Source organism: Lygodium microphyllum, chromosome 24 (assembly GCF_053477565.2).
Source record: "Lygodium microphyllum isolate KBCC chromosome 24, Lygodium_microphyllum_v1.1.10, whole genome shotgun sequence".
Taxonomy (NCBI): Eukaryota; Viridiplantae; Streptophyta; class Polypodiopsida; order Schizaeales; family Lygodiaceae; genus Lygodium; species Lygodium microphyllum.
In genome coordinates this window covers 119,905,483-119,977,571 of record NC_141158.1, presented here as the reverse complement: position 1 = coordinate 119,977,571, position 72,089 = coordinate 119,905,483, and the positions used below count along the sequence as shown (strand labels likewise).

Genomic DNA, 72,089 nt, shown 5'->3' with positions numbered 1-72,089 from the left:
ATCTTATCTACGTTACAACAAACAATTTAATGACTTGTAATACAATTTGGGAAAACGAGGCTCAAATGGATAGCTTTATGGAGATGTATGTCAAGTTGCAAGTTGACCATAAGCTCTTGCTTGAGAGGTTTTAGCCTCTGCAAGAGGTTGAGAAGTAAATTTTGAAAAACATTGAGGTTGATATTGATGCATCCATGGTGTTGAAATCTAAACTTCAAGATATAAGAAATGCCTCACAGATTGATGTAAAGAATGCATGGGACATAGTAGTTGAGAGATTTATTGATGTTATATCTCGACCATATACCATGCTCAAGGATTTATTGATGTTATATCTCGGCCATATACCATGGCTCATAAGGTTCATGAGTTGAAGACTAAATGTTTGGACTTGACTAAAAGATTGGATAATGCCTTAGATGCTAAAAGGAAATGTGATGAATATGTTACTTCATCATTGCAACAAAAAGATTGGTGACAAGGATGCTATGATTAATGAAGTTCTTCACGAGATGAATATAGAGTTGAAGGGGATGGAACACGATTCTTCTTTGGGATTTAGTGGTGATCAATTAATTATTGAGGTGTCTTCTTGTATGGCCATTATACCTCGTATACCTAGCTACGGTCTCTAGGTTATGTACTTTGAGTATCTTAGAGGGGCTCTACTAGGATTACTTATACAACTGCACTAGAGGGCTTTGAGTATAAGTAATCCTAGTCAACAAAATTTATGAGCATCATTGAGGATCTCTTAGTCTAATAATAAATCAGCCTCAATAAAAAGCATCTTAGTAATGTGGCTTTTTTGTCCTAGGTCCATGTATAAAAATTAATGCCATCTATGAAATTTATCAACTGTAGTTATAAAATTTGTTCCAATCAATTATACTCATAGTCATAACATTTGAAGAAAATATCCTATGCTCAATTTAAGGGATTCTTATTCTATGGCAATACTTTTGGGTTCATTTTGATGAAGTACCATAATGACCATTAGCTAGGATATCATTTTCTTTTAGTCCTTCCGTTGACTAGTTGGCATGATTACTAATTTGTTATGCCTATAAAGTTAATACAAAAACAAGGAAATATGCATATCACAATTAGATCCCCTACTTGGACATTATGAAGGATATGACCAATTTTAAGGCATCTTAAAGAGTCACCAATGTACGTGGCCCATGGTAAAGCACATTGCATACCATTATCAATAAGTCTATTATCGTGCATCTTAAATCTCCTAATTAGACTTTATAAAGTGTATGACCAATTTTTAGCCCTCTTAAGGAGTCGATGTAATGGTACCCATAAAAAAAGCAAAGTGCATACCATTACCATAATCATGGATATGTTATCGTTCCAATATATACACACACAGGTGGACTACATCTTGAGTAGACAAAAGCTATCCATTTGAGTAGACATACATCTCCATAAAGCTATCCACTTGAGTATACATCTCTTTCTCTTTCTCTCCCTCTCTCGTTTCCTCCCCCTCTCTCTCCCTCTCCCTCTCTTTCTCTCTTATTTCCTCTCCCTCTTACAATATATCCTAACACTCTCCAAAAGCAAAAGAGAGAGGGAGAGAGAGAATGCACTCTCCCTCCCTCTCCCTCTCTTTCTCTTTCTCTCCCTCTCTCATTTCCTCCCCCTCCCTCTCCCTCTCCCTCTCCCTTTCCCTCTCTTTTTCTTTCTCTTTCTCTTTCTCCCTCTCTCTCTCTTTCTCTCCCTCCCTCTCCCTCTCCCTCTCCCTCTCTTTCTCTTTCTCTCCCTCTCTCATTTCCTCCCCCTCCCTCTCCCTCTCCCTCTCCCTCTCCCTCTCTTTCTCTCTCATTTCCTCTCCTAAACAAGCAAAAGAGAAAGTGATTTAAACCTTAAACTAGCAAAAGAAGAAGAGAGGGAGACTCACTGATGAGATATGGCGACTGTGGGGCGGCTCCTCTTCACGACGAAGGCTCCTCCTCTCCTTCGCGAACAACGGCGGCAGCGGCGCCGGCGGCAGCGGCAACAGTGGTGGCAAGTCTTCTTCCTCTCCTTCTCTCATGACTGTCACTCTCTCCCTCGCTCTCGCTCTCAAAACACAAAACGCGAAATAAAGTCGCGCTCGGTTTCGGCCCTTTTTTTTCCCTGTGGAGCGTCGCTATTTGCGTCGCAAATACCCGCCGTCGCTATAAGCTTAAATCCTTGTAGTGTAATTTTTGAAAATTTGGAAACTTTTTTATATCTCTATTATCTATAATTAGAAGGTTTTATGCTTCTCCATGTGTTCGTGTTACCATGAGAAGAGAAAGAGAGAGCATGTGCCAAGAGAGCCCAATGAGAGAGAGAGAGAGAGAGAGAGAGAGAGAGAGAATATAAAATTTGGTGGGAAGAGAGGATAAAAGAGTAGATAGATTGTGGGAAGAGGGAGGTGATATGTGCAAGGACAATAAGGAAATGTGTGTGTGCGTGTGTGTGTGCGCGTGCATGTGTGTGTGTGTGTGTGACTTGCTCACAGATCATGCTTTGTTGCTAGCACTAGGGCTTATCCATTTGCACATTTCTCTCTCCCCCCTCTAGTCCTCCTAGGTGTGACTTCCTATCCCATGGCCACTATGGTCAAGGCTCTTGCCTTGCCCACACTATTCCATCTTCAACTTGTTTGGAGGCCATCTAATCTTCACGTTGTTAGTATATTATGGGCTAGAGTTTGTATGTGAGAGGCCATGAGAGATTGTGGGAGAGCAATGTTACTTTTCATGAGGTGGCCATAGGAGGGCAAACATAATAAGGAGGATGGAATTGTGTTTCTTTTCATGAGGTGGCCAGCATAGGAGGGCAAACATATTAAGGAGGATGGAGTTGTGTTTCTTTTCATGAGGTGGCAAGGATGATGTAGACAATGCCATTGATGGGCCTCCTTTGAAGCCACATTTGTGGCTAATTATACATCCCACTATCCCCATGATTGCCCTCCTCTTTTCCTCTCGCATAGATCATCAAGAAAGTTGTGCTAGCATACTAGAGCTACGTATATTGGGCACCACCAGCTTATTACCCACCAAAATCAAAGGACAATAGATGACTATCTCACAACACTCATGACAAGCTCAACAAGGATGCCAAGGACAAGTCTAACCTAAATCTCATCAAGCCAAGGACAAGTTGAACCTAAAGCTGATGAAGGAAGAGATCATTGGCAAAGTTTGCATGCTCAGGCAAGTGGGAAAAAGGTACTACTCTTTAGGACAATTACTAAACCAATATTTTGTGTTTCATTTGAGTTATTTGAATTTTGTATATGGCAATTGGCTTACGTCAATTCAATATTTCAATAGTCAAAATTTCCATATGCCAAACAATGAAATAGCGAAAGCTTCATTAAAGGATGGATGTGTTGTCTTTGTTCTATGACATATGCATTATGTTGTAGTGATGAGCTTGTTGTCTTTGTTCTAAACTCATTATAGGATGAAATTGTTGTCTTTGTTTTACAACTCATGCATTATGTTGTAGTGATGAGAGAGAGAGAGAGAGAGAGAGAGAGAGAGAGAGAGAGAGAGAAGAGGGACCGCTTTTAGATATTGGACTTCGAATAGTTAGGTTTCAAGATAGCAAGGTTAGGATCCTAGAAAAGGGACCCCTTTTAGATATTGGATTTCAAATAGTTGGGCTTTCTTTGATGGCTTTTGTGTGTGTGTGTGTGTGTGTGTGTGTGTGTGTGTGTGTGTGTGTGTGTGTGTGTGTGTGTGTGTGTGTGCATCCTTTGTAGGGTTGGTTTTATGGCAATATTTAAGGTTGTGTGCCAACGTGCGGGCTTTTGAGTGACCAATATCGTGCTTTAGTGAGGGACATGCAACTAGAATATCCAAATTTCTGACATGGTGGCCCCAAAGGGTCACGAGCGTAGTGGGCAAGAGATGATAATAGGTAGTGTGATTGTATGTATGTAGAGACAATTATAGGTTTCTTTAAGTGTTACAAATTTTGTTTCCCTAGTTGTCACCTCCCTCATCTGACAACCCTCTGGCACCTTGTAAGGAAGGATTAGAGTACATGGAATGATACAAGGGTTTGTCTTGCAATGATCATTTACTATAATTATGTTTTTCTCCTTTCATTTACTAATGTTAAGTAAGTGGCTAAATGCTTTTGCACTCTTGTTCTACTATATACTTTTTACTGAATGAAAGGGTCTAGGCATGTAAAAGGCCTTGGTTGCAAGTGGGGAAATCTTGGACTTAGGGTTGTAGAAACACACACATATGACTTGGAGCAAAAGAAGCTTGAGAGAACACGATATAAAGTTTATTGATTGCATATAAAAACAAAGAGTACGTAAAATCTTCCACAGTGACAACATCATATCTAACTAAGATGCACTTCGTTTGTGGATGATATAACATGTAGCCTTTGCTTTCAAGACAATACTTTAAAAAATATACATTTCACAATCTTGTCATTCAAATTTTTATATTCTTGCACAAGTACTAATTTATATGCTAGGTAATAGAAAAACTTGTAAGTATGCAATAGATGGCTTTTTTTCCACACTAAGCCTCATATAGAGCAATAGACTACAATGCTTGGGTGGGCAACCTAGCTACACAGACAATAGGCTCAAGCAAGTAACCATGTGGCACACCATTTGTTGCGGTGTATATGACACTATACATTAGTGTTTTATCCCACATTCAACCAAAAATGCATGAAACTCTTTAGATATATACTCTTTCCTCAATCAAAATAGAGAGTGCACACTTTAGATCCTAATTAAATTTCAACTAAAAACCTTGTGCACACTGTTTTTTAATGGTGCATGCAACGCTATCATTGGTGTTTTATCCCACATTGAGTAGAACTTAGCCAGAAATGCATCAAATTCTTTAGACATATACTCTTCCCTTGATAAAAACATAGAGTATACACTTAGACCTACACAATAATTCTTGTTAGATGCTAACGGAATTTTAGCTATACTTACAAGCATAAAAACACTTCAAACTTAGCTTTTAGACAATACATCCATGCATGCTTAAAGTATTCGTCAATAAAAGTCAAGAAGTATAGGTAATTGCCAAGAGACTATGTTTGCATAGGACTACAAACATCATTGTGTACATATACACACTACAATTTGCAATTTGCTCTCATTGGAACACTGTCATCTATATTGCAAGAAGGGTCCTTATTGATTACAATAATACCTTAAGCCCACTATTGGTGGTATCATCTATATTGATAAATCTTTAAGAGAATATATGGACTAGAAGTCTTGATTAGTAAATCCACTACAAGATTTGCTACTTGGCTATGTAATCTTTGGTCTTGTGTAGTCGACTAATTTGATATTGGTGTTAGAGCATAGACTTTGAAGCTCCACATAAGGCTTGACAAAATAAGAACCCTTGCACAAAGAAAATACCAAACACAAAAAATGACAAAAAAGAGGGAAAAAAGGAAACATGAGAAAGAGCGGAAGGATAATGTTGAGAAAGAATCAATTTTACGTATACTACATCTAGAGGTCCTTAGTTTAGTGATACCCAATGGTTTTCACTTTCCAACTCCTTTGTTAAACACCTAGCCAAATGTGAGAATGCCACATAGGTGACCTCATCACCCCTAGGCCATCCACCCCCATGGGCACCTTACATACACCCCCCAAACTGCCCACAAGCACCTATCTCTTTTCTAAATACCTAGAGATATATAGACAACATTAGTGTTTGATCCAACTCTCTTCCAATCTCATGCACATTTTTGAGGATCACGAACTTCTGCCTTATAGAGCATTTCATAAGAAGCAAGTTTGTAGGTAGAGACTTTATGTAATTGAGTATGAACGATAGAGAAACACTCATATTCAACACAAGGTGAAAAATGATATAAACTTCATTCCACTCACTTAATCAATACTTGAAAAGAATAATACACATGGAATTTATACCCTAGAAAAGAAAGTATGACAAACAATAAACATAGATAATTGCACAAAGAATATACAGATTTTCATTATCATTGATTGAGAATACATAATCGTATGAATATTTATCATTACATCAATAGTTAGAATGGCATACAAATCCAAACCAACACATAATTGAGAAGACATGACTCGTAACATTTTGTAATCTGTGATCCTAGCATATTTGATGCCCAAACACATGGCAGATACCAAAGGCCTAAACCCATAGCTCCAATGGGATATGCAAATCCTTGATTTTTGGAGCTAGATTCAAGGCTCATCACAGCCTTCACATAACTAGCTACCTTACTTGGATTGTTCAACACCAGAGTTTGAGTGGCTTCAATCTATATTGCACACTCCCAAGCCAAATCTTCTTCTACTATTGCCTTCTTCACTATAGCCTTTACAACGAACTCCTTTTTCACCATCTTTGCCTATGATAAACTACAAGCAAAGACAAGTGCAATCCCACATTGGTCTTAACAATTATTGAACTCTTTGCCATGAGCAATGTAGATTATTTAAAGTGCCCCAAAAAAATGGTGTTCTAGTTGCATTAGGTTGGGTTATTTGAGAGGAAGAGGGAGGCAGCCTTGCATAAAATGTTGGACTTACTTTGTAGGTACAATCCCTCCATTAGGAACCACAAAACAAGAACATGCTTCTCGTCTACCATTCCCCCACAGAGTAATCATGCATTCATGCCTCTTTAAAACCCACGAGGTTCTGTCACACCCTCCTTCGAGAGGTGCAACTACAATGACCAAGGCAAGTCTAAGTTCATAAGTAACACCTTGCATAGTAACATGGCTACCATGGGACAATTGCTAACATATATCCTTGGAAAAGGGGTGGATCAATGTTGTGGCCTAAGGGAGACCCAAAGTCTATAGTCACCTGTGCTAGCTCTTCAATAGGCTTCCAAGACAAGCACATAGTCAAAGGAAAAGATGAATTTGCTATACATCATCACAACAGATTGCAAGAATGTTACAGAGATAGTAAGAAAAGAGAGAAGATGTTGATTGTATGCTCCTGAGAAAGAAACGTATCACCATTCAAGAAAATAAACTTCATTGGGGCATTAACTTGCATGTTGGTTGAGATACCACCTATATGGTGAAATCACGTTGAACCTTGATAGAAGAGAAACACAATCACTAGGTTGACATGTTAGGTTTTTGAACTAATGCCACACTTGGAACATTCCAAAGAAACCCTTCATACTCTGAATCCAAAACTAGCACCATTCGGGTGACCATTTGAAGAGTTGAAGGCCCTACTTCAACTTCAAAACTCTATTTTGAGATTGTTGATCTAAGTTCTAGAACATAAATATTAAATTGGGAAGGGACATTATAAGCCAAATGCGTAGTGCAATCAAAGACCAAATGTGGTAGGAGTTGTCCTTGTGAATTTGTTAAGTAGAAAGCATTATAATAAACATTCTACAATCAATGTAGAATGGCCTACCATCTAAACTTCAAGTAGGCTAGAAGTTTTTCCCATCTATGGCTTTTGAAAATCAGCATCACTTGATCTCATTCAAATGTAATCTTGTTGGCAAGTTGATTAGTTTGCTTCTTTATTGAAGTTGGACTTCGACAAATAGAAACTTTGGAGACATTCATTGTCCAATTTCTATAGCTCTTTGATGCAAATTGAAGGTCAATCTTCTAGAAGGAGTCTATCTAAATAGCTAAGCACATGCTCGGGATGAGGAATTCTAATGGGGTAATTGCTTCCAACCCAAAAGCTAACTTGAAAGGAGATAGCCCTATAGCCATTTTATTGGAAGTTCAGCATGCCCATAAGTTTCACATGTTAATCCTCTATATTGCTCATTATAGCTAGCCACTATAGACATTAAGGACACATGAATTTTGGTGGTATTATCTCCACAAATTTCACATGCCTTGATTCAAGGCATTGCCTTGACTAGTGGTGCATTGACCTTGGCCTTGTTCAAAAGGCTACCTTATTTTAGCCTTTTCCAGCTTCGTTACCTCGTTTGACTTTGGGTTAGTGCTCCTCATTAGAAGATGAATGCTACCCATACTTGTTTGCCATGTCCTACCAATACAGTTGTTTTTCAATGTGGACATGACCATGGCGTCAATTCTATGACTCAAACAAAAGACACATGACCATGTGACCTATCATATAACCTTGGAACATGTTGCGCTGTTGGATGAATCCCGAAGGAACGTTTGTAATCAATGGAATCGCAGAGCTTTGCATGCCAAAAAAGAGTGATTGCTTTGCTTTACTATGATAAGTTTGTTGGGTGCTATGACTTAGATCCAGAAATGAGCTTTGTGGGCTACTTGAAGCATCCACATTCCTTTTCAGAATGCATAAATATAATAAATGGTGTGGTTATAATAGTCGATGTTGAGCAAATCTATATACAATTCAATCGAGATCCAAGCATGGTGTAAGCTCATCACTAACAATTTGCTAAGCATAGGCTAGTGTTAGCTAATGATTGTCTTGTTGAATACTATGCCATCAACATCTATGGTACATACATATCAAATTGATACCTCAAAGCATAAGAAATGATATCTATATGATGAGTGATGATCATGCTAGTAATGAATAAAGTATTGTTTGCACTCTTTCTTTGTACTCTGGAAGCTCATTATGGTCTTGTAGTCATTTGATGATTCGGGTTTGAGTTCATGTAAAGACTAATCCCCCTTCATCAATCCCCTCATAGGTAGCATCATGATAACACTGATACATGGAGAGCAATTATGAGCGAAGCTCAAATGACCTTGATAGTGGGTTGTTTACCTTAACATATTAATGTGGTGGCCATGATGCTTCTATAAACATAATTGCTCTCATAATACAAGACTGATAAGGTTTCATTACATGCAACCTTATAGAAACCTTTTATGCATAAGCTAACCATATTAGTGGACATAAATATGTAAAATAAGTTAAGTCTATGGAGGCACTTATGAGCTATTAAGGGTGGATAGCATATAAAAAGTTTTAGTTTTTATCTCCTAAGCATTAGAGGACAAGACTTAAGCTTTATTATTTGAATGTATGGTACTACATAGCTCAATGTGAGCTTTAAGTATACTTAATAGGTTGGTGACTAATGGATCCAATTTACATGCATATGGCAAGTCCTTCATTGTGCTCTACTTTAAGCTACAAGCTATATTTTTTTCTTTAAGATACATATTAGCTATGCTCAATCTAGCTAAATGGAACTACATGTACGCTTCTTTGAATGTACGGTACCATATAGCTCAATGTGAGCTTTAAGTATAATCAATAGGTTAGTGACTAATGTATCCAACTTACATACATATGGCAAGTCCTTCATTGTGCTCTACTTTAAGCTACAAGCTATATTTTTAGCTTTAAGATACATATTAGTTACTCTTGATCTAGCTAAATGGACACACACGCGCGCGCGCGCGCGCGCGTGCGCGCGCGCACACACACACACACACACACACACACACACACACACACACACACACACACACACACACACACACACACACACACACACACACACACACACACACACACACACACACACACACACACACACACACACACACACACACACACACACACACACACACACACACACACACACACACACACACACACACACACACACACACACACACACACACACACACACACACACGCGCGCGCGCGCGCGCGAATATACTTAGCTAGGATTAACCTAAACTCTAGCTCATATATACATGCCATGATGATACTTTAAATATACCTTATAGATGTAGATAAAAGTACTAAACTAAAATCGATGACACGAAGTAATACTAGGAGCCTTGTAATTAGCTCCCATTAATCATCTAGCATAATGTTGGGATTATTATTAATAACTAACATATTAGTAGTGCTCTTATATCCTTGGATGCTACTCTTAAGGACCATGTTGTGGGTATCAAGTTACTTGCCTAACTTTAGGTACCATTACCCATTAAGTACCCCTCTTCGTATCACACAATAGGACAAGAGCTTTGATAGAAAGATGCATCAGATGTGACCACACGCTACCTTTAAGATGGGTTAAGACATTTAGGTAGGAGCTATATATATATAGAGTATAATTGTTGTTGGTTCTATATTTACATTTTTAATTAGTCAAATATATGATCTTTAACAATACTTTTTGGTAGAGTAATGTGGACATTGTTTTTAGGGTTTGGTTTTTTTCTAATGTCTTGTAGGGTATGGCCAAGATGGCAAGTGGATCACATAACAACACCTACAATATGCATTAGGTGGTAAGATTCTGGATGCAAGTAACAATTGGGCCCTTCACTACTCCCAGGGACTACCTTCAATGGATCACAACAAATTTGTATACCTATAGTTGTTTTAATGGCAAATTATCTTTTAGGAGTTTTGTGAGATTGCAACTTTCAAATAATGTTTAGATTTATCCATTCTTATCATTTGACATGTTTGGTCTAGCTACTTAATTATGTCTTAAAATTTTGATATATTTTAAAATTTAAATATCACATTTTATTATACTCAAATTGATCATTGCATAATTGTACAATTTCCCAAAAATTTGAATATGTGGTCATATTTTTCGCATAACAATTTTGATATATTATTTAGTTATTCTATGCTTTCTCTTGGATTGATTATTTAATGCAATGTGATTTATTGAATTACTTATATAATGTAATGTACTAATCTTTCAATAATATATACTAGCATTCGTACGCATGAAACGCTAGGCCACTTCGTAAACAGACTTCAAGTGAAGTTGCCATGCTCTTCACTCAACAATCCGTTTCTCCTCTTCCTCTCTCTCTCTCTCTCTCTCTCTTCCCCCCAATTTTCTATGTGTAATGTTTTTTTCTCTCTCTCTTTGCCTTTTATTTTAGTTTGTCATTTCTTATCTCCTCGTTCTCTCTATCTCTCGTATCAAACATGAAACTAAAAGTAATTTATAAAAATTATAATATAAAATATTTTATATACATATAATCTCTTTTATGCATCAATCTTATAAAATTTCATATATACACAAAGTTGGTACTAACTGGACCTCAAAAAGTTTGAAGTTCAAGTCAAACCTTCCTCTCTCTCTCTCTCTCTCTTTTCTCACCCCCTCTCTAAATTTTCTCGCATTTCTCTCTCCCTTGATTTTTTTTCTTTCCTCTCCGTTTCTTTATTTTCCTCTTTCTCTCTCAAGTCCTTTTCTCTTGCTCTCTCTTTTATTCCTCTCTATCATACTCTCTCTCTCTCTCTCTTTCTCTTCCCTCCCCCTCTCTCTCTCCTCTTTTTTCTTTGCCTTTCTCTCCCCTCTCTTTTTTCCTTTTTTTCTCTCTCCTACTTTTTCCTTCTCTCTTTATTATTTCTCTCTCTATTTATTTTTTACTTACCCCCTAAATCTCTCTCTCTCTAACTTTTAAATTTTTTTTATATTCTCACCTTCTCTCCGTCTTTTCTCTTTCTGTTAACCTTTTTTCTCCCTCTTTTCTCTATCCTCCTTTTCCTCAGTCTCTCTCGTATTTTTTCTCCCTCTCTCTTTCCTCTTTTTTCCTCTTCTCTTTCCCTTGCTCTCTCCTGTTTTTTATTTTCTTATTGTCTCTCTCTTCCCTCTTTTTTATTTTCTTATTATTTTTCTTCTCTCTCATATATTTTTCTTTGTTTCTTCCCTCTTTTTCTCTCTCCTCTTTCCTCTTTCCTCTTTCCCCTCTCTCTTTTCTTTTTTCCTCTTCTCTCTCCCCCTTTTCTTCTCTCCCCTCTCTCCCCTCCCTTTTACTTTTCTCTCTCCTCTTTTTTCTTTGGCTTTCTCTCCCCTCTTTCCCCTTTCACTTCCCCTCTTTTCTCTTTTCCCTCTCCTACTTTTTCCTTCTCTCTTTGTTATTTCTCTCTCTCTCTCTCTCTCTCTTTCTCTCTCCAATTTTTTCATTTTCTTCTCTTCTCACCCCCTCTCTCTCCTCTTTTTTCTTCTTGTCTTCTCTCTCTCTCTCCCCTCTTTTTTCTTTTCTTCTTATTCTTCTTCTCTCTCCCACTCACCCACCCTCCCTCCTCTCTTTCTCCTCTTCTCATTTATTTTACCGCCTTACTCTCTCTCCCGTATATTTTCTCTCCTCCTATCTCCCCTCTTTTTCCTTTTCCTCTTCTTTTTCTTTTTTCTTTCTCTCTCCCCCCTTTTCTTCTCTCCCCTCCCTCCCTACTTTTTTATCATCTTCATCTTATTCTCTCTCTCTCTCTCTCATATTTTTTTCTCCCTCTCTCATCTCTCTTTTTTCTCACTTCTATTCTCTCTCTCTCCTCTTTTTTCTTTTTCTTCTCTCTCTCCTCTCTCTCCTCTCCCTTCTCTCTACTTTTTAAAAAATATCTCCTCTCTCTCTCTCTCTCTCTCTCTCTCCCCCTCTTTTTACATTGCCTTTCTCTCCACTTTTTCCTCTTTCCCCCCCTCTTTTTAATTTTTTTCTCTCTCCTATTTTTTCATTCTCTTTGCTATTTCTCTCTCTCTAACTTTTTTTCATTTTTGTCTCTTCTTGCCCCTCTCTCTCTTTCCTCTGTCTCAATCTCTTTTCTTTGCTCTCTCTTTTTTCCTCCCTCTCTCCCCCTCCCTCCTCTCTTTTCATTCTCTCTCTCCCCTTTTTTCCTTTTTTTCTCTTTTAAATTTTATATTACCTCTCTCTACAATTCTCTCTCTCTCTCTCTTTCTCTCTTATTCTCCCTCTCTCCCTTTCCCCTCTCTCTCAAAGTATCTGAATATTTTTTAAATTAAAAAGTATTGAATTATAAGGGGAATAAAATTTAAAAATATTTATTAAAAAAGGGAAAAAAATAAAGGTTTAAATTAAAAAGATTAATCTAACACACACAGACTTACTTTTGATTTAAAAAGGGGGAGAAAGAGATGTTAATGAAAAGTTTGATTTAATTAAAAAAGGGAGAGGGAACAGAGAAAGAGAGGCTACACTTGCGAGAGATGAGTGGTTTAATAGAAAAGGAGAGAAGGGGTTTTAATTAAAAAGGGAAGGTTTGGGAAGGGGGGTAGGTTTGTGAAGGCCCCTAGAGGTTCGGGGCTTTCTACATCTATAACAAAAATAATATAGTAGTATAGATATAGACGATTCAAAATTTTGTTGAAGGGAAATGTTACACACACACACATTGATATATGAAGCATGAATTAAATGCAAACCAAAGTGCTCCAGGGGCACTAAGGGGGACACCTTTTCCATTAGGTAGGTAAATTGTACAATGATTCTAATTTGTAAAAATTTTAAAGCTTTAAAAATGCAAAAATACAAAAGATGTTCACTATGAAATAGATGCACACAATTTGCACCTCCTTCTCTCTCCTAGCCTTAGTTTTCATTTTCTTAAATCTCTTATCTTTCCCCCTATAGGCCTCTTTCTATGAACCTCTCACTTGACCCCAACACCAATACAACTATGTGCATACAATGTAGAGCAAAGAAAAGAGAAAACTATGAAAAACTAGATGAGAAAAAATGAGCTACATTGTAACTTAACATGCACATGATGCAAGAACGTTCACACATGAGCAATACATTTTAATGCATCATGTTTGTTTGCTTCTCCTATAATAATCATAACATTCTTTTGGTTGTAGGTTGTTCCTTGGGAATATCATTTGTAGGTACAATCTTCTTTAGGATATTTGATTTCCTTAGCATACAATCAAATCAAATGCATACAATGGAACTTGACTGTGTTTTTCATAAAATGCTATGTGTTGACATGGGTTGTGGGTTACATCATGAATTTCTTTTACAATCTAAGCATGTGCACATATATATCCACAGATAGACTACTCGGGAGCTTCCCTGGGAGATCAATCATAAATATATGTATGTATCACGTGAGTTCAACATAAGGAATTTTTAAAATACTATTTTTATATATAAAAAAAGTCTAATATAAAAAAGTTACTTACAAATTGAATAGAAAAGAGTTACGTTTTATTAAAAAAATTTCATAAATAAATATATTTATAAATAGATCTTGAACACAAGTGATATAAAAAGTATACATACAACGAATTCGGAGGAGCTTCACAAGTTTTCAAACCAAATGATACGGGATTAATGGGCCTGGCCGATGAGGCCAGCTAGTATATATTATTATCATTATCATTAGCATTATGGTCGTTCTTAGCTGCATTGTCTAACAATGTTAGAAATTAATCAAACCTAGGGAAAATAGCCGCAGTTTATACAGGTTACCGCGTTCGAACCATGGTTAAAAGGCGTCAGCGATCGGGGAGAGAGAGAGAGCTTTCTGCCGCGCGCACAGTAAACCCATTGATTGTCCAGGTAATCTCTCACACCGTGGCAATACCCAATACCTTTGCTCCTGGCGCACCTCGATTAGTGAGATCACAATTTTATTTCTTTGGCGTTTGCGCCTGTGTGCCTCCTCGCTGCAGGTTAAAGAATTGCTGCAATTTCATGGAATATACTCAGTCTTTGCCATTCAAGGGCTGAGCTGAATCTCTCAGGGTCCGTTATAACCTAATGGAGGACGCTGATGGCGGTTTCAGCTTCGATTTCGAGGGCGGCCTTGATGCTGCTGTTGCAGCCAATGCTGCGATCCCTTCTGCTGGAGGTCAGGTCATCTCCACCGTCGCTGCTGCAGGTTTAGGGCAGTCAACAGGCGGCGCCCCTGCTGCTGGTGCTGGGCAGGGCAGCCGGAGGAATTTCCGACAAACGGTCTGCCGGCACTGGCTCAGAGGGCTTTGCATGAAAGGAGAAGCTTGCGGATTTTTGCATCAGCTGGATAAAAGCCGAATGCCTATTTGCCGCTTTTTTGGTAAATACGGAGAGTGTCATGAACCTGATTGCGGTTACAAGCACTCTTACGAGGATGTCAAAGAATGCAACATGTATGTCATTGAATCTTGGTAACTTAGTGAGTTTGGTTTCGGATGTTCTTTTATCATTTTCGAAAGATTGCAAGGGATGATGTCCCTTCCAAGGGTATTGTTAGCCTATCAAAGTTTACCCATTTAGCTGTGGATTATGTACTTATTTATAGCAGTGGACTGAGCTTGATGGTCCCAATGCCCTGCGTAGCTGGGCTTCCAGCCACACTTTGACGGTTGGCACAATTTGCCTCACAGACATCTCTGTGAAGAAGCACACACACAAATGCAACCCTTTTTTTTCTTTTTGTTCCCCAACCGGAGAAAATTTAATTTTGGTGATCACATATGGGTAGTATCTCAAGCACTGTTGCTATTGGCAGGTTCAAACTAGGGTTTTGTCCGAACGGACCTGATTGCAGATATAGACACGTGAAGCTTCCTGGGCCCTTCCCTCCTCTGGAGGAAAGCTTGCAGAAAATCCAGCTGCGGTCTTCATCTGGTCAAAGTCGTCAGAATGGTCGATACTTGACTCAAAGGCAAGGGTACAACACTCTCGAAGATGCAGCGCAACCCCTTCCATCAGCTCCTCAACCACAGCCAGTGGTGAATGGAGAAGATGCACAGACTGCACCACCACTGCCGTTGCCAACACAAGATGTGCGGCAGCAGAAGCAACAGGAAGAAGAGGTGCAGCTTCCCCCGCCACCACCACTGCCGCCGATGCAGCAACGGCCACCAGGGCTAGAGCAGCAGGCAGAGTATGGCCAAGCTCAAGTACAACCTGTTGTGCAGCAAACATTGTCGAATGGCACTGGAAGCCAGGCCCAAACATTTGTTTCTGCTTCTTCCCCACTTCCTCAGGGTTTTTCAAGGTGGGTATGTAGACATCTACTGTTATGTAGGATACTGTGCTTTATGTACATACAACTGTTTGCAGTGTGATTCTACCAGTGTTCAGAAAAGTTTCCTGTAAAGATATTGTATATGGTTGTATATGAGTGAGAGGAGGTTATCAGCCTCATCTTGTAGACATGATATTACATCTTTAGATTGGAGTTCGATTGTATATGTATACCAAGAAACCCAACATTCAATCGGATGATGAGAGTATTTGTTCTTATGTAATTTTATTTCCCTTATGGAAGTGGTTTGAAAGTTTTCTTGTTTACATGCAATGGAAGAGTTATGGATGGTTTTGATATTAGAACCCCATTCACTAATTGCTAGTGTTAATGAATGGTAATATGCATTATCACACGCTGAAGGAAGTTGTACTGTTCATGGGAAAATATTCACAGCAGCTTCCACATTCTAAGACAGGAGTGCTCCTCTCTCAGTTGGATGTTGTTGGGAAATGCATACGAAGTTATCAAGTTGACTGAGTGCTGAATCGTAGTGTTTGGTTCAGCACAACTGAGAAAGTACACTGCACACCTACCCAAAGCTTTTAGTATTTTTTCTGTTGGTACTTAAGATGCTTGCAACAAGGAGGTTGGCCTAAGGATTTGTTGCGTATTTATTTAGCTTCCCATGAGGCCATTATTAATGATGGTTTGATTGAATGTATTGTAAACTATACATTGGGCTGACTACTTCAGTGATCATTGGATGCATTGGACGCTTTTAGTGCTTGTCTGTTTACTTCCTCCTCCCAACATGTCAAAGACCAGGTTTCTATGGAGGTAGTAAAGTACATCTGTCCTTGGATCCTACTTGCTTTTGGTTTGACAATCTTTCCAGCTTTTAGAATGCTTGGTTTCAATTGTTGACCAAAGTTGTCTGTTTTGGTCTATATGATGCTCTTCGCTCTTCTTACTTTCTGACCACTGCTACTTCTTGATTGTCGTTCAAAATACTTTCTCAAAAGGCATTTTTACTTGCCTGTTCTGTAGGCAAAGAATGCAGCTTTTTCCCAAATGCGATAGGATAACAGCTGATGTCTTTTCTATATATATCATGAAGTATCCAGACGTGTCATTGTGCTGCACTTGGCCCATGTGATAGTTAAATGAGACTAAATTATACATGTAAAGTCTCAGAATCAGGTATTTACTTTGAAATGTTACAAGAAGCACTTCACATCAGATTTATGTTCCATGAGCCTTCAAAAATTATTATGGAACAGATTTCTCAGGAGTGATCCTTTAGTTTGGCAAAGTTGACATTTAACTTGTTAGGGGTAGGATTTTTATCTACTTTGATCTTTATAAGGCCTGTCTTATGGCCTTATAAAGGAAGGGACCTAGTTGTTCTTTGAACAAGGTTGGTGTTTGTTGTATGCATGTTAACTTTCCTAGCTTAGTGGCAGATGCCACATCTCGTAGGCAATTGATGTTATTTTTCCAGCTATGGTGTCTCCATACTCAGTCAGCCATTTTAAGTGCCAACATTAATACTCATTCAAGAATCTTTTGCTGAGGTGAATGTGTCATGCATTGTCTCAAGCATTGTCGCATGGTGTCTTAGTAGTAGGATTTGTGATGAGCATGCAATGAGCAGTTGAGGAGAGACATGTTTGCCGCTGATCATGTTGTATAAACTTATTCAAGCCACATTTTTTATTGGAAATCTACAAGTTGCTTTATGTTTATATGTTCCACACATCTCCTTCTGACACATCACCTAGGCATGTGGTAACATCATTATGTATTATGGAACTGCCACTTACTTGTCCACCAAATAGCTCCACCATTGGCATGCTTTGTCGCTAGTTTGCATGCCATCTTGATCATTTGTGAACTCAACCTTAGAATTCATGCTCTGTATTTCAAGATCCTTCTTGGATGTTGTGGTAGGATTACATGTTTTGTCATGAGGATGTGAATTTTGAACTTAATATTCTTTGGACACTTAAAGTTGGGACACGTAAATTGTGCACTCATGAGATTAAGCTAGACATTTTTTCATAATCCTAGCTTTGGTAGTGGGGCACATCAGTAGAAGCGATTGTGGATAGGTGCTAGTGGAGTACCTAGGATAGATCTTGGTTAGAGACATTGAGTTTCCCCTTGGAAATGACTTTTGGTGTCATGGGGGACTAGGCCTGTCAGGGGTTTAAATGATATAATGTCATGTACTAAGGTTTGTGGAAAGTTTTAATTCTTTTAGGCTCAAAGAGGTTATAAATTTAAAATTGAGGTGGGCCATGGCCAGAGTTTGGGCTTGGATATGTAATTTTCCCAATGTTAATTAATTATTCTTGGCTGGAAATTAAGTCTAGAGGCTGTGTCTGCGTGTGTAGGTGTTTGGGGTAGATTTGAGGCGGAAGATTTTAGTTTTGGAGGGAGGGACAACTCTTGTAGCACCATGGCAATAAGGTGATCTGATTTGGAGAGGATTCCGAAGCCCAAGGCTGTTGGGCAAGCTGATTTCCTGCGTAGACAGGGGCTGCTACAGCAAGTGATACAAGTAGGCAGGTCATGAGGGACAGCTCCAGGATGCTATTCAACAGCTGGTGACAGCATTTATTACTGTGTTTGATGTAGGTGACTAGTTTTGGGCTGCTAGATTTGGCTGAACAGCAACAATTGATGTAGATGACTGCATTAAATGCATGATGAGGGGCAAGTTGTCTGATTTTGACATGTTTCCATATGAGAAATTGATGCTGGCCACTGTTTGACAGTCAAAACTGGAGAATTTTCTCTCCTTTGCTTCTTCTCTCTCATTTATGCTTGATACATGTGCCATATTGTGAAGGAGATTAGAGACTTGAGCTTTTTATTTGAATCTGATTGTGTTGTGGATTGCTGATTTGCTATTCTTAGTGTGTAACTTGCAAGAATTAGGGTTTGCATGCGTGGTTTTGTGATTGAAGAAAGTTGGTGGTGCAAACTTGGTTAGTGGATAGCAGAATAGAAGAGATTGTGGGTCTATGAGTGGCTGATTTGTATGCATCAATTCAAGGCGAAATTTGGGCATTTATGTTGCGAGTCATTTGTGATCCGCATGCAAGTAGTTGGAGACCCAATTTGTGCTAGAATGTGCATTGCATTTTGTGATTGTTGGTAATAGAGGATAGGAAAGTATTTCAAATGTTGTTAAAGAATTGGCTTGGTCAACAAATGAAGAGGGTATCCTTCCAGGTAAGGCTTGATTGTTTTTGGGGATTCAGATTAGTTTTTATGTTGTATAATTAGTGTTTGGAAGTAATGTGAAAAGGAATAGGCAGGCCTACTTCTCATCGATTATCCCACAAGTTACTTACATATTGAGGTTCAAATTCTTGTACTAGTAGATTCTTCATGTGGAGAGGGAGTGTGTGCTGTGCGTGCACTAATGCTCGTCTATTGTATTATTGATTATCATTGTAGATCTTTTGTTTGTATATCTTGTATTTTGAATTTTTGGTAGGGTTGGACTTAGATTCTTTTCTTTAGCTTGCACACTTGCTAATGTATGGAGAGGTTGCAAGCAAAAATGAAAGATCCAACCACCGTGACACAAGTAGTTGACAAGTTTTTAGCTAGATGGTTTTGTTGCTTAGCAAGGCCTTTCCTAGTTACGATGACTTGTTTGTATGTTGTGGCTTTCTACATGAGTGGATGCTCTTGTGCAGCTGGGCCAACTAATTATTCAAAGGGCAACATGTTGTTGCATATGTTGCACGTCCTATTTGTGGTGCAAAAGGGTGATTTGTGAACTTTGTGTAAGCATTTATGCTTTTGTATATATGGACTAGAGTTTGCCATACTAGTCGTACATTATTCAAAAACCGTAGTACTATGTGAATGAAAAATTGAAACCCGAACTATGTATTGACACATGCCATTATATGATGTATGATATGAGATGTACTGTGATGGATGTGTGATCTATCATGTGAAGAGGTTTCTCTGTGGGATCCATGACAATGACACACTTGTTTGTTGTGAAATGTATGCCTATCACATAACCTATGTCAAGTTCAAGCTTGTCAATATTACTCGGCATGCAAACTTTTGGAGCTGAATTATTCTTGGTTTATCACTTGCTTAAAAGTCTTGGCAGTTGGTGTTGATTCATTCAACTGTGATTTCAAATCAATGCTGCATGAATCAGAATTATGTACCGTCCAATCTTGACTTCTAGATAATTGAGACCTTCATGAGTTACAAGGTGTGTAAAATTACTGTACTTTTACATGTGGAGATTCAAGCTTGTCTGCTGACTGTAAGTAGTAGCACTTGATATTGGATGATGAAGGAGAAAATGCACTCCAGTCAAAGTTCTAGAAGCTTTTTGATGTATTGGAGTATCAAGTTAATGGGACTATCCACTGCTAGATAAGCTGGTCTAGGTATAATAACAAGAGTTTCATGGTGAATGTTGCTTTGACTTGTAGTGGAGACGCAATAGTGAGCCATGTGATTTGTAGTCTAAAATATTATTGGCGGAATCTGCAGTTACAGGTTATAGCCCAATGTGAAAAAGACCTCTTCCAATCTTGAGCAGTTAGCCTCAGCACTGATAGGTTTCTGGTTCACAATTCTTTCTCTCTTCGAACCACCAAATGCGACTAGAGTCTTGGATGTATCAAACCCAGCTACAACAGTAAAAACTAGGGTGCTTCTTAGCGTGAGAAGTGTATGAAACCATGTGCAACCGGAGATATTTTCATTAAATTGGCCACGCAAAAACCACCATCTATTTTTCTTATGCTGTCAAAGTAAACCAGGCTTATAGATACTATGAGAGAGCTGTGTAATTAATGTGTCAATTGGAACCCAATAATTGCAATGTTAATGTGTTTATTGTCTCTATGGGTTGCTTATATGGAAAAAGTCCTTAGACAGTTTACTAAGGGGAATGAGATCGGAGAAGTTGAAAGAAGTATGGCGTTGGACTTTCTTCTGCTTTATTTGAAAGGAAAAAGTCTTTGGGATGCGGTTTGGTTTCTTGCATCCAAAGCCTCCTACACTAATGGATCTCCATCCAAAAGCAAATTGATTCTTTTTGGTTTTGGTCAATAGGTACTTTATTGTGAAGAGCAGCAATCGTGAAAACTTGGAACTTTCTGTTGCAAGGGGATTGTGGGCAACTCATCGGAATAATGAGGCAAAGCTCAATGATGCTTTTGACTCCTGCGATAATGTTATTCTCATATTTTCAGTCAATGAAACAGGCCATTTTCAGGTAAGACACAGAAATTTCTGCAGCATAATGTCTTTGTGTCGACTGGTGTTTCTTAAACATTCTTGCTATGTATAGGGATGTGCAAGGATGATGTCAAAGATCGGAGTTATTGTTGGTGGGGGAGGTTGGAAGTATGCTCATGGGACTGCTCACTATGGACGCAATTTTCGACTGAAATGGCTAAAGGTATTCTTCCAACAGCTTGCTGTGCTAAAGCAAACCATAAAAAAAGTGTGCTTCCAGCTGCAACACAGGAGCTGAATGCATCATACAATGGCATGTAGCTGCTTTTGGATGCTGACAATCTCTATTAGTATTGCCAAAAATGCAGGATTATAGGCACAGCATGCTCTTATTTGGTTGAAGTCATGAAGTTTAATACGCGCTAGTCTTTAAATGTTCACTGGCTTTATCTTTTGGGTTAAAGATTTATGGGTCCTTTCATAGGTCTCTTATCCCTTAATTGTCCATTGTTTGCTAGAGGGCTGCAATCATTCCTCTTTTCATTTTAGTCCTCTTACACATAGATATGTTACTTTGTCTTGCACTTCACTTCCATTCACCTAACACACTCACTTCCTTTTGTATTTATCATTCTTACATATTTGAAGTATTAGAGATCATATTACATGACAATTGTATATACTTTCTCTTAGTCCTCTCTATGTGCATGGGGGTTATGTCTATCCTATGCTCTTATTTGGCTTAACACAAAAAATCAAGTCAAAATTGTAACGAGTTGCCTAGAACTTATAGTACATGCATGGTTGATGCGCACATATTAGAAGAAGATGAAGAGTACGTGCATGGTTGATGCACACACATTAGAAGATCAAGAGAGCGGAAGGAAAACTGGTTGATGGTCGAAGTGCTGTAGTAACTTCTTGCAATTGAAGGTTGATTGGTACATGAATTGTGCTAGATTGGTCTGACTAGTAAACCTATATGCTAGTGGCCAGACAAATAATAAATAGGTTGGCAAGTATAAATAATACTGGTCATGTTCAGCTAAAAATGCATTATCTTGACTTAAACAGTCCCAAAACATGCTTAATGAATGAAGCAAATCTTTTATTTTAAAAAGAAATGCAATCCTAGAGAGTTATTGTATTTCACATGCAAAACCCTAATTTGGGTGCCCCAAACTTTCTATAAATAGGCATGTAGCCCAACACTCTCTCTCAATCTCGTTTTTGCAGATTTCAGGTCTTTCAGCTTGCTGTCCACCCCCTGGATGTGGAGGACATCGTGGTCTAAGCTGGCCATTGCTGTCCACAACAATTTGGCATGTGTTTCCAGTCTTTCACCCACTGTTTGAAGTTGATCTCAGCCAACTGATTGCCGTTGTTGGTGTTCCCTGCTGTCGCCAGCTTGCCACATCATCAACCAGCTTGTGTTTGTTGTTTGGAGCTGTCGCCTATTGGTTTTCTCTCTCCTCATCTGTTGTCTTCTCCTTTAGGTTGTTGCCCAGCATTTGCTGGCTGCATTTAATAGTTTTCTCTCTCTTGCAGCTGTTGTCTAGTCTGAACAGGCTACGATTTGCTGTTTTCTTTCTCCTTACTTGCGTTTCGCCATTCTCTCTCCTCTCCTACGTTTTTAGTCTTTCTCTCTTTTGTACTGCCGTGTACATCAGATCCAACCTTCCTTGGTTGCATTCTTGGTGTTTGACATCCCGAGGTTGCCTTGCTACATTTCTAGATTCGTTCGGAGTAGAACACACTCTCTAGCTCATTACCCTATCCTAATCCTCCAGATACAGGAGGTGGTGGTACAATATTTACTCTTTGCATAGTGTGTTTGTTGCATGAGCATTGTATATTCAGTAGTCATTCATTTGATTATTATTTGTGTTCATTGTCTTTGAGTTACCCTAACCCTAACTATATTCTGCGTTATCAGTTTGTACTTTATCGTATGATTGGTATTGTGTTTTTATCTGTCTCTGGTGGATGCTACTCTTCGACACTGCATTGCTTTGCCCTTGGGCATCTATATACTCTTACATTCATTTACAACATTTATTCACTCTATAGTTTCTTCTCTCTGTGTTTGAGTTTTAAGTTTTTGCTAGGGGGTTTGAAACTAGTCAAGAGGGCCATTGAGATGATCTCACAGGCCTCACCAAAAGTGGGGTTTTTGTGAAAATGAAAACGTGTTCATAACACGCTTCCTGAAAGGACTCCATTGGGCTACCCCTTTTTCTAAAGCAAAAAGGGGAGCTGCTTATCATTCTTCGAGCCTTTACACCACATTTGACACGTCAAATTCAGCAGCCACCTTCAACTCTCTCTCTCTCTCTCTCTCCTTCTCTCTCTCTCTGTTTGTGTCAGAGCTCTCCCTTGCTCATCATCATCACCATTATAAAAGCAATCATCACCCTCTTGGATAGGGTGGTAAATAACCTAACTAAGCACTTAATTATATTAATTAACAAATTTAGAAAAACTGAAATGCATACTTTACCATATAATCTTGGATATTGGACAGCCCGTTGGTCCCAAAATAGGCGCTCCTTGTGGTATTCCTTTAACTTTTATTGCAAATGGATAGAGTACAATTGAGATTCTCTAACCTTCTCCACTAATCCAAGTGCCTCTTGCTATCAAAATTGATCAGCAAGCTTCCAACCGATTTGCCCCTTGGTTTGCTTGGGAATTGGCCTTCACCCTTCTCCTTAATTCTGAGCACACATCTTGAGGCGGCTGTCAAAACCTAATTTTTGCTGTAAATTAGGGTTTATAACAAAGATACATTGAAATCTCTTTCTCTAATGGTTCAAATTGCTGGAAAATGAAGAGATAACTTGAGAGATGGTTGGGGAATGAGAGAATCTTTTAGAGAGAAAAATTTCGGAGTTTTATTGCGAGAAATGCTGAAAAAGTTTTTGTTGCCTTGCTCAAAGAGCCATTTATCATGTACAGCTTAGGACCACCACAAAGATTGCTTGCCTCTCTTGTATACTGTCATCTGCATTAGGACCTTGGGTTGCTATCACTTGCTTCTAGAAGGCTTCAAACTGCTGTCACATATTGTAGGATTGATCCTTGGTAGGTTCAAATCACATTAGTAGTCTCTACTTACTCTCTAATAGCCTCCTTTTATCTCACAATGATTGCAATAAACTTTTACAACCCCTAAAGACGTTTTTTCCATTTGTACATGCAAGTTTTGTCAAAGTGACAGCTTTCTAATCCCATTTTTCAGCATTATCCAGCTCATCAATTTACTTTTTATAATATTCATTTCGAAAATCAATTTAATAATTATTTTAGTGCTCAAAACTATGAAACCAATCTTCCTTCTTGGATAGTGTGGTAAATAACCTAACTAAGCACTTAATTACAACAATAAAAAAATTTACTAAATTGAAATGGATACTTTACTATATAATCTTGGATATTGGACAACCTGTTGGCCCCACAACTGACACCCCTTTGGTATTCCTTTAACTTTTATTGCAAATGAATGGAGTACAATTGAGATCCTTTTATCTCCTCCACTAATCCAAGTACCTCTTATCGTTAAAACTGATCAGTAAGCCTCCAGCCAATTTGCCCCTTGGTTTGCTAGAGGATTGGCCTTCACCCTTCTCCTTTAAAGATAAATTCAGCCCTAAATTTGATATTGGTTGGTTGGCCTCTTGAATCTCCTTGAAATTTCTCAATTTTAGCTGCTGAAATTTAAGTCCTAGGCCCTCAATTTTGAGCACACATCCCGAGGTGGTTGTCAAAACCCTTATTTTTATTGTAAATAAGGGTTTACTGCAGAGATGGATTGAAATCTCTTTCTCTAATGGCTCAGATTGGTGGAATATGTAGAGATTGAGAGATGGTTGGGGAATGAGAAAGAATGTTGTAGAGAGAAATTTTAGAGTTTCATTTTGAGAAACAGTAAAAAGCTACTGCTGCCTTGCTCGAACAGCCGTAGAAGGTGTCACCTACAACTTAGGGCCACTACAAAGAGTGTTGCCCCCTCTTCTATGCTGCCATCTGCACCAAAAGGACCTTGGGTTGCTGTCACATGCTCCTAGAAGGCTCCAAATCACATCAACAGCCTCTCCTTACTCTCTAACAGGCTCCTCCTATCTCACAACGGTTGGAATAGACTTCCACTAGCCCCTAAAGACGTTTTTTCCACTTGTATGGGCAAGTTTTCCCAAGTGGCAGCGTTTTAATCCCATTTTTCAACATTATCCAACTTATCAAATTAATTTTAAAAATTAATTTACTACTTATTCTATTGATTAAAAAATTTATTCCACTAGCCAATAATTAAATTGGCTAGGCCAATTTGTCTTTCAAGTATCCGTGAGTAGTTATTGACCCTTAGACTAGCGCATTAATTAATTAATTAATGCCTAGTCTCTTATGTCACCACTAACATTAGTAGCTAATAAATTGGTCTAGGCCTAAATGTGATACCGAGTACCACCTAGTAGATTTTAGGCATAACTTATTAGAACTTTTGCCTTTGACACCGACTGCATACTCAGGGTTCTTGGTCTATTACCATGAAATAATTGCCATGTGCATCACATGTACCAAACTGTTACATAGTTATTTCTTGGACAGTTGGCAAACAGCAGGTTCCACGTCAGCAGGTTGGTGGACAGCAGGCTCCACGTTAGCAATACGGCAGTCCACGACAGCAGTACGGCAAGACACTGGTACAGTCGGTCAAATTTAATGCAGTTGGCTGTATTTAATGCAGCCGACCTGCTCCAATTATTTCCTATTTTTTCGGCTATTTATAGCCGGTTTCGTGGCTCACTCCAGCATTCATTATTTAGATTCCGATATTGAGATTTGTTGGTTGAGATAGACTGTGCTCGGGCTGATGGAGATTGGGGTCATCAAGTCGGAGACATATGCAGATATTTCCTCTGCCCCCTTGTGTATCTCTGCACTCTTATACAACATACTACACCATAGATTTTTTGCGTTTACACTGTCTCCTTTTCTCTCTCTCTCTCTCTCCTCTCTGTGTTCTCTCTCTCTCTCTCAGTCTTTGTCCTACGCTTTCGCATCGCTGTACTCTGACTTGGTATCAGAGTGGTGAAGATGGACCAACTGAGGGTTGAACCTATCTAAAGAGGACATTTCATTGCAACACAAGGCTGCGTTTCCAGGTTTCGAGGGTGAGCGGGAGGGCTATGCATCAGATCAAGGCTAAAGCGGGCGTGGGGGTGCAAGAAAAGAGTCTAGTCGGTGAATTTGTTGTAGGTTATTGCTGTTTGAAGTTGAGGAAGGCTGCGTTTGAGGCTTTCCATTGCAGATTTTACATTTTCATCGCCTCCGGCGGGTGAAGAAGATTTGGGCAGCGGAGGAATTAGTCCTAGAAGGCTGCGTTTTCACAGTCAGAGGGGGTTGCTTTTGCGTTTGTGTAGGATTGCAGGTTAATATGTCTTCAGAGACTGATTTGGAGTTCCAGGCGATCATGGATAGGAAGGTGCCTATCCTACTGGCTCTTCCAACGGATCAAAAGCTTGATGGTGACAATTACCGCATCTGTCAGGTGATGATGTTGGCCATTTTAGAGTCTTATGATTTGGCAGAACTGGTGATGGAGGAGATTAACAGGCCCTTGGTAAGGGATGAGTCCAAGGTGAAGGTGAAAGAGGAGTGTCGTCCTCCTCATCGAGTCCATAATGCCCATCTCAGGGCCTCCAATGATGGAGAAGCCTGATAGGACATCATAGGAACTGGAGAAGAAGGTGTCTGGGACATTGTGATTCGGTTACGAGTTGTATTGTGTGCCTTGCTCAAAGACTAGCTCTCCACAATATCCATAGGATACTCTTTACAAGAGCACCGGCTTTGACACCATGTGAAGAAAACTGCTAGGGTTTGCAATGAGGACACACAGAGTGTACGACCACGACAGAAACACAAAGAGACAGACGTAGACACAGGGAGCAAAACTCAAACCCTAAACTCAAACGCAAAAACTCAAACACAAACAGAAGAAGGGAGAGAGAGAACACAACTCTGAAGTTAATGAATGTTGTAAATGAATGTATGAGTGTACAGTGTGCTCAAGGGCAGAGCAATGCCAGAGTGTGACGTCCACCAGAGACGGATCCCAAGTCTGTGACCACCAGTCGGAGTGTTGGAGTGCTGATTAGTGAATGGCAGCAGGCTGGTCACCAAAACGCAGTAGCCTGGAGGCTGGAAATTGGTAAATGCAGTAGTGTACCACCGATCGGAAGCTGGAAACTGTGCACATGTGCTGTAAATAGCAGGGCGACAGCTGGAGAAGGTGTGCCGGAGAGTGTTAGGGCTTGCAATGCTGAAATTGTAGGCTGGCTGACCGTGGCGATGATGGGCGGCAGGCTGGAACAACAGTCTGGGATAGTCTGGAGCAGTCACCAGCAGCTGGGAGTTGTCGCCTACAGCAATGGACAGGCTGAGGATAATGTGGTTGCAGTCGATGATGGCTGGACAGTGGATGGAGGACGGCTGTAAGCTGGAAACTGGGCGCTAATAGCAGCAGAGGGTGTGTGGGCTGGTGTAACCTGCAAACAAGGATAGAACTGAATGGTGGGCAGCTTGTCTATTTATAGATGTGGATTGGAGCCTCCCAAATTAGGGTTTACACTAAACTCTCTCGAACCGCTCCCCATTTTAGGGTTTTTACTCTAAAACAACATTTTTAGTGTGTTTGGGGCTGTTTTAAAGGCTAATCAACAAGTAATGCATGCGTTAGCTTAACAAGGAGGGCCTGCCAAGCCCTTCCCTTCTCGGCAAAAGATAATCCCTTCAATGCCTTGGTCTTTGCCTTGGCCGGAGGATTTGAGTCAGAGTTAGAGGAGGAGGATGAGTTGGCGGATGAGTCTGTATCTTACTTTTTCTTCTCCTCATTCTTTCTTGAAGCCACTAACTCCTTACAAGCCTTACATAGATGTCCCTTCTTACCACATTGATAGTATTGGGCCTTCGACATCTTTCTATCACTCCTCTTTGAAATTGCAAATGCCTCATTGGAGCCACCATACTTAGATGGAAGTCTCCACTATAACGGCAAATATGCCTCATGTTCAAGTAGCATCGAGGACATATGGCTAAGGCTCACTGGCATCAATGATGTTTGGCCTGCAAAGCATTGGCGACTCCAACAAACTCCGAAGGGAGCTAATAAAGTACAATCCCAACTAGATGAGCCTTTAGAAGTGTAGACGATATGTATTGAAGTTGATCTTGTACTTGTGTAAGATGAAGTAAGAATGACTGGATAGTATCCTTTGGCTCGAACTTCATTTGCTAGAGCTGGCTATAGAGGGTAAATGCACACATGGTCTAGGGAGCCTCGTTCAAGATCTGAAGCTTCTCCTATACCATTGAAGTTGTCTTGCTGGAGGTGACTTCCGATAGAACCTCTTTGGAGATGCATCAGAGAAGAGTGGAATATGCATGGGCATCTTGAGAATCCCATGTAAGCACAACTTGTTTGTGGCTGGCATGGTTCCAATCATTTGGAAGAGGAGTGGGAAGCTTAGGATGCTCTGTAGCTCTAGAAGCCATGTACCAAAATTGCTTTTGCACAAATTGTGCTTAAATAACCGCACTCCAAGTAATTTAATGAGAGCCGTGAAGTTTGTAATCTGTAGAATAGCAGGGTACAGACTGCATTGTTAGGAGTTCACATGCAATGGCAAGAGGTGCTGATTACAAAATTCTTTCAAAATCTAGAAGAATCAGAGTAATGACAGCCAACAAACATGGACAAAGGCTGGAAACCTTGTTGCCCAGCCTAAGGAGCATGAATGATGAAAACACAAATGCAGAGTACAAGAATGCAGGTAGGATGAGCATTAAATGCAGACGATCAGCATTAAAATACAGCAGAAAATCAAAACACAGAGTGGAACATTAAAATACAAAAGGTTGAAGGCTGAAAATAGGTAGAAAATACCCAAAAACTGGTTGCCCAAACTACAGCTGATAGGAGGGTGATCGGCACTAGAAAATTGTGAGGGTAGACTATCCATAGCAGAAAGTAGCATTCAGAGCCTGAACATGGATGTTTGATACCATGTCAAAAGTGGGTGCATTCATGGAAGCACAAAAGAGAGATATAATAGATTGCCCAACACAAGAGAAAAGGGAAAACAAAAGAAAACTGCAAAGGGAGAACTTAGAGATATGCTTAGGAAATGGAATCTATGTATCAAGCACGAGACAATCACATACAACAATGAGTTACTGGTTGTGTGGGCACTAGCACCGGCTTTCTCTCTCCAACAGGACTTGCATTGGAATTTGCATGTGATGAACGTAGATTGTGGAGGAGGAAGCCTGAATATATAGGCAAAGAATTATGCAAATAATGTGCGAGTTGGCCAACATTTGGGTCCACAATAAATGCAGTTGGCCAGCAAATAATGGCCAAAATCACCATAATAATGACAATTAAAAAATGCCTAAAATAAACAGTAATGCCCAACCTAGTGCTGCACATGTCCAACTCACTCATGAGTTGAGTAGATTGCTAACAGATACAACAAGCAAGGGTTATCGATGGTGAAGACAAGATGACAATGCCGAAACATGCACATATCGTTTGGAGAAAGCAACCCCCTCTCAAACCATGGATATCAATGCCAAAGGTAGGATAGAAGCTGATGACAACTTGTGGGGCTAAGATCACGATGAATGCTGAAGCCTAGAGTAGCTTGATGTAGAGGGTAGATGTGACATCACTCAATTGGGAGAACTAAAATGCTAACCAACTATTTGGGTTCTTGGGATGTACCCACACTTCCACTCGAGAGAGCTCATGTGCTAATCAAGTGTTGTAGGCAAGTGTGAAACTCGACCTCGAGAAACGGCTCCAATGTTATACAAGAATTAGCAAGATGGTCATGATGAAAATGAATGTAGTGGATGAAGAGGAAAGACTTGACTCTCCCCAGTTGATGGAGTTGAAGGGAGAATCGGCCACCAACATAGGCAAGATATGCTTATACTCAATCTCAAGTATCACGAGGACGTGCAGTTTTTTTGCTTGTTGGGAATAAAGGGCCATTGTGCCTTTTATATGTGCTGGAGTGTGAACACCCTTAGCACATTTGTACTTTCTTATATATCTGTCTAAAACCTAAAGAGGTACACATTTGTCATTGTACCTAAGAACATTGTGTCATGCTCACTCTCTCTACTCTGCACTCCCTCTCTCTCTCTCTCTCTCTCTCTCTCTCTCTCTTTGTTGTGAGAAAGCATTGCGTGTCTCGATCCTCGCACTCTCTGTCTTAACAAACTGGTATCAGAGCTCACAAGTCGTGCATGCTTTTTGAAGTCAGTAACAATCATCAGACTGAGTGACAGACGAGCAGGTCAAAACGTCATTCGTGCAGCCAGGCAGGCATAAAAGACAAGTTGCAGGCAGGCTCATGTGCAGGAGAGGCAGTTGACAGGTTCAGTGCTGACGGAACACACTGCAAGGACATGGTGGACTGGATTCGACGGGCTGCACGTAAGTCAAAACGTCAGGCGCAAGTCACGCGAGTCAGGTGACAGTTGCTACAGGTCGATGGGGGTCACGAGGGAACTGCATGCGATCAGGACTAGGCAGTGGACGGGACGAGCTGTGACGGGCGATCCGACGGGACAGGCTGCGACATGCTTGACAGGACAAAGCAAGTCGTCAACGTTTTTTTTTTTTTGGTCTCGATCCTCGCGCTTTGTCTTAACAAACTGGTATCAGAGCTCACAAGTCGTGCACGCTTTCGGGATTCAGTAACAATCGTCAGGCTGAGTGATAGACGAGCAGGTCAAAATGCCATTTGTGCAGCCAGGTAGGCTTAAAAGACAAGTCGCAAGCAGGCTTGTGTGCAGGAGAGGCAGTTGACAGGTTCAGTGCAAACGAATAGTGCTGATGGAACACATTGCAGGGACATGACGGGCTGGATTTGATGGGCTGCACGTAAGTCAAAACGTCAGGCGCAGGTGAGGCGAGTCAGGCGACAATTGCTGCAGATCGATGGGGGTCATGAGGGAACTGCATGCGATCAGGACCAGGCAGCGGATGGAACGGGCTGCGACGGGCAATCTGATGGGATAGGCTGTTACATGCTCGAGAGGACCAGGCGGGTCATCGTCAACGTTTTTTTTATTTTTTTATTTTTTTTTCTGAAATCAAAAAGAAAAAAAAAAGGTGGTTACCTTCCCTTTTCCTACCGGATGTTCGCGTGTATAAGCACATAATATAAATCTTTGCACATTTGCTCTTAAAAAATTGGGGCTTTTCCTCGATTTGGGGACTTTAATGCAGAACTCGACAATTTGACTTAGAAATTGCAAAATCGGTGCACATTTGCTCTGGAATTTTGGGGCTTTTCACATTTTAGTGAAATTTTTTCAATTTCATTGGAATTTGTGCACACTGGATCCAAAAAATTTGGGGATTTGTCCAGATTTGATGTGAGCAAGACACTACAGTGATATTTGTCTTAGAAATTTCAGGAATTTGTGACATTTTGCCTCCGACATTTGGGGCTTCTCATGTACATGCAAGAATTGGGCTGAAATTTACCCAATTTCTCGACATTGATGCACATTGGACCCGTGCAATTTGGGGCTTTCACTATTTGGGCGAAATTTGTGCGCCATTTGGTCATTTTATGCACATGCGGGGGCTTAATTCCATGCAATTTGGTCATTTTATGCACATGTGGGCTTAATTCCATGCAATTTGGACATCTAGCACTTAGAAAATTTGGGGGTTTTGCTGAAATTGCTCGATTTTGGCAAAATTGGCCTATTCTATGCATGTCAGAGATAGTGCAGATGTATAATTGATGCTTTGATCACAAAAGTTTTAGGGCTTTTGACAGTGCGTGTCAAAATTTGTTCCCGTGGGTGCATGTACAATAGAAATTGCAGCTAATATTTGGGATTTCTCATGTAATGTGATGTATTTGCCCTTGAAACAGCTGTAATCAGTTGTGGAGTGCTGTAGCACAAGGTTTAGTGCTTTTGAAAATTTATCTGCAGATCTGAAATTTCTACTTCTACGTGGTTATTTATTGCTGGTTGGTACTTGTTTGTACCTTGGTCATTTGTGTGCAGTTTGGGCCTGCATTTGCCGAAATTTTTGGTCACATTTGGGCTGAAAATCATGGCTGGTAGCAATGATAGCAGTAATCTTATGCACATTAAGAAGCTTGAAGGAGCACATAACTTTGCAGTTTGGCAAAAACAGTGCTATAATGTCCTGTTGCAGAAGAAGTAGGCAAAGCCGATTAAGACCAAAGGGGCAAAGCCCGCAGACATGGAACAGGAAGATTGGGATGAGTTAAATGAGCTTGCACGCTCAACCATCGAGCTATCAATTTTTGATGCCTTACTATTTGACAGTGAAGGTTTGGATTCTGCCTATGCTATTTGGACTCGATTGGAAGAACTGTATGCCCAGAAGAGTGCTCCAAGCAAAGTATTGGTTGAAAAAGCTTATGGATTTGCGTATGAAAGAGGGTACAACAATGTCTACTCAGTTGTGTGAGTTGAACTTCATTTTCAGCTAGTTGGTTGCCTTGGAGTTCAAGATTGATGAATAATTGAAGGCTATGTTCTTGCTTTGCACTTTGCCAGAGAGTTGGGATACATTCAGGACTACTATGAGCAATTCTAATGCAATGCTTTTGTATGCCTATGTAGAGAGTGCTCTACTCATGGAAGAAATGAATCGGTAGGACAATGCATCCAATTAGTCTTCCAGTGCTTTGCATACTAGGGGCAGATTACTGTAGAAAGGCAAATTTGATAGCAAGGGACGCACTAAATCACGTGGTAAGGATGTTGAATGCCATCATTGTGGCAAGAAGGGTCACTTTAAATGTGACTGCTACAAATGGAAGAAAGAGAAAGGAAAGGGCAAGAAGATAGATGATAGCAAGGAAGAGAAGAAAGAAAGTCAGCCTAAAAAAAGCAATGTCCAAATTGAAGAAGTGAATGTACCCACTCATGATGGTGGCGGTGGGAGTGACATACTCTTTGTCTCTTCACACTTTAATATACATGCTTTACTTGCAGATACGGATGGTGACATGGATACTTGGATTCTAGATTCAGGTGCTTCCTTTCACATCACCCCTTATTGTGAGTGGTTTTTTGACTATATAGGGGGTCGCCATGGTGTTGTCCATCTTGGGGACAACTATGCACGTGACATTGCAGATATTGGCAGTGTGCAGTTGCAGTTTCAACATGAATCTGTCTTCACACTTCCGCATGTACGGCATGTACCTCAGCTCAAGAAGAGCTTGATTAGCACAGGGCATCTAGATGACGATGGATTTCATACCACCTTTGGTGATGGGAAATGGAAGATCTATAAGGGATCTAGAGTGATTGCTAGAGGTTGTAAAAGTGATACCTTGTATCCTCTCCATGTATCTAGTGTGCATGACCATGTTGTTGCCGTGACTGAGCTGCCAAGTGTTTCTTTGTGGCATAGCCGGCTGGGACACATGAGTCAAACTGGAAGGAAAGTGCTTTCTCGTTTGGATTACTTGCCTTGTCTTCGTTATGCTGATTTTGAGCATTGTGATCATTGTGTTTATGGTAAACATGTACATCAAAAAGTCTCTTTTGCTGAAATCTTCTTCTCTAGAGTCAGTACATTCCGGTATATGTCAGATGCCAAGGTAATCTTTAGGGGGAAAAAAATACTTGTCACCTTTGTCGATGATGCTACATGGAAGATATGGGTTTACCCTATTCGTAGCAAGGCCGAAGTGGTTGACAAGTTTCAAAAATTCTTGGCATTGGTTGAAAATCAGATTGATAAGACACTTCAGTGTCTTCGCTTTGACAATGGTGGGGAATATGTATCCAAGGCCTTTGAGCCATTTTGCGACATCAAAGAGAGAAAGAGGGAGCTCACTGCTCCTCATAATCCACCCTGAAATGGAGTTGCAGAGCGTATGAATCGGACCATATAGAATAAGGTCCGTACGATGCTCTCTCATGCTGCAACCCCCCATGGTTTTTGGGCTATGACAGCCTTGCACTCGACTAATTGGTCACCAAATAGGTCTTTGGGGAGGGGAAGGTGCCCAAGAAGTATGGTCGGGCAAGCCACCTCTGTATGCACACTTGAAATTGTTTGGCTGCAAAGCATTTGTGCACATACGTAAGGAAGAATGCAACAAACTTGAGCCAAAGTCTTGTAAATGTATTTTCCTAGGATATGGTGATGACGGTGAAATGGGGTATAGATTATGGGATCTCGAGAAAAGGATAGTACGCAACAATGATGTTATCTTCCAAGAAGATCGCATGCACAAACAGCCCGAAAGAACAGAGGAAGTCCATTGGGTTGTATTCCGGGAAGAAATACATTTTGGACAGCAAAATGTGCCCACTGTACAGCAGCAAATATCTGTTGTAAATGAACCTGCAAATGTAGAAAATAATACTGGAAATGATCAGCTAGCCATTGCCCATAATGATAAGCCACTGGACATGCAGGAATAGCCAGGACAGCAAGTTGTTAATGTTGATTTGCAAGCTGAAATGCCTAGACAGCAAGCTAAAAATAGAAATTTGTAGGTTCAACAGTCACAAAACAATGATCTTTGGGTTAGGAGATCGTTTAGGGCTACCAGACAACCTGATAGATTCGTTCCTAGTGCAAACAATGTGGCTGATTATGTCATGTTGATAGACTGTGGTGAACCGTGTTGTTTCAAGGAAGCAATGGACAGACATGACAGCAAGAAATGGTACAAAGCCATATTGTCAGAGATGGAATCTCTTGAGAACAATGGCACTTGGGACTTAATGCAGTTGCCTAAAGTGCAGAAAATCCTTCCATGCAAATGGGTTTACAAGATGGTCACTTGTGGTTCCTCGCCAAAATACAAAGCAAGATTGGTTGCGAAGGGGTACAAGTAGGAATATGGAGTTGACTTTGATGAGATTTTCTCTCCTGTAGTCAAGATGACTACATTGAGAACCGTTTTGGGCTTGGTTGCAGTTGAAGATATGGAGCTTATACAGATGGATGTAAAGACTGTATTCTTACATGGTGATCTGCATGAAGACATATATATGCAGCAGCCTGAAGGGTTTGTGGCAAAAGGGAAAGAGAAGATGGTGTGTAAACTCAAAAGGAGTTTGTATGGGTTGAAACAAGCACTAAGAGAATGGTATCATAAGTTTGATATATTTATGCAGTCTCAAGGTATTGATAGAAGTCAAGTGGATCACTGCTTGTACACCAAGAAGGCCGCAGATGGCGGTGTGATTATCTTGGTTCTGTATGTTGATGACATGCTTATTGTTGGCAGGGATACGCATGCCTTGGACTCACTAACGCAAAGTCTTCATGGCAGCTTCTTTGACATGAAGGATCTTGGTGATGCAAATCACATTCTTGGCATAGGAATACTCAGAGATAGGTCAAAATGATTACTCTATCTATCTTAGCAGGAGTATATCCAAGGTTTTGCAGCGTTTCAATATGGAGGGGGGGGAAAAAAATTGGGGTTCCATTGCCTCCATATGTGAAACTCAGTGCAGAGGACAATGGTACATTTGATGATGAGAATGTTTGATGTATGTCATGGTTGCTATACGTCTTGACATTGCCTTTGGATTGGAAGTGTTTAGCAAATACATGGCAAACCTTGGTAAAAAGCATTAGGAAGCAGTGAAAGGTATTATGAGATACCTGAAAGGCACAAAGGATTTGTGCATCTGCTTTGAAAAGTAGAAGACATCTGTTGTTGGCTTTACGGATGCAAACTATGTTGATCATGCTTATTGTAGAAAGTCCACTTCTGGGTATGTGTTTACCTTTACAGGAGGAGCAGTCTCTTGGATCTTCAGGCTACAAAAGTGTGCTGCATTGTCTACTACAAAGGCAGAGTATGTGGCTGCCATTGAGGCATGCAAGGAGGCTTTATGGCTTTCACGTCTGGTGGGAGAGCTTGGAATTACTTAGTTTCATGTTTTCCATTGTGATAGTCAGAGTGCTATCATGCTAGCACGGAATCCGGTCTTTCATGCAAAGACGAAGCACATACAGGTGAAGTATCACTTCATTAGAGATGTACTTGATAGCAAGAGCCAATGAGCTTGTCAAAGTGCATACATATGATAATCTTGTAGATCTTCTCACTAAGGGTCTTTTAGCAGAGCAGTTTGCTCATTGTCGGCGGATGATGGGAGTTGGATAGATATATGTATTTTAGCTTTGTACATACCTAGGCTTAGTTGATTCTTTTCTCCCCTTAAGGCACATTGCCTTTAGGTGGGAGGTTGTTGGGAATAAAGGGCCATCGTGACTTTTATATGTGCACGGGTGGGAACAAATCCTTAGCACATTTGTACTTTCATATATATATATATCTATCTAAACCTAAAGAGGTGCACACTCATCATTGTACCCAAGAAGATTGTGTCATGCTCACTCTCTCTACTTTGCACACACACACACACACACACACACACACTCTCTCTCTCTCTCTCTCTCTCTTGAAAGCATTGCATATCTTGATCGTCGCGCTCTCTGTCTTAGCATTGCTTTGCTTAGCATTTGCTTAAAAGTTAATTGAATATGCTAATGAAACCAACCTTCTTTCTTAGAGAGGGTAGTAATTCCTTGATTAGGCACTAATTGCAACAAGCATAAAATTCACATGAACTGAAAATGCACACTTTACTACATTATTATTGGACTTTGGACACCCGGTTATATCCAAAAGTGGCGCTCGTTGTAGAATTTCTCTATCTTGTATTGCAAATGGAAGGAGTACAACTAAGCTCATTTGATCTCCTTCACTATTCCAAGTGTCTGTTGCTATCAAAATTGACATGTAAGCCTCCAAACCAATGTGCCCCTTGGTTCGCTTGGGGATTGGCCTTCACCTTACTCTTTGAAAGACAAATTCAGCCCTAAATTTTATATCGGCTGATTGGACTATTGAATCTCTCTAAAATTCTCAATTTTAGCTATTGGAATTCAAGCCTTAGGCACTTAAATTTGAGTATACATCCCGAGGTGGCTGTTAAACCCTAATTTCTATTGTAAATTAGGGTTTATAGCAGAGACTGCCTAAAATCTCTTCCTTTGATCGCTCAAATTGCTGAAAAATGCAAAGACAACTTGAGAAATGGTTGGGGGATGAGAGGGAATGTTGTAGAGAGAGAGATTTCAGAGTTTCATCGCGAGAGATGCTAAAAAGCTTTTGCTGCCCTATTGAAACAGCCATGGAAGCTGACACCTATAGTTTAGGACCATCTAAAAGACTACTATCCACTCCTGTATACTGCCACATGTACTAGAGGGACCTTGGGCTGTTGTCACTAGCTTTTGGAGGGCTCCAAATTGCTGTCACTTACTCTAGGGCTGATCCTTGGTGGCTATCAATCATATCTTGGTGACTGCAAATCACATCAACAACCTCTCCTTGCTCTCTAAGAGTCTTCTCTCTCATAATGGTTGGAATAGACTTCCATCAACCCCTAAAAACGTTTTTTTCACTTGCATGGATCAGTTTTGCCAAGCGGCAGCCTTCTAATCCCATTTTTCAACATTATTTAACTTATTAAATTAATTTTTAGAATATTAGTTTTAAAAAGTAATTTAATAATTATTATAGTGCTCAAAAATTAATTTCACTAGCCAATAATTAAATTGGTTAGGCCAATTCGTCTTCCAAGTATCCTTGAGTAGTTATTGACCCTTAGATTGGTATTGATTAATTAATTAATGCCTACTCTCTATGTCATCATTGACACTAGTGGCGAATAAATTGGTCTAGGCCAAAATCTGACAATGGGTACCACTTGGTACTTGTTAGGCATAACTTATTACAACTTTTGCCTTTGGCACCAATTGATATCTCGGGATCCTAGGTTCCACACAGTGAAATAATTGACTTGCATCTCACATGTGCAAGTCACTTTAGCAGATTTGATTAACTTTTAATCAAATACTAAGCAAAGCAAAAAAATTTAACGTTCTCATGATAGACCTCCCCCTTGAAATCTCTACAATCGTCCTCGATTATACTTCTTTCTCATAAACCTATAAATTCCTTTCTGTATCATGGAGAACATGATTGTCATATGCCATAACTCGGCCATCTTGCATTAAAAGAGCCCCTATGCTATTTTCACATTTATCACATTGAACAACAAATGACTTTCTTAGATCTGGCAACACAAGCATAGGATATGAAGTTATCTTTTCCTTTAACTTCTAAAAGTTTGAAATTTACACAACTCTCCACTTAAAAGGCAGATCCTTTTCTTGCAAAGCATGTAGTGGAGATGCAATTTCAGCAAAACTGCATGTATATTTCCTATGATAGGATCATAGATAAAAAAAAAGGTTCGGATCTCATGTACATTCCTCAAAGGTGGCCATGAACATATTGCCTCAACCTTCATAGGTTTGTAAGGTCCATACAAATACCATTAGTCGATACTACATGCGCCAAAAAGTGGATCTCATGCAAGAAAATTTCACTTTTCTTGTCATTAATGACCAGTCTATGATTACGTAGCTCATTTAACACAATGTGCAAATGATTTTTATGCTTTGACTCATTCTTTGAGTAGATAATCTTGTCATAAAAAAAGGTGTTCGCAAATTCCCTATGTGGCTTGAAGATGTGATCCATCATTTGAATAAAAGTGATAGGAGAATTTGTAAGCTTAAAAGGCATGACTAGAAACTCATACAACCCAAAAGATGTTCTAAAAATTGTCTTAGGCACATCCTCTTGTCTAATGCGAATCTGATGATATCCACTTATGAAATTTATACGGTTGAATATGGTTGCTCCCTGTAATCTATTCGTAACATCCAGGGTTGTCTCCATATGTAGTACGGATTGATCCATGCGGTACGGCACGGTACGTATCCGTACGATTTAGTATGAAAAAATGGGCACTTTTTGGCCACTCTACTTTAAGTCTACAACTTTCTTTTTTTCTTTCTCCTTTCTTTTTTTTTTCTTCTTTCTTTCTTATTTCTCCCGCAAGCCTCTCTCTCTCTCTCTCAAGCTTCTCATACCCTCTTTTTCTCTCAAGTCTCTTCTCTCTCTCAACTTTTTTTCATTCTCTCTCTCTCTCTCTCTCTCTCTCTCTCTCTAGCCTCTTCCTCTCTCTAGTTGCACTAGTACCATATACAAAAGGTTTGATACTATACCATACTTTAGGTACCGTACCTTACGTATTAGTACCATAAGGTACCAACTTAATGGATGCATCTTTTCCATTCGAACTGCACTTTGGGACGAGTAAAATGCTCCTTATATTAATATGATTCTCCCATGAGATTAGGTTATTTGAGATTCAAACAATTTCTCTCAACCTTCTATCTCTCAAGCCCACGCTTCTCTTATTTGTATGATCATGCATGTATATTGTATCCACTCCCATCTATGTAGTTATAAGTTGTAGGTAGCAGTAGCACATGTTGCGCATTCCGCATTAGGTTTTGGCATGTTACCCTTGAGTACTCATCTTATATACTCTAATAACATTGCTATTTAAACTTGAAATATCTATTTTATTATCTTTTGTCCAAAATAATCAAGTTATTTTTTTGTTGTACTAATATCATTCGAATTGCACTTTGGGACGAGCAAAATGCTTCTTATATTAATGTGATTCTCCCATGAGATTAGGTTATTTGAGATTTAAACAATTTCTCTCAACCTTCTCTCTCTCAAGCCCACACTTCTCTTATTTGTATGATCATGCATGTATGATGTATCCACTCCCATCTATGTAGTTATAAGTTGTAGTTAGCAGTAGCACATGTTGCGAATTCCGCATTAGGTTTTGGCATGTTACCCTTAAGTACTCATCTTATATACTCTAATAGCATTGCTATTTAGACTTGAAATATCTATTTTATTATCTTTTGTCCAAAATAATCAAGTTATTTTTTTGTTGTACTAATATCGACCGTATCTATAAAATCTTAAGGTACCATTTAGTATCGTATTTTATCGTATCGTACCTTTCATACCTGACAACTATGGTAACATCATCAATTTGAGGGATCAAAAATCAATCCTACATCATGATTTTATTCAATGCACAATAGTCAATGCATATAGGCCATGAGCCATCATTTTTTTAAACACCAAAAGCATTTGAGAACTAAATGGAGACGAGTTGGGTTGTATTAGTTCTTTTTCCAACATCTCATTCACTTGACTCATTATCTCCTCCTTTCGGGATGCACTTATCTTTTAGGGTGGCCTATTAGGTGAGCTACTTCCAGGGATAAGATCTATGCCATGAACTTCTGGCCTTTGAAGCATTAGTTGCCTGAGAAGTGACTGTGAGAAGCAATCAACATATATTTTTGGAAATGAAATATGATCCTTCTCTAACTTTGTTAGGTTTCCTATATTTTTAGTATCAATCTTATCCTTAGTAAAAACCAAGTATGTTGAAGGATGATTTTTCCATTACTTTGAAAATGGCAGCAACCGGTACAACATGGATAGATATCCCTTTCAACTTTACATCCAAAGTATGGGGGCCCTTATGCTGAATAGTGATCACTTTAGCATGCGAATCAATCACTGCATGCATACGATGGTACCAAGGCATACCAAGCAAGACATCACAACCCTTAAGCGGAGCAATAAAAAACTCTTCGCTTTCCATATATCCCTGATTGTGCAAACGAAGCTTTACAATGAGTGGTGTGATAGGCTTTGCATGGCCCTTGCATGCCATACTAACTTCTTCCAAGGGTCTTATCTCATCCTCTTTGATGCTTAGATCGGTTGCCATGTTTGTAGAGATAAAATTGACTCATGCTCCATTGTCAAAGAAAATCAACTCATGCTGATCTTTGATTTTGCCTCATGCTCTACATAACTCAATAACTCAGTAGTAACATCATTGGGCTAATCATTAACAATATTTGGCATCAATCCAACTAATGTTTTTTGATTTTTTGATTTTCTAGCTTACTGCCTATTGGGACAATCCTTGGCCATGTGACCCTCCTATTCACAAACAAAACATTTATTTGTAGCCCTTGATTCCCTATGCTGTGCAATTGATTTCCAGCCCTTTCCTTGTTGTTTTGGCCTCTTTTCAAGTTGATTTTCAGATTTACCCCTTTTCTTAACCTTTGAAAACTACTTACTTGGCTTTTCCCCACTTTCTTGAAAGGCATAATCTTTTTCATGTAGCAATGTATCAGCTGTAGCAGCAGTCCCTATTAGTTGAGACATGCTAGACACTGTGGATTTAATGCCAAAATCTGTGATTTCCTTAGGCAGGCCACATATATACTTTTCCACTAGCTTATGAAGAGGAACTAGACGATAAGAAGTTATTAGCAGCAAAGTATCCCAAAACTTCTTATTATACTGTTCCAAATTCTTGCATTGTGTTGTATCAAGCTTGTTTCAAGCTGTTATGATGTCCACCTCAAATGTACTAGTCAATCAATTTGATGCAAACATTTGCTTGAATTGTACCCATGTTGATGGTACTCTACCTTGCATTTAGAGAGTGAATCACCATTGCAATGCATTTCCCTTCAAGAAAGTGGTTGCTTTCTAAATCTTAGAGGATCCAATGAGGTTTCCCCCCGACCAGGCTGTATCAAACTGCTGAATAAAAGTCAAGGCTTTTAGCCTATCATGTGTACCATTGAAGGACTCAAACTTCACCCCTTTTCCACCCTTATCATAGTCTTTTGCTGCCCCTTTGGGAGTCAAGTTGTCATATAGTGGTTGTTGCAAAAAGGGTGTATTTGTTGTATTTGCATCATGACCAAAATAAAAAGAAGCATTTGCATGACCACCACTCATTCCTTGAGCCCCATAACCACCTCGAGGTGCAGAGGCATTATCAAACATGCCACTTTGTGCCCTAGGCATCATGCCAATGCTGCTATACATGGGTTTATGCATGTTATCGGCCATACCTAAATACATTGGACCTTGCATACCATGCATTGGTCACTCCATACGATAAGGAATTATGCCATACATTCCTGTATGCAGTCCTTGACATATCATCGCATGAAAAATAGTGCTACCACCAAGGTATCCTGGCTGCCCCATCATTGTATACATGCTTGGTTGTCCAAAACCCATTGGATTGTATTACGGGGTTGGAACTGAGTATTACGGGACTGTCTTTGTGCAAACACCCCCTCCTTGGAAGGAAGTACGAGAACTCACAATTCGCCACCCAGCCACGCTTAGGAAGATGTTGGAGAAACCCAACGTATCTCTCTTGCCAGCCGTCAATTCTTGGTGAGTTATACTAGTTTATAACTCACTTGCTTCCTAAGCTCCCCTAACCTCGTACGGGCGCCCAAAGCCCCCAGACGGTCATGTCTCGTGCTATTCCCAATAAGTTACATTCATTAATGTAGCATTTCCTTCCCCTTAAAAATCAGTTTCGTCCTAGAAAACGATACTTGGAAGGTCCAATTGTAAATTGGGAAACTTTTTTCTTAAAGTGCTTACTCGCTTCCATGTTGAGTTTTCTTTTGAACAGTCTCTCCATTTTACCAGACATTCTTGATAAAGACTATGCCTTGTTTGTCTATTATGAACATTTAAAATTCTTTCTGGTTCATGCGGAATAGATTGGTCACTGAATATTTTCTCAATCTTATCATTTAAGATTAGATTATCCAAATCACCTAGCTTCTTTCTTAGCTTGCTTACGTGGAAAACTGGATGTGTTCTAGTATCAGCAGGTAGTTGGAGCTTGTAAGCCTGTTCCCCCATCCTCTTAAGTATTGTGAAATCACCACAATACCTGGGTAAAAGCTTTGGACATTGTCCTGTTTTCATAGTTTTGGTTTGTCCAGGCACTTTAAGATAGACCAATTCCCCTTCTTTAAAGGAGATGTCTCTTCGGTGAGGATCTGCATAAGCTCTAGCTCGGTCTTGAGCTTTCTTAATATTTTCTTGAGCAAATTTTAACATACTATTCATATCCTCCAAAAATTCCTTTGCTGCCCGAACCTTTTCCTTATGCAGTCCTACTACATGAGGAGCTGTGGGCTGAAACCCATACATTAGCATAAATGGACTATATCCAGTGGAAGAGTGTTTGGCACTATTATATGCAAACTTTGCTATCGGTAAATACTCTTCCCAATCAGTTTGCCTTTTACTTACATATGCTCTCAACATATCTTCAAGGATTTGGGTAACCCTTTCAGTTTGCCCATCAGTTTGCGGATGCTCCGTCGTACTCGTGCTAAGTTTAGTATCCAACTTCCTAAATATTGCACGCCAAAATTGACTATCAAATTTTCTATCCCGATCAGAAACTATATTTGTCGGAAAGCCATACAATCGGTACATGTTCTCTATGAACAATCTAGCCAATTTTGGTGTTTTAACATCAGTAGAAGTTAGAATAAACCTAGCCATTTTGGTTAACCTATCCACAATCACCCACACAGAGTCGTGCCCCCTCTGTGTCCTGGGTAACGCGACAATAAAATCCATGGAGATACTCTCCTGTTTTTCCGAAGGAATCTCTAATGGGTGAAGTCCTCCCATTTTCAATCTTTCAGCTTTATTATTGGCACTTATTACATTTGACTACATAGTCAAGGACGTCCTTATTCATTTCAGGCCAATAGAACTGCCTTTTAATAAGACTATAAGTCTTATTAACTCCTGGATGTCCCGCACTAGGGGTATCATGACACTCAAAGAGTACTGGCGTCTTATTTCTTCATCTTTCGGGACATATACCCTACCTTTGTAGAGTAAATAACCATTATCAATAGTAAAATTCTTCCATTTGAATCCCATTTGAGCAACCCTTGATGCTCCATTTCCTTGTTGAACATCCTCAGATGTTCCTTCCTCAATGGAGACCCTTCTATTCGGATCCCCATTTTCAATTGCTTTCCATATGTTGGAATATGTCATATTGATGCTCACTCTTTTGTTGGGGAAGTTTCAAATTTTTGACAAGTGCATAACTTAGGAAATTGTGGGTGGCAGAGTCATCAATCATAACTCTAACCCTCTTCCCACCTATCGATCCATGCACTCTAACTAAATCATGTGGCCCGAAGGGTAGGTTGCCACATAGAAGAAGGGGTGGACGTCACCGGCCATGTGTATTACGGGGTCACTTGAACTTGGGCGACTGCCATGACGAATTACGGGGTCGCTTGGACCACCAGACACCAGCCATGTCGCCCATCTTCAAATCGCGAGTGGCCCTTAGCAACGGCGCTTGTCTCCAATCTCAAATAATTCGCTTGTCTCCAGGTCGCAAAATGCAATGATACTAGTATTACGGGACTGTCTTTATGCAAACACCTCCCCTTGGAAGGAAGCACGAGAACTCATAATTTGCCACCCAGGCACACTCAGAAGATGCCGGAGAAACCCAACGTATCTCTCCTGCGAGTCGTCAATTTCTTGGTGAGACAGCTTATAACTCATTTGCCTCCCCTAACCCCGTATGGGCACCCAAAGCCCCTGGATGGTCATCTCTCGTGCTATTCCCAATAAGTTACATTGATGAATGTAATGGATTGACACTACTTAGATGGCCTTGCATTTGGGTATTGAATCCCATTAGTACCATTTGCTTTTGCTCATCCCTAACCTTGTTATATCTCTAGGCTGTGGTGGCTGTCCTTTGGAAGCTTCTTGTTGGCCAAAGGCCTTTGAAGATGACATTTGCTTCTTGCCCTTGTTGTTCTTTTTGGGAGAATTCAAAAAGCTCTCAAGCTCTGGATCTTTGGCCAATTGAACAAAGATGTCAGACATTGCCTTCAATTGAGCTTAGAAGTAGTCATCATATTCTTTATCTTCTTGTTGGTCATTAGCATGTTGTGGCCTTGAATGACTTGCTTCTTGGTCAATAATCACATTTTCTCTTTGTCCATGCTGTTAGCTTGTTCCAAGATTAGGCATTGCATTTTCTCCTGCATTATGTGCTTTTTCAGAATGAGATGCATCATCATTGCTTGATCCCATCTCATTGTAAGACGGCATACTCACTGCAAATGCTTAGCTTAACAGCACTTGAGCAAATCTTCCGACCTTCAATCAGGTACCTTGGGTCCATCAAGTTAAGGGATTTGATGGTATCTTGGCAACGGAACCATGAAACCAACCTTCCTCCTTAGATATGGTGGTGGTAATCTGATTTAACACTAACTACAGGAAATATAAAATTCACATAAAGTGAAAATGCAAATGTTACCACTTAATCTTGGACATTGGATAGCCTGTTGACCCCAAAACTTGGCGCCCGTTGTGGTATTTCTTTAAGTTGTGTGGCAAATGGATACAATTGAGATTCTTTAACCTCCTCCACAAATCTGAGTGCCTCTTGCTGTCATAAATAACTAGCAAGCCTTCAAATCAATATGCCCCTTCATTTGCTAGGGGATTGACCTTCACTTGTGCTCCTTGGGGAATAAATTAGCCCCAAATTCACTATTCGCTGGTTGGCCTCTTGAATCCTCTTGAAATATATTGATTTCAGCTTTGAAAATTCAAGTGTGAAGCCTTCAAATTTGGGCATGCTTCTCGAGGTGGCTGTCAAACCCTAATTTTTGCTATAAATTAGGGCTTATAGCAGAGATTCACCAAAATCTCCACCTCCAATGGTTGGATTGTTATAAAGCTTGGAGCAAAGTTGAGAAATGGCTGGAGAAAGAGAGAATGTTGTAGAGAGAGAGAACTTTGAGATTTGTCTCGAGAATTTGGTGAATTTGAGTGTTGATCCGGATTTCCAACCCCAAATGGATTCACCAATAGTTAAAGGAAGCATCAGATGTTGTAATCTTCAGTAGAAAGTGCATCAGTCGCAATCATTAGCTTTCCCTAGTTGGGGATATGCAAACGTCTTTACCAAAATGGTCTCTAATGGCTTAGACATGGCCCCAGAAGCAAGTAGCAGCAGCCCATCCTCTCTTCCCAATAGCTCCAAAATACAAAAACGAGATTTTGTTATTCCTTCAGCCCCAATTCAGCTTTTCCAAACTTGCATGGGCGAGTTTGCCAAGTGGCAACCTTCTAAACTAAATTTCCAGCATTATCCAGCCTATTAAGTTGATTTCCAGAATATACATTTTGAAAATTAATTTAATAATTATATCTGCGCCCATAAAAATAATCTAACCAGCCAATAATTAACTTGGCTAGGTCAATTTATTACTAAAGTGATCTTGAGTACTCATTACCCCTAAATTGTGCCAATTCCCTAGTGTCACCACTAACACTAATGGCTAATTAAATGTTCTAGGCCAAGTTTTGGCATGCGATACCACCTAATATGTGTCAACCATAACTTATTACAACTTTTGCCTTTGGCGCCAATTGATATCTCGAGGTACTTCATCCCACACTGAAATAATTGACGTGCTCCTAACATGTGCAAGGCATATTTGCACATTTGATTAGCTTTTAGTCAAGTGCTAAGTAAAGCAATAAAATTTCATGTATTGGAGACAGGTTGGCAAAAAACTTGGAATTAACATCTTGAGAGAGAAAAAGGATAGATGCCCTCCTATACATGGTGGGAGTTACATTTACACAATCCAAGGTTCAACGTGAGAGATATAGTTAAGGAGCTTTCTTCTCCTTCAAGTCTCTGCAAAATGTTCCCAAGGCTTTACATTTACAGATGTGTTCTGCCTCATCCACTTGATCGGCACATCACCGTCTGATTGCTCAAGAAGGCTGTTGTTTTTGATACTGTTAGACGAGTTTCAGGTCACATTGCGTGCGTACAAGGGCTGCTTTTATGGTAAGTTTCTCTCATAGTTACTGCTGGGTGGTAGACAAGTATGAAGTGGTGACTACGTAGTCAGCTGTAGAGTGATACTTCTTAATCAATGCATCTACAGTTATGAATAAATTCAGAGAGGTAGGGGCTGAGGGAGGGAAGGAGAGATAGGAGGGAGGCAGGCTATAAAAAGGTGTCTCCTTTTGCAGTTATGTGAGCTTTCATTCAACAAAACACGTCATTTGCGAAACCCTTACAAGGAGAATCTACCAGTTAAGGTATGTTTTCTGATTGCATCTTTAGGAGTTTATTTGAGTTAAGAAGTTTAGTAATCTGAGCTCTTGTAATACATAGTGACCACCAATGCATCCATCATCTAAATTCTAAGAACATATATCTATACTCAAATTATCCAAGAAAATTCTTTCTCAATCACATGGTCTGCATCTTTTTATGTTGTATTGCCTCTTGCGTAGTGTTAAAGCTAGCCGCATTCTGATTTACTTTGTAAATTTTTCTCATTTAGTCAGTGGTCTTTTTCCTATGATATTGTAGATCAGCAGAGACTGCCAGGAACTAGAACCCAGTGTGGGTGAAAAGCTTGCATCTCTTCTCTATATGGAGCCAGACAGCGATCTCATGGTAAGGCGTTTCTTCACAATAAACCCAAATTGCTAGAACAATTCATGGTTGGTTGTTTTTCACATTTCTTTGGAAAAAGGGGATGAGTTGGTTATGGGTACTTGCAGTGACATTTTTCTTAATTTTGAGTCATTAAGTGTTTCACAGAAAATTGCGAAGGATGCTGAATTGCGATGGGAAGAAGAGAGAGCTCGAGGATTAACTTCTGCACAGGACACAGATGATGCAAATATTATTCCGTATGAAGATAATGATGAAGATCAAGAGGACGAAGACAGTGATGAAGATGACAGCTCTAATCAAACAGTTGGTCAAAGCAGACGGCCCAACTTGGGCAGGGGTGGTGACTCCTTAGAAGTTGCACGAAGGAAAATCAGGGGGAGGGGAAGAAGTATGTCCAGTGATTCTTATGCTGTGGGTTACGATAGGTTTGTATCAGGTACAACAAATGGTTATAAAATTCCTGGTATGTCAGCTGGCCGAGCCTTTCCTCCTTACCAAGCAATGCCAAGATATGCTGGTCCAGGAGCAGCGATGGGATTTGGGCATATTGACGGACCTGTTCTGGCATCAGGGATGGTCTTGTCAGGCCGTCCTCCTAGTGGAATATTTGGACACAGTGGTTCAGGATTGATGGGGCCTCCAGGTACAGCATTGATGCCAGGTGTTCGTCCTGCCAATGTTATGGGTGCTACAAGGCCTCATTTCATTGGAGTACCAGGTGCAGGACAGCATGGTCGATCAGGTGGGTTACCCTTTCGACCTTCTCAGACAAGTAATTGGGGCAGACGAGGTATCTCTGAGCAACAAAGGCGGCAGAGGAGTGAAAGTAATACAGTTGGTGATAGACCACCTAGTAGTGGAGAGCCAAGAAATGTGGATAAACCCATCGAGCAGTTTCCTGCAGAGGAAACTTATCAGGGCAAACTGGAACCACGTGCCCTTGCACAGCGACAGGATGGGGACTTTGCCTCTGAATCATATGGTAAAGACGATGATGATAGCTTGAGTGAAGATGAAGCTCCTCGGAGGTCTCGATATGGGGAAGGCAAGAAACGTCGAAGGGATTAGCAATACGTACAGAGTCTCGTACTTATGCAACACTGGTCTCCAATTGTTAAAATCACCTCCTGAAGTTTTCTGCTACTGCTGCAGCCTTGAGCCTGAGGCATCGTGTTCCTCTTTCCTGCCAAGGAGCTTTGAACTGTACATTACAATTCTTGCTATTGAGTTGTTCTTTCTCTCACAACAGTACAAGTCTTGATTTGTACAGTTTTTCTTTTTACACTTTTAAATGCACTGAAGCAGTGCAATGACCCACTCCATTGTCCTTCTCAGGGATAAGGAAGGCTGTACATTCTATATTGCATTGCTAGTAGGCTAGACAAGAGTCATTCAGATGCCCATTATGGGATGTTAGACTGGATCACACCTCGGCAGAAGATATCTTTTACATTTTGCTGGAATGACATTTGTGGAATCCAATCAAACTAGTTCATGATAGAGAAACAAAGCATCTATCTAATTGTAAACACCGTCCAGAAACTGCTGAGCTTCAGACTAGTATTTTAGCTTCCAAATGATCAGATAGACTCCGCGTAATCTGTACCATGTAAGAGAGACTAATCACATTATCTGAGGCTTTGCAGACTTTGCTCATTGCCTTCTAGCTTAATGATTTTATCCTGACATACTGATGTGTCTGTTCGCTAATACACAAACGTCTCTTTTAATTCATTATCAGCCTTACCAAGATAGATATTTCCATAAAGAACTCCTACAAAAATTGGTGGAAGGCATTTGGGTAGATTTTCTCAACCATTACTTGCAAGCTGCAGCTTCCAAGTGCTAAAAGTTTAATGCAACCCAACAAGAATTAAGGGTGAGGGAGATGATATGCTTGAGCTCAACAAAGTGTTGACACGTTTTGACACCTTGCCTAAGTAGAAGATAATCTAGCAGTATGATGGCTTTTGGTTTTTGTCACTGTTACACACGCTGAAGTTGATGTTAGAAAATTAACTTGTGTTTTGGGCGTGGCTGATTTGATTGACACATGGATGTATTGGTCATGATAGTGTTCGATATGTAGAATAGCTAATACCACAATTTGTAAAGAGGTTTGTTCTGTTCAAGGCATAAAACTGAAGTGATTCTGATTCTTATGTATGTTACACAAGTGTTAAGAAAAGAATAGTTCCTTGCAATACATGTAAGCAATGTGCACAGTACATGGTTTGAACATCCAGCAATGGGAGTGTTAAGAAAAACAATTGTTTCTTGCTATGGGCACAAACTTAAGCATTAATATTTACAAGGTTTGTGTGGAGCCAAGCAGTCACACATAACGATTTGAGGTAACCAAGTGTATGCTTATGACATTTTTAGCATTTAGCATTTCAAGCATGAAAATTGCAAGGCATGTGAATTTTTACACTGTTGTATATGATGATAGTTACCGTAGGGGTGATTCTTTGCGAGATAATGGTGTAACAATTTAGTAAGATGTCCAATGTGCGGTTGTTCCTTCAAAACTGGTTGTCTAGTGGAAGGATAAGACTTCGTCGTTAAGTGGAAAGATAAGTGTGGCTGGAATCACCTTGTGAGGCTTTATTGTGAGATGATAGTATCTTAACTCTTGCCCTTTGCTAGGATTTAAAAAGGCTATTATCACAAGGCATGCCTCTAATTAACACTAGTCTTATAGCAAAAATGCCGCCTTTGTGGCAATTAGGATCCTCTACAAAAAAAATTCTCTCCTCAATGATAAGGGTCAAGAAGAAGCGGTTTCAAGGAAATGTGACCAACAAAAAACAAAAAAAAAATAGTGCTCTTAATCAAAACCATTTCAAAAAATTTTAGTGCTCCTAATCAAATCCATCTCAAGTTTTTTTCTTTAGGCTACAACTTTAATGAAAATAGTGTGATATGTATGCCGTGCATTCCCATTAAGAGAACTGTAATTGAATAATATCTAGCAATGTTTACAATAGGTCCAAATCACTTTCGTTGAATGAAAGTTGAGGTTGATTGGAATCCCTTTGCTTAGAAAATGGCAGAGCTTAGTAGACCACTGTTAGAATGGGTGGTTATATGTTTGCATGTCAATGTTGGTATGCCACATCTTTAAACTTGTGTATGTACTGCATTGGAATGTTGGTAAGTGGCACCTTAATACTATATCTCGTTGGCATTTTAAGAACATGTCAAGTTCAACTTATCGTTTCTTGGCATGGTAATAAGTGTTTTAGGGATTGGCATGGAGAGATCTTTGTTACATAATGCACCTAGGGCATTGGCATGGAGACTTTTAAATGGTTCATGTAGTGAGAATTACTATGAAATAGGGGGAGGATGTGTGCTAACACTCATCAATTGTGTTTTCCTTTATTTCTTATGGGTTGTTAACATACCATTCTTGTTCTTGTTGAATGCTTTAGGATACAATGTGGCATCATGTGATCTTGTTAATTGCATGAATCTCATTAGACAATTGGATCAGGGCGATGGAAGGTGAATGACCATACGATACTTCAAAAGGTCTTGCTTGTGGAGGAATATGGTTGTGTTGTATAAAAATTATACACATGTAATGCTTTAGTAATATTGTAAGATTACAAAAGATTTAGAATTATATACCTTGTGGCTATAGTTTTGCCATTGGATTTTGAGCGAACATGGACATGTAAATACTTTTAGAACCTATATACTTAAAAAGGAGTGGTCTTGAACTCAAGCTATCTATGAGTATAAGAATATGTTTTGAGAAAATTCCAGATTGCTAAAATGGTCAACTATGGTCATGGTCATTGTACTTGTTTCTTGAGTTGTCGATAGACCAGTGTTAAAGTCCATTGAAATATGTTGTCAAAGGCAATCAAGCATAGGAAGGGAATTAACAAACCATATTGTTTATCAATGCGATATATGATCTCTTGATAAAGAAAAGATTTTGCAACAAAAATAGCTATATATATTTCATTGGTCCAAAATGATATTGGATATATGAGGCATGCATGTTATGCCTCTATGTTCATGTTATGGAGGCTCATGACATTCTTTCAAACCAATTCATGAATGGTGTAACTCGAAGTTTCTTTCATCAAGAAAATACATTTGTTATGAGATTTTCATGATTGGTTTGGTACATTTGTTGTGTAAGTTTAAATGAAAGATTCCCAAAGAATACGACAATTTGAGTTGAACGATTGGGTTTTGAGAAGTGCTGATATTAGGTTAACTCAACCAATGGTCTAGAAGGTAGGCCTTTACTAAATATTTGTTTGTATTTAGTGAATAATAGTTATCAAGTTTCATGAAGTTCTTTGGATTTGACTTTCATCCTAAACATGACATATTCTTTTCCAATTTGGATTAAGCATCCAACTTGGGTGTTGCTTAATAGAGGGTTGTGACAATGTATTGGTCAACTTGTAAAACACTATTTTCCCAATCTTTTTGCAGAATTGACCAAGAAGTGTGGCAATCAATACGTGGAGCAAAATAGGCATACTAGTGTCATCATTCTTTTGCAAGGGGTCCATAAGGATTTCCTTGGTTTCTTGAAATTGCACATTCTTGAATAGATGCAATCAATTGTATATCAATACTAGGAAGATAGCTTTCAATTTGTTTTTCATGGGGAGATTTTCAAGTCATGATTGGAAAACAACGGTGGATAAAATCATGCATTCTTTCAGCATCGTGCAATAAAGAAAGTTTTGACCTCCCTAGTTGCATAAGCATTTATTAAAGGTCACTAAAATAGAGTAGGGCTAACATGCATTGGTTCATCAACATGGTAAATCTCTTTGCAAGAGTTGTCCTTATGGCTCAAGGTTGTGAACTTGATATTAAATGTCCTCTTCATAAATGAACTTCTTCAACCAAATGGCATTGTGGAATATAGCTCCCATTGTCTCTCTCTTAATAGGACAACATACTAATCTTTGGTGTGGTGACCTTCCTTAGCTCTACAAAGATTCATGGAGTAAGATCTCTATTATCTTCAGGGTTTCTCTTGTTCATTGCGAGGCTTGTTGTTATTACTTCACCCGCTAGTAGTATTTTGTTTCAAAAAAATCAACATTTCATTCATACTTTAAGGAATTCTATTTACAAAAGATCTTTTTTGGTTTCGATTAAGAGTACATTATTCATAAGTAATTTCCTTGAATAAGCAATTAACTTTTGCTTAAGAAATTCAAATGCTTTTTGACAAGCATAAACCCAATTAAAAGGAGTATCCTTTCGTAGCTTTAATAGGTCTTAGATATAAAATGGCTTTTTAAATTCTTTCTAGGGTCGCACTCTTTCTCTCCCGCACCCTCCTCTTCTACCTCTTTTGACATAAAATAAATAAATATATTGTAAAAACCTCCCTCAAACTTATAGATATGCTATTTATACTCTAACCCCCAAGATGTGCTTACTACTTATTCTTGATACTAATGCCTCACACATTATTGAGGACATTTAGTATATACTCTTCTTCCTTATCACCCATCTATCTCTACCCATTTTTTTTTTCTTTCTCTTACTTAGCTATAATATCACCCAATAGCTTCTATTTATAAAGTATGATTTTAGTGTGCAGATCGGATGCTATATGCTCGCGTAGTGAATGCCGGAAGGTCCCCAAGAACAAAAGAACTCTACTTTTTGCACAAAACTCAAGGTAAAAAGCATGCACGACATGAACAAGAGACCAATTGGGTGCAATCTCCCCCCCATGCCTTGTGTGAGCGCTCCACAAAGCATGTATTTTATGTATTAATCATCTTCAAGCTCAAATAATAGCCCGAATTACAAAATAGCAAGCTTTTGGCTTTTGAGTTTGCTTTAGCACAAAATAGAAATAGAGCTAATAGGCGGTGCCCAAAGAGTCAGGCGTACCCAATACAATGTCCAAGTACAAATAACATAATCGTGCGCCCATGCGCATACAAAATAATAAATAAATATCCAATGCCTCAATAAATGGGCGTGACAAAATATAGGCGCCATGCCTAAGGTATGCGCCCATCAAAATATAAGTGATAACTCGAATACTCGCTATTCTCCAATGCTTTCCTCCGCCACTGCTGCTATCTCTACACATCAATTGAAGCATTCACAATCGTTAGTAAAATAATACAATTAAACCGACAAAAGTGAATACCTAGCAGTCTTCAGCTACATAAATAAATCAACTGGTTAGAAATCAATCCTAACCTTAATTTATTACGAGTGCGCACTCTAAACTCATAAATGTTTATTAATTTAATATGCATTTTGCGGAATCACCCGCTATGGAATCACCCATGTACACACTAAATTAATGAAACACCCGAAAAGGATAGGCGTCCCCATCAACTTCTCGCACAAAGAATCCACTTTGTGTATGAGCCCCGGTCATCAAAGTTTACGGAATCCACCGTAAAACCTCATGGAATCCACTGTGGCACGGAATCCACTGTAAAATATGCCTCCTGGCATCAGATTTATATTAATCCTTAGGTCACACTCACACTCACACATTCTCTCACTCTCCCCATATTTCTCTCTTTTGATTATCTTACTCTCATATGAATTCTTGAAAAGTCTCCCCCTCAAAACCCTATGAGGTTACCTAATACGTGACTACTGCTTAATACTTATTCTCAACGTCATCCTAACTACTAATGTCTCATACAATATGGTGATAGTATGTAATGCACTCTCCTTTCTTACCGCACTTTTGTACACATAGTTTGTTTACTATGATGTATCCTTAGTTCTATGTACACTTAATTTATATAAAAAAGTATTTTATAAAAACGAGCTACCTCTAGCACAAACTTATAATTCCACATATAACTTTACCATTATGTCTCGTAATTACACACATGCCTATTGTTAAATTTCATCGTTAAAAACCACAAATACATAATACTTCCGATCTTGCTTTATAACTTATCCTAATGATTTCACTACCTTGATCTCTTGTTCACTTTTTTTGGATCCCTTTAGCTGATCCTATCACAACGTTAGCTTTAAAGTCTTGGAAGAAGTCTAGGTATAATGATCAAATAGTAATTACTTAAGCCAACACAACCCTAACTAGAATGAACAAAGCTTGTTTGGTTCATAATTCACTCTGTCTCCTTGGGTACCCCTGCCATCTTTTGAGCTGCCCTTTAACCTCGGATTGATGGAATGCTCTAACCTCAGTGTAAGTAGCTGTTTTGGGCACTAATTTCATGGATTCTTCCCTCCTATTTTTCTCATGCCACTCTCGGGCTAACACCCTTTTCATATATTCTCTTATTGGCCGGGTAATTTTTCTGCGCTCCTTCCTTCCCCACTCCCATGATGCAGCATCTAGAATGGGCCTCCTCATCCACCTTCATCTCCACCAATCCATGGTGATATAATATCCATGCAGCCGCCTCTGTGGTCCCTTTGATGGCTCTAGTGTGTATGCATGGCGTCCTCTCCCACACCATAGCTACTTGGCTCTGGCGCATGACAGCTCCTCATGGCCTCTCTCTATATATCGTCTGTGTTTAGAAGATCCAATTGCCTGTACATGGCCTTCTCTGCCCCGCCGCCTCCATTCCTATCGTACGTGACTGTCTAACTTCTTGTCTACGACCTCTCCCTCACTTCCCTTCTCCTGTGATCCTGCACCCTGGTATTGGTATTGCTTGTCTCCCATCATTGCAATCATCCTCTTCTCGCTTCCCCGTGACTCGACGTATTCCTTTGAAGTTGCTCCATTATTATCGCATGCTTGGCGCCTCGCCTCTTCTTCATGTTTACCGTGTCATCTTATGTATACAAAGAATCAACCCTCTAATGCCACATCCTAGCCTATACCTTGTAATAATGCTCTTTGAGATTAATGAATCACCACCTCTCGTTTTTCACACATGATTAGGCTCTCAAAGCCTTGCTGAATATGTAGCCAAGCACTATAGTGGGCTATATCACGTTGTATCCACGTATAAATGTGGAAGTCTTACAAGACATTTTACTCCTTGAACTCTTGCTCCCACCACAACCTTTCCTTCATCTCCTCCAAGAATCTAACAAGTCGTACTATCCTCAACGTAGATGTCGATAAGGTTTTTTTAAATACGGGTCCACATGGATAACAACTAGGTTGATGTTTTGACACCTGTAATATGCACTAGAGGTCATGGTTCTTACCCACTTCTTTTGCATGGATGCAAATACTAGATTTCACCTTTGCTCTCATATTGTGACATGTTTTTATTAGAGTTACAAACTTTGTAAATTTTTAAAAATTATTATTTAAAATATATTTTTTCAAAACTCCTTTGAAATTCTTAGGTTTTGAGGTTTCATGGTATGACAATGGTGTTCTGCATCCCCCTCCCTCCCTCCTTTTTTCCCTAGTTTCATATTGAAGACTCCTTAATAATGCTTTTCATTAATACATTCATTTAATAGAGTACAATTTGCAGCTTTTCTATGCAAAATCTATATAAGCTAATTCATTATTCATTCCTTTTGTAGTTTACTGTGTAGCACTGTGAGCTTGTCACCTTGGCTTACTTTGATCCAATATCATATCCCTCCATCTTTATAAAAGGGATACTTTGTTGCATCAATTCCATCAAGCTACATTGAATTGTTATAAATAATGATATTGATACTCTCCAAGCACTTCCAGATTCAAAAAGGCTTTAGTGCATCAATTCCATCAAGCTACATTGAATTGTCATCAATAATTATATTGATACTCTCCAAACGATTTCGAATTCAGAAAGGCTTCCTCTTTTGTAGCTGGACACTTCCAATGGGCTTAAAATTTATCACATTCCCCTCTCCAACTCAAGTATTACAATTTCGAAATTGAAAGTATTGGCTTGAAGGGAGATGATCCCTATAGTGGAAGCACAGAGCGGAAGCAAGAGCTATGGTGGAAGGAGCAAGAGCGAGAGAGAGAGAGAGAGAGAGAGAGAGAGAGAGAGAGAGAGAGAGAGAGAGAGAGAGAGAGAGAGAGAGAGAGAGAGAGAGAGAGAGAGAGAGAGAGAGAGAGAGAGAGAGAGAGAGAGAGAGAGAGAGAGAGAGAGAGAGAGAGAGAGAGAGAGAGAGAGAGATGTGGAAACTCCAACTGTCACAATGTATGACCAGCCTTCATTTTATTCAAATGTCATCGAAAGAATAAAAAATAAAGTGATAATGATGGGCGCCCGTCACTTGCAATGTATAGGTGTGCAAGTGTACAAGTACTGTCAGTGTAACTAATACACAAGTAGCTAGATACATGTGGCTTTACCCCCAGCAACCTCCCACTTAAATGTGAATATACCCCTAGTGAGGAGAGAACAAGAAAAAAGTTACAAAGTACAAATGTACATAAGTACAACAAGATGAGAAAAGATATCATCTCATCCAACGCCCATCAATTTCCCAAGGCAAAACACTTTGCTAAGAGACTTTTAGTGAGCAGATTTGTAGGATGTTGATCAGTTGAGACCTTACAAGCTCAACGGACTATGTAGGATAAGTTGAGACCTTACAACAACTATGTGCATCATAACAGATTTGTAGGAAGTCCACCGTAACAAATTTGTAGTGTAGACTCTTGTATCCTACTGTGCCTACATGTGCTCGGGGTGGACTTCCTACTGTGCCTACATGTCCTACATAATCAAAGTCAGTGTATCCACAACTCTTGTATCTTGGCCACCATAACAGATGCACATAGTTGTTGTGCTCTTCAGGTATCTCATGATACCCTTGATGGCATCCCAATGCTATTTGCCAGGTGTCGCCATATAGCATGCCACAACTCCCACTGCAAATTCTATGTTAGGAGGAGTGGCTATCATGGCATATATCAAACTGCCCCCACTACAGATGCTTAAGGGATCTTGGCCATCTTGGCCTTCTGGTCATCAAACTGTGGACAATTGGCATAACTAACCTTCATATGAGAAGGTGAAGGACATCCAATAGGCTTAACATCCTGCAAATGAAACTACTCAAGGACCTTTTGGATATGCTCCTTTTGTAACAAGTAGAGGAGCTTCTTAGAGCGATTGCACATAATGTGCATCCCAAGAATATGTGAGGCGGCGTGTCCCATGTCCATCATCTCAAAGCTATTCTTTAGCAGACCTTTCAAAGCATCCAACTCATCATGAGCACTCCCAATAATCAACATATCATCCAACTCATCATGAGCACTCCTAGCAATCAATATATCATCCACATAGAGAATCAAAATCATAAGGTTGCCATCACGAGCCTTCTTCGTGTATAAGCATAGATTCATATCACTACGAGAATATCCTTGAATGTAGAAATGCATTAAAATTGTGATACCATTCCCTAGGTGCTTGCTTAAGGATATAAAGACTCTTCCTCAATTTGCACACTAGGTGTTCTCTGCCCTTAGGCTACTCCATGTAAATCTCATCATGCAAGTCCCCATGAAGAAAAGCTATCTTGATACATATTCGATAAAGATCCAAGTCAAGCTAAAAAACCAAAGCCAGTACCAAGAGTAGGGTAGTCATCTTCATAATAGGAGAAAATATTTAATCAAATTCCACACCATGTTCATACTTAAAGCCCTTAGTAACCAATCTGGCCTTATATCCTCCCTTGGGACGTCCATGTCTACTTTTCAACTTGTACACCCACTTGCATGGCAAAGCATACTTGCCACTAGGCAAAGGAACCAAATCTCACATATGATTTTTCTATAGTGAGTTCTAATCTAAGTGCATGGCCCTTTCCCAAGAGATACTATCATCTTTGTGCATGGTCTCATCTCATAAGTAAGATACTCACTAGCATATGTCACTATAACATAATCCATAGAGGGCTTAAACCATATAGGCTATTGTCCATCTCTAGTAGACCACCTCAAAGTTGGTTGTGGGGCCTATACATCTCATGGAATATCGGGGACCTGGGCCGCTAGGGCATCAACTATTGCTGTTGCAGGCTATCTAGTCGGCTGCACAGTAAGAGGAGGCTTCTCCTAAAATGTGAACCTGTGTATCTCAACCACATGCTTAAGCTACCTATGAATTTTCTTCTCATACAAAATAACATATGGCTGTGGATAACCTTTCGAGCCTGTAGATCCTATAGGTGATAGCCAATCTCACTTGCATCCCTGTAACCAAGAAATATAAATTTTCTAGACTTAGGATTCATCTTATGCGTTTATCCTTGGGTACATGGTAGAAAGCCTCACAACCAAAGACACACAAATGAATATATGAGGGAGGTTTTCCAAACCATACCTCTTTTGCAACTTGAGAGTCAAGAGCAGTATATGGAGACCGATTTATCAAGTGTATGACAATGGTAATTGATCAGCCTAAAAATGATGTGATAAGCCTGCCTAGTCAAGCATACTGCAAACTCGCTCTTGAATTGTCCTATTCATGTGCTCAGCCATGCCATTCTGGGGTGGGTTGTAAGAATTACACGACGCAGCAAACAGAATCTGAGAAAGAGATAGAGAGTACACAACAAATAAGAGGAGAATAACAAAATTTCTTTATCTCCAAATAACTGATACAAAGATGGCTCTGTCCACCCGTGCGCTTCCATTGTGAAGCTTAGATGGCGATCTAGACAGAAGATAGGTGAAGAGCAACTCTGACTGGGTGAAAGATGGATAATAGATGGATGTGAAGGGGTTTAGCTTTTATAGCTTGTGAAGGGGGTTATGATGGATGACCTTCCATATGCACCTGTGTTTGTTGACCTGCCATGTGCCCATGTGTCTATTGACCTTCCATATGCACATGTGTCTATTGACCTTCCATATGCACGCGTCTGTTGACCTTCCATGTGCCCATGTGTCTGTTGATCTTCCATGTACACCTCCACTAGTTGTCCAGGGAATATTCTATGGAATATTCGCTTCATAGAATATTCCCTTTACCATTGGCTAGGGCCCCTGATAACTCTCTTACCCTGCAACTCGATGCAATGTGCCTCGAGTTGCTACCGGCTTAACTACTCTGTCTAACCCAAAGATTAGACCCACAATGGTCACCTTTTTGCCATCCGGTCACATAGACCTCATCTGACATACAAGTCAGGACTCAACCAATGTCTGGGCTCACATATGGCTTCTCCTCATAATGGGGGCCTTACAACTTTGAACACCATGGATTATTGGTGGCACCTTATGAGGGTGGGGCATTGAGCATATCTAACACCCTCCCTCAATATCCACCCGCAGGTGAACTATATCCTCGGCCCAATGCCAAGTCTCTGAAGATGAACTTGAAGCAGATCCTTCATAAGTGCTTTGGTGAAGATATCTGCTCCATTCTCCTCTGTTGGACAATAGACCAGTTCCACTATCCCATCCTCGATCAAATCATGCACATAGTGATATCGGATCTCTATATGTTTGGTGCGCGCATGAAACACTAGATTTTTGGCAATGGCGATGCAACTTTGATTGTCACATCTCAGCACAGTTGGTTCTTCATCCTGCACTCCCATATGCCATAGGATCCTTCTCAACCACACTGCTTCATATGCAGCAAAACACGCTGCCTTGTACTCTACTTCGATAGAAGACAATGCCACTGTTGGCTACTTCTTACTAATCCAAGAGAAAATTCTTGAACCTAAAGAGAAACAATAACCAGAAATAGACTTCTTGGAATCACTGTCTCCTGCCCAATCTGAGTCATAATTCCCCACAAGAGAAGTTTCGGAACTGTATGTGATACCATAGTCAAGAGTTTCCTGTAAGTATCTGAGCACCCGCATCCCAACTTTCCAATGACTCTCATGAGGTTTGTTTGAGAACCTGCTCAAAACACCAACAGCAACACTGATATCTGGTCTAGTGTTACACAAGTAGATCAACTTCCTGTACCTCCCAATGTCTACTAGTACTGATGTATCCTCAATGGATAACTTTGCATTCACCTCCATAGGTGTAGGTATGTCCTTGCACTCGATCATGCCAAACGCCTTCAAGATCTCCCATGCATACTTGTTCTGAGAGATGAAGATCCTTCTTGGCTCTTGCCAGACTTCAATCCCCAAACAATAGTGTAGCGAGCCTAAGTCTATCATTTCAAACTCAAAACTCAAAGCCTTTCGAGTTTGGTTGATCATATCTTCATAGTCACCTATAATAAGAAGGTCGTCCACATATAGGACAATCACTACAGACTTTTTACCACCCCTGTAAACATACAAGTTAGCATTTGAGGCACATCTTTTGAAGTTTAAGCTTTAAAAAAACTTATCTATATGCTGGTACCATGCTCTGGGGGCTTGTCTTAGCCCATACAATACCTTTTTCAACTTACACACTTTGTTCTCGGAATGGGGGGCCTCAAACCTTGGTGATTGAGCCACGTACACCTCCTCCTTGAGGTCACCAGTTAAGAATGCTGATTTAACATCCATTTGGTAAATTGGCCACTGCTTGTGGATGGCCACTGCAAGTATTGTGCGAATAGTGGTCATTCTGGTAGTTGCGGCAAATGACTCTTGAAAATCAAACCCTTCAACCAGTGAAAATTCATGGGAAACCAGTCTGGCTTTGTACTTTTCTAAGGTACCATCAGCCTTGTACTTTACCTTCCAGATCCACTTGGTGCCAATAACCTTCCGCTTTGCTAGCCAATCCACTAGCTACCAAGTGTCATTCTTCATTATGCTGTCATACTCGGCTTGCATAGCTGCCTTCCACGTTGGATCTACAAGTGCTCCTTCCAAGTTAGTTGGCTCCTTTACTTCTCTCATAATCTCAGCCATCAAGACCATATTGACTATGTGAGTAGAAGCCCTCCTTTGCTCCTCTATTCTCTGAGACCTCCTTGGTTCGTCTGCCTTCTCCTCAATAGATGCATTCATACAATTATTGTGGTCATAGAGCTGCTTCACCCAACGCGGCAATGGATTTTTCGGTGGGGTGATGTCAAATTGGTGAACTTTTTCCTCATCATCTAAAGATGATGCTTCCTCCTCCTTAAGAATAGGGACAGCTCTCGGGACACGTTCATAGTGGACTACTTTGCTTGATGATAAAGTGGAAGAACTTGCCTTCTCCTCCTCCACTGTATGCGACTCCTCCTTGAACACCACATCACGGCTCGCGATGATCTTCTTTGCCTCTTGGTCATATAATTTGTAAGCCTTCTGCTCATTACTATAACCCAAGAAGATACATTTTCTGCTTTTTGGTTTTAAATTGTTTCTTTTCTCATCTGGAACATGTGCATAGCATTCACATCCAAAAATTCTGAAATGTGAGACAGATGGTCTCTTACCAGTGTAAGCCTCATGAGGTGTTTTTTCCTTGAGAGCCTTTGTGTAGCTCCGATTTAGAATGTAGACTGCAGTATTAACAGCTTCAGCCCAAAAATGGTTAGGCAATCCCTTGCCCTTTAGCATGCATCTTGCTATCTCCACAATGATGTGATTCCTGCGTTCCACAACACTGTTCTGTTGAGGCATGAGGCATCATCAATTGACTCTTGATTCCTTTGCTCTTGCAAAAGTCTTCAAACTCCTTTGAGTTTAACTCACCACCACCATCTATTCTAAATTTCTTCACACTTTTCCCTGTTTCATTCTCAAAAAGTTTTAGCCATTCTTTAAACTTACCAAAAGCTTGAGCCTTATCACGAAGGAAGTACACCCACATCTTCCTACTGTAGTCGTCGACAATCAACATAAAATAAGAAGATCCCCCCAAGGCATGTGTAGGCATCTTACCGCACAAGTCAGCATGCACCAACTCTAGAGGAGCCTATGCTCTATTTTTGCTTTCCTGTGGAAATTCCTTTCTCTGTTGCTTGCCTATCATACAAGCTTCACATGGTTCCTTCAATTCTCACTGTAGGTAGGTGAGCAACCATACCTTGCTTTTGCATCTCCTTCAACACTGCAAATCGGATATGTCCAAACTTTCATGCCAAAGCTTACTTATGCCCACTCCAACAGTGGCTGTAAGAGCACTTAGCTCTTACAGGTCGTTCTTTCTTTCTCCTTTGCCAACAATTTTGCCAGCACTATCAAGAATTTCTGCACATGTCTTCTTGAACCTCACTTCATGACCAAGATCAGTTATGGCAGCAAACTGACAATAGATTTCTCCTAATTTCAGGAACATACAACACATCTGAAAGCTTTTTGACTTCACCATTTGCAGCAGCAACAGAAATAGTACATGTGTCTGCAACATGGCACTTTGCATCATTTCCAACCGTCACAATGATGAATTCTTGTAGAGACTACATAGAACTATATAGATATTTCTTGTTGGTCATGTGATGGGAGGCCCCACTATCCAACACCCATGAGTCAGTGGTAGATTCTTCTTGCACCAAGGAGTACACTTCCTCAATGGTTACCATGAATAACTCCAACTCTCCTTCAGCCGTATTGGCTGTCTCTTTCCTTTTACTTTTAAGGGTACCATTCTTTTCATCTGCCTTCTTAACACGACAATCTGCGATTGCATGTTCTTTCTTATTGCAGTAGAAGCACTCTCCTTGAAACTTCTTCTTACCGCCCTTCTTCTTTTTGTCCCCATCATTTTTGGTGGAGGAACTACTTTTGCCTTTTGCATTGGCAGAGAATGCAGCATCTCTATTGTTGCTTCCTTCTCGGGCTTTTAGTCTCAAATCCTCCTCCATCAATAATGCACAAAACTCCTCAAAAGTCAAAGCTTAAGGTCTCACATGAGTATTAAGGGTAGTTACTAGTCCATCAAACTTTTGTGGACAAATCCGAAGACACCTCCGAGCTAGCTCTTGAATGCTTCAACCGTCTCTCCTTCAGCAAACTTCTTCGCTGCTAGTTGATTCTCCAAGTTTTGAATCCTTGTTTGGTTTCGTGTTTCATACTGACTCCTCAGTACATTTCAAGCCTCTGATGCTTTGGTTGTATGCTCAATCAAAGTCAGAACACTGTCAGAACAGCTTGTAACTAAGGCACACAATGCATCTACATTCCTTCGTTTCCAAGCTCATAGAAGATCTGCATTCGGAGGAATCATCACACTAGAATTTGATAGGTCGGAGGTAGGCTGTGGTTCTACGTTAGTCCCCAGCACAGTCTCCAAAAGCTCATAAGAATCAAGGATAGTTGTAATTTTGAACTTCCACAAGGTGTAGTTTGTACCATCTAACTTGCCTTCGTTGAAGGTTGGTGGACGAATCCTCAATGTTTGAATAGCCAGTATAGCAGCGCCACCTCCTACACCACTTCTTTATGTGCTAGAATCGATTCCGAAAGATAACATCGTTCCTCTTTGCTGTTGAAGCCTTTGCCTCTTGCGCACTCTTCAATCCCTAGAGCCCCCTGGGCTCTGATACCATGTAAAAATTACACGGCGCAACGAACGAAATCTGAGAAAGAGATAGAGAGTACACAACATATAAGAGGAGAATAACAAAATTTCTTTATCTCCAAACAACTGATACAAAGATGGCCATGTCCACCCGTGCACTTCCACTGTGAAGCTTAGATGGTGATCTAGAGAAAAGATAGGTGAAGAGTAACTCTGACTGGGTGAAAGATGGATAATAGATGGATGTGAAGGGGTTTAGCTTTTATAGCTTGTGAAGGGGGTTATGATGGATGACCTTCCATATGCACCTGTGTCTGTTGACCTTCCATGTGCCAATGTGTTTGTTGACCTTCCATATGCACGTGTCTGTTGCCCTTCCATGTGCCCATGTGTTTGTTGACCTTCCATGTGCACCTCCACTAGTTGGCCAGGGAATATTCCATATATTCTATGGAATATTCCCTTTACCATTGGCTAGGACCCTTGATAACTCTCTTACCTCACAACTCGATGCAATGTGCCTTCAGTTGCTACCAACTTAACTACTATGTCTAACCCAAATATTAGACCCACAACGGTCACCTTTTTGCCATCCGATCACATAGATCTCATCTAACATACAAGTTAGGACTCAACCAATGTCCGAGATCAGATATGGCTTCTCCTCATAATGGGGGCCTTACAACTTTGAGCACCATGGATCATTGGTGGTACCTTATGAGGGTGGGGCATTGAGCCTATCTAACATGGGGTGTACGGGGCAGTCAACTAATGCTTAATACTTGTCTCATCACAAAACTGCTCAAAGGCTTTAGAGACATACTTACCCCCATTATTTGACCTTAAGCATTTTAGCCTATACCGAGACTGGTTCTCAACCAAAGTAAGCCAATAATGAAATGTAGCCAAGACTTCCAATTTCTGCTTAATAAGATATGTCTAGACCTTATGAATATAGTCATCAATGAAGGTAATGAAATGTTTCGTGCCACCTAACAACTTATAGGGCATGGACCATATCCATCCAAATGAATAAGAGCCAATGGTTCACCATGTGTGTCATACCTGACTTTTTATGCGTATTAGGTGTGTCCTTTCCATATAAACAATGATCACAAGACTCAAAGCACTTATAGTCAAAGGGTGAAAGATACTACAAATGAGTAAGTAATTTCATTCCTTTCAAGGAAATGTGCCCAAGACGATGATGCCAAAGAGATACATGTGGAATTGCATCCATTGCCAAAATATGGTCAATTGACACAAATACAAGCAAGGGGTAGAGAGTATTGGACTTAGTACCATGTGCAATGATAAGATTCACACGAGTAATCTTCCATGAGGAATCACCAAAAGAAACTATATAACCTACATAATCCAAAGTAGTAGAGCAGAGATAACGCTCTTCGTGAAGAGCCACTACATGACATATATCATGAAGAGTAAACATGCAATTGGACATCAACAATACCAACTATCTCCAATGCGAGGTAATTATCCAAATGGATAGATCTAGTCATATTGTGATAGAAGTGAAACCACTCTCTAAGGAGGGTCACATGAAAAGAAGCCCTTGAATCTATAAGCCAACACTGAGTATACCTTGACAAAGCATTAGTCAGTTGTGAAGTATCAAGAGAAGAAGTTGCAAGTATGAAATCATCATTAGAATCAGTCTACACAACATTAGTCTCCTTAATGTTAACACTGGACTTGCTAAGGACAATGTTGTGATCATAATTTTTGTCCTATGCTTTACCCTTGCCCTTTTCTTTACACTTATCCTCATACATCTTATGGCATTGTGATCAAATATGCCCTGCTTTCCCACAGTAATGACAAGTCAATGAGGAATTATAGCCCCACGGGACTTACTATGAGACTGTCCATGTGACTGAGAGCAAGACTATCGAGAGTCTCTACGAGCCACAACAATCATTATTGCTCCTACCATTATTTCCTCTAACTATCAAAGCATGAGAGGTGCAAGAAGCATCGGCATTATTTTTGTTAACCTCTTCAGTCAAGAGTGCACCCTATACATTTTGCAAAAACTGTAACCCATTAGTCAGTATGTTGGCATACATAGTAGTACGAAATGTATCCCATGATTCAAGCAATGTAACTAAGAGAAACAAGAAAAGAAGAGTGCCCTTGAATTCAACCCCCTGTGAAGACAAATGATTGATACTGGAATGAAGCTCATTTAATTGAGCTGACATAGAAGTGCCCTCCTTCATGCAAAGGTCTATGAGTTGTTTTAGCCAATACATCTGGGAAGTGGGGCTCTGTTTATCATAAACATTGCGAATCTTCTTCCCATGCAGACTACCCATTAGAGAACGCTTGCTTAGAGAGGGACAATATGATGGTGGATTTACATAGCTAATCTAATTCAGTCCAATCCTCTGCATCAATAAGTTTGGGTCGACATTCTTATGTTTTAAAGGCCTAACCTACATTTTCTGCACTAAAACTTACAAGATTTGGGCCTTCCAATAACTATAGTTTGTGCCATCCAACTTGTCAATAATATTAAAGATAGTACTATCAGTTCAGACACCGGCCATAATGAAGGCAAACAAGTGCACAAACTGTCAAAATAGGCTGCTATAATTACTACAAATAGTCCTAAAACCACTACTAGATGAAGTTGAAAACAAGGGGGGGTACTAACCAAGTAATGAATTGTCCACAATACTCAATGCAAAGAATTGTCAAATAAAGGTGACTACTCGTATAATCAGTATAGTAATGTGCAATTATTGCATGCTGAAGAAGATGAAGTACAATAGTAAGAGATCAATGCCGAGAATGGACAATCACTGATATAAGACAAACTGCAATTGTCAAAAAATAGCTCCAACTAGCAATGAGTGAATATGTGATTGACATTGAGAACTGTCAAAGAATTAATGTGTCATTCTGAGATATATCCATAGGCATAACCATCATGCATAGAGTGGGTCTCATGGGTAATAAAAGAGACCAACTAAAGGCACAACAGACTAAGCGATGTAACAGAGGCTCAATACATAACCAACCAAGATGCATACATAACTAAAAACATCATGATAGAGATCGGTGTTAGTAAAAGTAATGTCAGATCAGCCCACTAAGCATCAACTATGTAGACAAAGCATGACAAGAGCATGTACATGTCACCAAGTTCCACGACCTCATTGTAAGACCCTCAAGCTCAACTAGATAACCAAATGCTCAATGTAATATCCAAATGTCAAGAAGTGGTTCCCATTGGAATGAAAGTCAAATGCTAGATGAACAAACAAAGCTCAAAACATCATGTGGAAGGCATCCATACATCCAAGATCCAAGTAGCATATATCCGAGAGCATCCGACCCCAAGTAACTTGCAAAGCTCTTACTGGAGCATCAAATAACTATACATAACAATGAATGACAATTAATGTTAAGATTCAAAGCTTCACGCTCAACTCAAAAGGCAATTTGAAAGCATAAACACGCATATAACATGAACCATAAGCATCAGTACATCAATCCAAGTAGTCGGTAAACACCTAGGAGCAATAAGCATGTATTTCACTAATTAAATGAGCTTCAACCTTGGCTATTACAACAATAAAAAACCTTTGTAAAATTGATAAAAGAGTGCTCAAATTAGTCACGTAGCATTCCAATACATAGGCATAACATCCCTAGATGATGGCATCAAATAGACATCTTGGGAAGCATAAGTGACCTCCAGACAATGAATGAAGTGCTATCTTGAACTATATGACAGCAAACTATCACAAATAGTGAATCAATGCCTAATACCAAGAGCTCAATTGATGCCCAACCTCATGCCAAAGATGTTAGGGAAGATTCCAAAGATTGCCAACAAGTGCCAGCGAGAGGAGTGCTAGGAGTTGCAGGATAGGGCACATTGATTAGGGATAAAGGGGGCAACAAACAAACACAAATCATACTGAAGTTGCTACCTTTGTTGATGGTATTGGGGCTTAGAATAATGATTAATGACCTCTAGTAAGGTCCTAGATCAGGCCTCAAGAGGGGGAAAGAAGTCGAGAAGAGGATGGAGCTCAATGCATACCTCGGGGTGAAGAATCCATGGCTGGCATTGAACTAGTGAAGTTGAAGCTTTTGTCCACAAGTTGAAGCAATGTGGGGTTGAGCCCCTCAACGCTCGTGCAATGGTTATGATACCCGTTTTTAAAGGGAGGTGAGCCGTAAAGTGGAAGCACGGAGCGAAAGCAAGACCTATGGTGGAAGGAGCAAGAGTAAGAGAGAGAGAGACATAAGATGTGGGAACTCCAACAATCACATTCTGTGATCAGCCTTCCCTTTATTCAAACGTCACCGAAATAATAAAGAATGAAGTGACAATTATGGGTGACCACCACCTGCAATGTACATATGTGTGGGTATGTAGGCATTGTCATTGTAACTAATACATGAGTGGCTAGGCACACAGGTGCCTTTACTCCCAACATGGTTGACAACCTAGATGTTCTTATCAAGGATGATGAATGAAATCACAATTAATGGATGGAATCCTCCATCCATTTCATTGGCAATCATTTTCCTCATACTAATATAATGTTTATAGAAGAAAATCCTACACCAAGAAAGTCTGTAAAGGTTGCTACCTCCTTCCCTTATAACCCTATCATAAGGAAGGCTCTTATTCCTCTTGAATTCACAAAAGCTGATGCAAAATTCTTGAAAGCCACTAATCTCCACTCTCATAGGAAACAACCTTTGGCTTATGGAGTATTCATGATTACTACACCTATACTAATACAAATGTGACTCTTGCTATTAGGTAAAGAGGATGTCCCTAAAGCTTCAAAATACTATTCTTGTTTGGCTCATGATGGGACTTTATCTCTCAACAAGACTGCTATACTCTATGGTCCCTTAAGTATTGGACTTTTTGAGGCATGAAGATGTTGCTCACCCCATGGTGTGTGTGTGTGTGTATCTACTAAGTACACCAAGCCCAATGAAGGTAGGCATGATTCCAAATATTTACATGGAATTTTCAACTATCTCAGACCTTTCATCGAATGTTGATGTGATCTAGCTAGACATAAGATTGAGTGTAAAAATAATTCAATCTCATGGTTTGATCATGCAATCTATTGGCCATGCATAATATTGATACAACTTTTCAAGGAAATCACTTGGAGACTTGATATTATTATTCTTTAAATGGATTTCAATTGAGGCTCATGATGTAGTAAAAGAAACATTGGTTTTCTTGTACTTGAGAGAAATGGTACTCATCACACTATTGCCAAGAGTCTTATGATTAATAATGGTTCTCATAGTATTCTTAGTAGCATCAAAGGTGAAAATGACTCATTGAAAGATGCTTCTCCAGCAACAAAAGTTCTAATTGATAAAAAAATTCCTCCTTACAAAGGAACTCACAATCATCCTCATGTGGTAGCTAATAACCACAAGGAAACTATAGGCAAAAAAACATTAGCTTTAGAAGCATCACCATTTCATCTCATGGTTCCATCAATAACCTCAACACATCTCACAATTTAAAAAGGAAAGGAGTTCCTCTTGAAGATTGCAATTCAAAAGTGAAACTCTTGTTGCTTGACTAATTATTGCAAATCACATTTATCAAACTGCATGGCGATAAGGGTGCTATTATAGTAAAGTTTCATGTTAAGACCCTTCACATATCTTTTTGTAATGGGTTACTTGATTTAGTTAAGCCTAAGTGCTATTTTAAAGAGTTATCCTACTTACTTCATCAACTAATTCCCCCATCTCTTTTTCATAATCTCATTCTTGGATGGAGATTATTTTTCTTCTATTAATGATATCCTTTATAAGCCCATGGATACATTTTGTAGTTACACTCTTCCCTCTTGTAATTGCAAATCTTATGCTAGTATATTCTATTTTAATGACATAGAATATGTGGGTTCCTTTCACCCTTCAATTATTCTTGATGAAAATCTTAGGATTCTTATCTTTAAAGGGTTAAATCACATTACTTCTAGAAGTTTACAATGTTAATAAGGCTCATGACTCTTTGCCTTTTGGTCTCGAGGAATTCCTTTACATTCTCAAGCTAGATTCAAGTTGTTATCTAAAGAGTTTCTCCACATATATGACTCAAAAATTAAAGATATCATTATCCTCTAGTGGTAGCACTAGCCATAGGGATCTCAACCCTAATGGATTATCCTTGTTACTTAATGATTTCTACATCGCGGACCTTTATAAGTCCCCTAACAATCCCTCTTTCTTTTGCAAGTAGTTGATTGTCACACTAACAAAAGAGAGATTCAATGGGAATGACTTTGACTCTTGTGACTTGGCTACACCCCCTATTTGTGAAATGCTACATGTGCCCCTTTCCTATCTTAATCTTGTAAGATCTCATTCTCAAGAAGAACTACTGCTCCTAATGAGTATTTATAAAGCTTTTAAAAAAAAAACTTCAGATGGCTTACTAATGCTTCCAATTGTGTCTATTCAAATGCACCATGATCCTTGCCAAAATTCTCTCCCCTTGTCCATTGCAAGGATGAACTAATGGCTCTTTGTGTAAAGCTTAATAGAAAATTGGCCTTCCTATCTAGTTTTAACATCTAATCTTTTGGGATTGCCAAATCTAGTTAGCATGTATTCATATACTTTCCTAATAAAAGTTTTAGTGCATTATCAACAAATATTAGAAAATGCTATGAAAAAATTCCACATGATGGTGAATTTGGACATACTAATATCATCAACACTATTATCAAGTGGTCTTTCTCAAACCAAAAGAGAATAAAATTGCAAATTTCAAGGCTGAGTTGAAACATGCTTTTATATCAGATTTGGTTTATTTATACTACTATTTGGGGATTCAATTAACCCAAAATCAACATGGCATCATCGTGTTGCAATCGTAGTATGTGGATTAGCTTTTGCATATGTTTAATATGCAAGTTATACACTCATTTACTATATAGTTTTATGAACATTCAAACACTTGTATCCAACACTCTAGTGCTTCGTGCTTATGGACAATAGTACATTGGCTCAATCTTCTTGTTGTATGCTTTTTGGATCAAATTTGGAGTTGATTTACTATGATTATAGTAGCATGTAATTTCTTTGATTGGCAAACATAATGGCATATCTTTCAAATGCTTCTAATGATAGTGCAATCTTTAACATAAAAAGGAAGTTGGATGGAAATAACTTCAAATGTTTGGAAGACCCAGATTTGGCAATTATTGGTGCAAAAGAAACAAGTTAGCCATTACAAACCAAGGAATTAAAGCCAAAATATTGGAATAAAGATGATTGGGATGAGCTTGATGATATTTGCAAGTTCACCATTATCTCCTTGTCTAACTAGGTTTACTTCAATGTTATTGCGACTAAAGGTGGCGGTTATGATTTATAGAAAAATGTGTGATCTTTATGATAAACAAACTCTTGCTTCGTAGTTGTATCGGTTAACAAAGCTTGTGGACCTTCCAATGAGGAAGGGCACTCTTATGTCTAGTCATTTGAATGAGTTCTACTCCATTTTTAGCAAGTTTATATCACATGGCATTTAGTTTGAGGATAACATTAAGTCTTTATCCTTGCTTGTCACACTACCTAAGTCTTGGGATATCTTTAGTATTGCTATGAGTTTCAATCCCCCTAAAGATGGCTTTTAATGCTCTGATGTAGAAAGCACTTTGCTTACAGAGAAATGAACATGAAGAACATTGATGCAGCCTGTACTTCTCATGCACTTATAGTTAAAGGTAAACATGATGGTAAAGGGAATAATGATTGATGTGGTAGAGACCGATAACCCAATTGGAGCAAGTCTAAGTCTTGTGGGTAATCATGTAGTAAATTTGGTGGTCCTAAGTCCTCTCTTACTTGTCATTATTATGGGAATCAATGTCACATAAGGCTACAGTGCCATAAAATATGCAATGATAGGCGTGGAAAAGGCAAAGGGAAAATATAAGATAATGCCAAGTCTTCTGATGATCGCATTGTTCCTAGGTCTACTATTAAGATTGAGGAGATAAGTGCATTGGAGTACAGTTTAGATGATTAGATACTTCCTGCTTCTTCACTTGATGCTACTTAGTTGACTGATGTTCACTTTGCTTACTCTCAATGTTGGCTTCCTTTCATGTGACATTGCATCATCATTGGTCTTATATCTACCACACTATTACAGGGGCAATTAGACTAGATGAGGATCATGTACGTGATATTATTGGCATAGGTAATGTGACCCTACAGTTTGGTAGTATTGGCACTCCATTTGTGTTGCATAATGTATGCCATGTCCTGGCTTTTACCAAAAGCCTTATCTTAGTTAGATAGTTGGATGAGATATGTAACATGTATATTTTGGTGATTCTGCATGAAAGATTAAACATGGCAACCTCATTTTTGCTACAAGTGCAAAGGTTATCAACTTGTATCACTTGTATCTAGATATGTTGATCATGTTTTGGTCATAACCTATGT

The 72,089-nt window shown here is 39.6% G+C and overlaps 1 protein-coding gene across 2 annotated transcripts; it reads left to right on the top strand.

Moving 5' to 3' along the window:
- Positions 1-14,127: 14,127 nt before the first annotated feature.
- Positions 14,128-48,558, top strand: CPSF30 (cleavage and polyadenylation specificity factor 30). 2 transcript variants are annotated; one of them, XM_087665269.1, is made up of 8 exons: positions 14,128-14,280; positions 14,394-14,849; positions 15,212-15,703; positions 20,783-20,945; positions 21,021-21,131; positions 46,879-46,947; positions 47,225-47,311; positions 47,459-48,558. In XM_087665269.1, exons 2-8 carry the CDS (start codon positions 14,482-14,484, stop codon positions 48,380-48,382), a joined length of 2,214 nt encoding a protein of 737 aa, XP_087521395.1. In that variant the 5' UTR covers positions 14,128-14,280; positions 14,394-14,481; the 3' UTR covers positions 48,383-48,558. The 2 variants fall into 2 exon arrangements, with proteins under 2 accessions (XP_087521395.1, XP_087521394.1); XM_087665268.1 differs by lacking the exon at positions 14,128-14,280 and having other exon boundaries at positions 14,287-14,849.
- The last annotated feature ends 23,531 nt before the right edge of the window (positions 48,559-72,089 follow it).

What these genes read in the sequence shown, in the direction of transcription:
- CPSF30 (XM_087665269.1), top strand. Translation starts at nt 14,482, where the DNA reads ATGGAGGACGCTGATGGCGGTTTCAGCTTCGATTTCGAGGGCGGCCTT. An exon ending in CTTCCTCAGGGTTTTTCAAG is followed by an intron (nt 15,704 to 20,782) that starts GTGGGTATGTAG and finishes TTTGGTCAATAG; the next exon opens with GTACTTTATTGTGAAGAGCA. An exon ending in AGCCAGACAGCGATCTCATG is followed by an intron (nt 47,312 to 47,458) that starts GTAAGGCGTTTC and finishes AGTGTTTCACAG; the next exon opens with AAAATTGCGAAGGATGCTGA.